Source organism: Helianthus annuus, chromosome 10 (assembly GCF_002127325.2).
Source record: "Helianthus annuus cultivar XRQ/B chromosome 10, HanXRQr2.0-SUNRISE, whole genome shotgun sequence".
NCBI classification, from domain to species: Eukaryota; Viridiplantae; Streptophyta; class Magnoliopsida; order Asterales; family Asteraceae; genus Helianthus; species Helianthus annuus.
Genome location: NC_035442.2, coordinates 68,226,893 through 68,298,981, shown reverse-complemented (window position 1 = coordinate 68,298,981; position 72,089 = coordinate 68,226,893). Strand labels below are relative to the sequence as shown.

At 37.9% G+C, this 72,089-nt stretch overlaps 1 protein-coding gene across 2 annotated transcripts; it reads right to left on the bottom strand.

Annotated features, from left to right (window-relative positions):
• Positions 1 to 31,332: 31,332 nt before the first annotated feature.
• Positions 31,333 to 49,357, bottom strand: LOC110885555 (ABC transporter A family member 1). Of its 2 annotated transcripts, none has more exons than XM_022133257.2 (40): positions 48,896 to 49,357; positions 48,198 to 48,277; positions 47,722 to 47,893; positions 47,490 to 47,572; positions 46,837 to 47,053; positions 46,563 to 46,738; positions 46,413 to 46,473; positions 46,224 to 46,310; positions 45,896 to 46,128; positions 45,700 to 45,814; positions 45,099 to 45,188; positions 44,729 to 44,931; positions 44,506 to 44,618; positions 43,478 to 43,584; positions 43,326 to 43,388; positions 42,510 to 42,596; positions 42,307 to 42,405; positions 42,054 to 42,238; positions 41,491 to 41,545; positions 41,318 to 41,389; positions 40,516 to 41,223; positions 39,692 to 39,870; positions 39,407 to 39,617; positions 39,249 to 39,332; positions 39,130 to 39,171; positions 38,412 to 38,508; positions 38,167 to 38,294; positions 37,980 to 38,084; positions 36,695 to 36,841; positions 36,371 to 36,625; positions 35,659 to 35,794; positions 35,469 to 35,548; positions 35,286 to 35,393; positions 35,036 to 35,186; positions 34,822 to 34,958; positions 34,174 to 34,248; positions 33,793 to 34,093; positions 33,489 to 33,622; positions 31,738 to 31,821; positions 31,333 to 31,652 (listed from the first exon to the last, which is right to left on the bottom strand). In XM_022133257.2, the coding sequence occupies exons 1-39, from the start codon at positions 49,013 to 49,015 to the stop codon at positions 31,765 to 31,767; spliced, it is 5,553 nt and encodes a 1,850-aa protein (XP_021988949.1). In that variant the 5' UTR covers positions 49,016 to 49,357; the 3' UTR covers positions 31,333 to 31,652; positions 31,738 to 31,764. The 2 variants fall into 2 exon arrangements, with proteins under 2 accessions (XP_021988949.1, XP_021988948.1); XM_022133256.2 differs by having other exon boundaries at positions 31,738 to 31,796; positions 48,896 to 49,356.
• Between the last annotated feature and the right edge of the window lie 22,732 nt (positions 49,358 to 72,089).

Sequence of the window (72,089 nt, the reverse complement as noted above, 5' to 3'; positions counted from 1 at the left end):
CCTTGAAGATGAAGATAAAACAACCTTTTGCACTAATATAGGTATCTTTTGTTACACCAAGATGCCTTTCGGCCTCCGCAACACTGGCACAACTTACCAGCGCTTAATGGACAAAACCTTTAGAAGCAATATCGGGAAACACATCAAAGTGTACATTGACGATCTGGTGAACAAGAGCCCGAAAGAAGATCAAATGCTGAAAGATATTGAGAAGACCTTCAATTCCTTGTGAAGCGTGAACATGAAGCTCAACCCGAGCAAGTGCTCATTCGGGATGGTAGAAGGTAAGTTGTTCGGGTTTATGGTAATAAGAGGTGGATTCAAGGTGAATCCAGAAAAAGTGCAAGCCATCGAAAGGATGCCATCTCCACCCAACATAAAGGAGATGCAGGGGCTAGCCGGTCGCTTGGCCGCGCTAAATCGATTTTTATCCAATCACGCCGCGAAATCATTTCCGTTCATAAGTACACTACGCAACTGCGTGAAGAAAAATGAATTCAAGTGGACATCGGAAGCTGAGACTACTTTTTAGTAGATGAAGGAGTGTTTCATACAATTTCCCACTTTAACAGCCCCGCGAGAGAAAGAACCTCTGATCGTGTACTTGTATGCTTCAGACAAGGCAGTCGGTTTGGTTTTGTTGGTAGAAAGGAAAGGAGTACAGACTCCGATTTACTATGTCAGCAGAATGTTAACTGATCTAGAAACTCGTTATTCGATAATGGAGAAGTTGGTTCTAGCATTGGTGCACGCATCAAGAAGGTTGCGCAAGTACTTCACAGGTAATGTGATAACCATTCTTACTAATTTCCACATTGGTAACATTCTTCAGAATCCCAAAATATCAGGGAGATTAGCAAAGTGGGCAATTGAGCTTGGGGGTCACAATATCATCTACCGACCGCGCCCAGCAATCAAGGGGCAAGTTGTTAGTGCATATGTCTGTTGACTTCGTCTTGTATCGAGTCTTGCACTAGATATGTTAGATCAAGTCACGTAGTTCAGGAAAATAGGGTTTTAATGTTGATTTTCCATGAAATGTTTTCCCACGAAATGACGAAATGTTGATTTCCCACGAAATGACAAAATGTTGATTTCCCACGAAATGAACATTGCACTTTCGTGGGGAATCAGAAACACTATAAATAGGCTAGTGATCATGTCATTTGGTGGGGAATCAGGATATTGTACCGAAGGTGCTGCCAAAGTGTCTCCAGCCTTGTAAACATTCTAAAATCAATACAAGAGACTTGTAAAGTGTATAACAAGCTGAACGAAGATCAAATCTTTGTATTCCGCCTCTGATTTGATCCGAGAATTCTTCTGAACGACTCGTTCGGGTCTGAAAACGATCCTACAAGTGGTATCAGAGCTCAGGAGGAAGAATTCTTACTGATTTAGCTTGTTTTCACCGAGATTTCTGATTTCTACTCATTCTTTCACGTTTTTCACTGAATTTTTCAAAATTGAACGGGATCTTACGGTCCAAATCGGCTGATTTTTTGATATGTTGTACGAAAACACTTGATTTACAACCCTACCAAATTTCAGATTCAAACTCCTCCCCGTTTAGGAGAAATTTGAGTTTTTTGGTCCGATTTCGCGTAAACAGCGAGATCCCGCTTGAAAAGTTCATCGTGATTCCACTTAAAAAACATATTTCGCTTGAACTTGTGTTTATTTTCAAGCGAAATCATCTTTAAACTTGATTCCGCTTGAAAAATCGCCTGAAATACACGTATTCCGCTCGAAACTGCCATGTTATTTCAAACGGAATCAGATTCCGCTTGAAAAGTACTGATTCCGCTTGAAAATCAACGTGTTTCCGCTTGAAATTGAACGTAGTGATTTCTCTTGAACATTAATGCTTGATTTCGCTTGATCAGTCATCATTGTGTCTGAACATTTAAAGATTGTCGGGCATTTAATTAGTTGCATGTGATTAATGAATAGCGGCCAAATGAGAAGGATGTTGTGTGTTGAAATTATCGAATAGTTTCAGTAACTTGTCGGTTAGTAAAAATCAAAGTAAAGGTTGCTTGAATATATAAATGAGTAAAGTGTGATCATAGATTGTCGGCCACATGACATACTGAATTCACATAGTGCGGCCCAATCGAAATGACCAAATAAAAATTGTTTGGTTCCAATTGAATTGCATGTGAAAGTGTCGGTTCATTAATATCGTTGGTTTAGTGAATTTGACGGCCCAATCGATTTTGTTGAACATTTAATGAGTTCGGACTAGTGGATTTTGAGGCACAATCAGACTCATTTAACGTGAAGGCCCAATGAGATTCTTGTTTTAATATTGATGTTGTCGGTTTGTTGATCCTTTGCATGAGAAGCATAACAGTTTGTCGGTTCATAATTGAATTTTGCATGTGATTCTCACAACAGCAATTAAAACTGTCGGTTTGCATTTGTTGTTATCATTAAAGCAATTAATGAGTTGTGCGGCCCAATGACTTATGTAGGATCGTGATTCGACCCGAATGAGTCGTTCAGAGGCGTTCTTCTATGTTTCAGGTGCGGAATAACAAGAAACGTAGGTAGAAATAGCTTGTTCTTCACTTAATCTACTATTTTATTGATTTGACAATGATTACAGCTCGATCTTCACACCGGCAGCACTTCGGTATGGAATTTTACAAAGTTACAAATGAGTTCGCTTATGTGGTATTTATAGTGTTGGTAGGTTCCCACATACGGACATGTACGAATAAGCGGACCAGGTAGGTTCCCATATACGGACATGTACGAATAAGCGGACCAAGTAGGTTCCCATATACGGACATGTACATATAAGCGGACCTACACCCTAATTACATATACTCTCCAGTTTTCTCGTAATTCGAGCCCTAATCTATACAATACAATGAAAGACTCGATACAAGACGAAGTCGACAGATGTAGTGCACCAACAGACTCCTCCAGATGTTGACGGAGTCGACTATCGAGTCACAACAATGCTGTGTCTTCACATCTTCAGTCTTGATCAGTCTCTGGGCTTTTCTTTCTCTCTGTCTTCAGACTCCCCCTCTCGATTTACTGGCATTCATTTGTTCTTCAGTAACATCTTCAGGATCGTTATCTGGCCTTCACAGTATCAAGATTGATTTCCAGGATCGAAACTTGGCTTTCTTCAATCAGAGGTCTTCAGGAATCGAGACCTGGCACTCTATCTTCATATCCAAGATTGAAACCTGGCTATTCCTGCACATTCTAAACCCAGAACTAAATTTTCTAAAAATAACAATTTGAAATCATCAACACTAACTCTTCCTCAGAAATAAGTGCACCAACTACAACTCTCCCTCAAATTACTTTCTCTGTGATGAACCACTTGTTGATTAAAAAAAATTGGCATTTAAAGCACACTCCCCCTCACAACAATGTCATCATGTTTAGCACTCGGAATTTTGAAAATCAGCTTTCCTACATCAGTTGTCAAAATTCTTTTTGACTTTTTCAAAAGTTTATACTAAAACACATACAAAATCTTTTTGGATTTTTCTAAAAAAATATTTGACACCACTAGTAAAAACACGAGAATGTAGAAATGAAATATTTACAAACATATTTTTGTGAGTTCATGTAAGAGGATCATATCAGTTTATGAGACATGTCACTAACACCGTTAAGCTTGATTACATTTTCAGTTCTAAACAATTTACCTAGATTGTCAGTATATCGGTCCACTGAAATTCTCACACAAAGTTCAATTGATCCGAGATACGATGTTAATGTCTTAGATACTGACTTATTCATTTGTCTCACTACTTGAATATACTCCCGTATCCAGATCCCAATATTCAGTCTTACAGGTGAGTATACCACAGCTGATATCTGTATAGGGGTTAGATGCGAGGGCCATGAGAGCTCAGGTCGATACTTCCGTATACGCAGAGAGATGACGGCTTCGACTTTTGGTATGTCCCCTTTAGAGGATCTTTTTATTTCAACAGCAGCGACTATCAATTTTATTGTTTCATTAGCATGCTGAGGGCGAAGCTATGTTTCAAGCTTTTGCGGAAAGCATTATCCGGGGACTAGGTCAGTACTTCCATACAGCAGAAGTCCCAGGATAATACCCCAGATATCACTGAGCATAAAGACCTAGTATCTCAGAATAAGGGACCTTTCAAACAAGATTTCAGGGGTTACCTATATATCCAAGTTTGTGTTAACCTACAGAACAAGCAAGTTTGAAATTTAGTTTATATCTCGTCACAATTTACTAAGTGTGCGAAAACCTACTGGCATATCCGCAGTGAGATTGTTTATCACATTTTATCTTTACATTTCTTTAGCATGTTGTGACAACCTACTGATGTACTATCATTTCCTCTTTTCACAACAAAAACTCATTTTTGAATTTTATCATGTTTTTGTCTTTTTCAAATTTTCTAATGTTTTTGGATTTTCTGAAATTTCCCTACTCCCCCTAAAATGCAAACACATTTCAAAGGAAATTTGAAAACTGCTAGACTCTTGACCCACTTGAAAACATAGAAAACAACACAAACTGTACAGAAACTTGACAACTGACATCAGATCGCATCAAATCTCTATTCACTCGGCAAAAACAATCTGAACTCCCCCTTTCAACAAACCATTTTTTTCATTTAGATCTCAAAACACTTAAGTTTGTTCTAATCGAAATGATTTTTCCGGAAAATGAGTTTGTTTTTACCACGTTTAAGTTTACCACTTGTGAAGCAGGGGGATATGGTTCATCATCTTGTTTATCAATCTCATATGTATAGTAAATCAAGTACAACTTAATGTCCCTGATTTACCAATTGCAGTTCAGAAACCTCTGTATCACTTGTAAATATAATCTCTTCAAAGTATAACCAACAAATACCACTTGTAAGCAAACCAAATAATACCACTTGTAGGTTTTCCTGTAGGAATGAGTCATCTACAGAAACCTCTTTACCACCTGTCAAATTAGTCAGAAAGATGCCGATTCCTGCTTCTCAATTACCAACCTGGAAGCTCTGGCGTAGTCCTTCAACCTGTAAAATTCAAACACTATTCAAAATCTTTCAAACAAACTTTTCAAACACTAGAATGATGCCGATTCCTGATCCACGATATAAACTTGGGATCTCCGGCGTAGTGCTAAGACTTCTATGGGAAACAAACTTCCATCCAAGTCTTTTCAGACTTGATGGCTTTCAACTCTTGCGCAGTGGGGTTGTATGTTGCCTTTTTAGTCGCATAAAAATCTTTAACCCCCTTTGCTTTCCCATTCAACATTTTCCCAAAAATTTTCTTTACACTTCCATTAAATGTTTTTTCGACATCAAATTCTTTTTTCTTAGTGTAAAACTGTTTTGAAATATCAACTTTTCCAATTTTCTGTTTAACTTCTTCAAATTTCAGTGATGGAAAATCATCATCATTCACTGAAATTTTCTCCTCAACCTGTGGCTCTTCTGGCTTTGTGGAACCAGATTCATCGCCGACATTTTCATCATTCCTTTTAACAACCCACACTTGGTTGTCTTTTTCTTTCTTTTTGTAAAAATTCTTCTTTGAACACTCACCAACCTCATATTTTGAATTTTCAAAAATTTTAAGTCTATTGGTTGGTGATTCAACATCAACAACTTTTTCTTTTAATTTCTGAAAAACTCCCTGTTTTGTTTTTGCATTTGTCGAACAGTTCCATGCAATGTGACCAGCTTCATTGCACTTGTAACAGGTTCGAGTCTCTCTTTGATAAAACACTTCAGTTCCATTCTTCTTTCTTTCAGCAAGAAACTCTTGATTTGACTGTCTCCAGAATGGTTTCTTCTGTTCATCTTCTGAGCTTCCACCTGACACAAATTCTGTTTTTGTTTTAGAATTTTTATCATTTTTATAGTTTTCTGGTGGAACAAAGCCTAATCCTTTCTTTTTGTAGCTACGATTTTGGTTAAGTTTCTTTTGAAAACCAGAACCAGAATTGTAACCCTTTTTCTTGTTTAGACGTTGTTGAACTCTTGAAGTGTACTTTTTAGGTTTTTCAGTAAGATTTAAATCTTTTATTTCAGAAATATTGATTTCTGCCATTTTGAAAACCTTTTTGATCATGTCAAAGCGAACACTTCTTCTTGGAAATTCGTTGTCATAGTATAATTTGTCCGAATCATTTAAAGTGTATACAACTTCAAATGTTTCATCATCCAAATTTGCTTTCGATAATAAAAATTCTTTACTGTAAGACCGTTTAACCGACGAATTTTGACTGTTGACAGATGAATTTGACCCTCCAGGCTCAGATTTTGACTCGGACTCCTCATCAGTATCCAACACCTAATCGACCACCTTTTTAATTAAACCAGACTCATGATCGGTATCAGACAAGGTAAACATGACATCAATGTTATCTGGTAAAACGTCAGTTGTGTCGGTTTTTAGCTTTATATTGACTGCTTTCTCAAGTTGCTCCTCGTTTGGTTTTCTAGGAGAATACCCTTCCCAAATTGCAGGCGGACACTTGTTATAGCTAACAGTCGGTTTCTTACCAGAATCTTTCTTCTTCTTTGACTTCTCGTCTTGAAAAGCTTCCATTCCTGCAATAGTTGGGTAAATACGATCAATGAGATAATCAGAACTAAAATAACTTTGTAACAGACGTCTAATTCTCTCATTCTCAATTTTCTCAGTCTCCAACTCTTGCTTCCACTTAGCACTTTCTTCGATGTAAAAGTTGATAGCTTTCTGCTTTGTCATCATGACTGCATTCATCATCGTTAGTGCTTGCTCTCTTTCTGAATTTGTCTTTTGAAGGCCACTTACTGTTTTGTTCAAGACATCATAAGATTCTTTCACATAGTTGAGGTTGAACAATAACTACTCCTTCTTCTTCTCATACTCAGCAATAATATCGTCTTTTGCTGCACAATCTTTGCAAGCTTCCAAACACTTTTCGCAAGGCTTTACAACTTCAACAATCTTTTCAACTTCGATTGTTTTTACAACTTCAACCACTTTTTCTTCTTCTTTTACCTTCTCAGCTTCAATTACTTTCTCAACTTCAGTAATCTTCTCAGCAATACTTTCAACATTTTGAACATCATCTTCAGATTTCTTTTGTTGTTCTTTAGCAGCTCTTTTCTCCTTCAGTTTCTCTAAGCGATCTGCAAAATAGAAATGAAAACTTTCAGGAGAAAGATGAGATTTTGCAATACTGATATGTTTTTCTTCCTCATCATCACTGCTACTATCAACTAGAGACTGATCAAACTGTACAGATTTTTCTGAATCAGCATCTGATAAACAAGAATCTGATGGTGTTTGATCAAATACAACTTCTTTTTCTGAATTAACAACATTTTGTTCACTCTCATCTGAAATCTGTGACTTTTCATCAGAACTTTCTAAGCTTTCATCAGAAGTAACAGACTTTTCATCCTCACTTTTCACATTCACTCCAATAGACTTCATCCAGGTAGCGAACATGTCTGGCTCTCTGACAATCTTGGCGATGAAGGCTTTGTATTCTCCCTTTTCATCAACAAACATATCCCAGCTGAATCCTTCAGGCAGTCTTTCATCATCTTGATCAACTATACACGCTTTGCTATCAGGAGATATGTAGTTGCTCCAGTTGAAGTTTACCAAACACGCTCTCTTAGAATCTTCAATCTTTCTACCATGAGTCGTCTGTGAATCTTGTGATTGACCAACCTGCTGATAAATGGCTTTCCGGTAGTAATCATCTTTACCAAATGGATTCTGAGCACCGCTAGCTTCTCTATTCTTGCATTCCCGTTTGAAATGGCCTTTCTCCCTGCATCGAAAACAAGTAACTTTAGATTTATCAAAACCTAAAGTAGATACATGAGCATCAAGAAAGTCTTTCTCCCGGTGATTATTTTGAACTTTTTAGCACGTCGAAGAACACTTACAACACACCATTTGATATCCATTAATTCCATCTCTTCGGTGTCTATCTAATCGTAATCCTCCTTTGTGAGCATAGGATTTCCGATCCGACCAGCTACTAGTCCCTCATAAGATAACAATACAGAACCAAGAAGAGCCATGTGGTCTTTAGCAGTGTCTTCTGAGAAGCTTTGACCTTCTGGAAGATTTAGAGCAATGTTGCATTGAATCACGTAGCCATTTCCTGTTTTTGTGCTTTGAGACTGAAAGCTTGTGTTTGACTCTTTAGGATTGACACTCGGAAATGATGAGAACCCACTACTGCTTTTGTTAGTTCCCTGATCAGCCTTTTCTGATGAATCCCCAGCACTGAATGCAGTTTGGATTTTCGGACTTCTCTCAGATTCTGGAACTGGAATGCTACCCTTGTAGTACATCTTCACATCTTGTTGACCACTCGGACTATTCATCCTCGCGATCTTTTGCTGTTCCAAATCCTGACTCTTGATCTTTTCGATAAACTGAGAAATCGTTAACCCATCATAAACACCCGTGTTTTTCAGAATCATCAGATATGTTCCCCACTCTTTCTATGGTAGTGCATCGGCTAGCTTGTCCACCCACTCTTCACGATCTTTTGTAATACTCAACATCGACATTGATCGTACAAGGTGACAGTATCTCTCAATCAACTTCTTTGTGTCTTCACCTGGTAGACTGCTGAACAGATCAAACTCTTTCTTAAGCAGCGCTTTCTTGCTCTTTATCATGTTCTAGCTTCCCTCAAATTTTACTTTAAGAGCATCCCAGATTGACTTTGCAGTTTTGTCATGCTGTAGCAGAATGAATATATCCTCTTTGATTGCTTGTTGCAGCAGACTGATCATCATTTTCTCTACTTTGTACATAACCCGTTCTTGATCTGTAAACTCATATAACTCTTTGAGAACTTGTAAATCTGTTTGAGGCAACACATATTTCTTCAAGATGCATTCCCATGATCTAAGATGGTTCGCCTGGACCCAGTTCTCAATCGATCTTTCCACCCGTAATATTCTTCGATACTCATCAATTTCGGGGGCTTTTGGGTGGTTCCCGTCTCATTTTCTAAATTCATAGCTTGAACAACTGCAGCTAGACTAGATGGTGTTGCAAATGCGTTGTAGAACTCGGTATCCATGTTTCACACCTGTATCACCTGATGTACACAAACAAACAAAACACAATCAGTTTTAAAAAAAAACTTATCAAAGCAACTGAATCAAACTGATACTCCGTGAGAACTGAATCACTCGAACTGATGAATATTTAATGCGAACTGAGGATTGACAAACTATGCAAACTGAAGGTTGACAAACTGTGCAGACAGAACTTGATGCGAACTGAGATTTAAATTGTCAAACCGTACGAAGTGCTATGACCCGGATCAATATTCAAACAACCTGACCTTACTCCAAACGAACTGACAAGGTTCAAAGGAACTGAATCTTTCAAATAACCTTGATAACACCACACGACCCGTACCAAATTAATGTAATCCGGTTTTTTTTAGCCTTGATATTATTCAAAAGCAATTAGTCGACAAACTGTAATCATGTAAACTTGACAAACAAACAAACAAACAAATCAAGTGACCGACAAACCTATTAATTCGAATTCTGATTGAACCCTCAACACACTTATCCAATAACTGATTGGGCCTCTAAAATGCACTTGTCCGACAAATGATTGGGCTGATATTAATGCACTTGAAATCTTATGTTTTTATTTATAATTCCTGACACCCGTTGACTTGATTGGATTTGATAGGGCCGCACACTTTGAACAGTAAACTAGGTCACATGGGCCGATTATATAATGGCTGAGTAAACAATGGGCTCACAACATCAATTTAACATGCAATTAACAATTGATACCCTTTTATAAATGTGGCCGACAATATTATGTTTCAAAACCTTTTGATTGGACCTCACATGTAAAGTCTGATGAATTGTATTTCAATTGGACCTCTCAAATTAAAACAATTTTCAATGTTTGTCACATGCACTTTATAATGGCTCTCGATAACAACTGTTATGAATATCACATGCAGCTGACAACTATGATTGCACATGCAAATGTTTAATGCTTTGAGCCGTTACAATTTACTATTAGATGAACATGATTGGGCCGCTTACACATAGATCACATGGATATTGATTTTATTCGGTTTTAATGTGTCAGACAAATTTAGTATCAAGATGATATTATTGGACCTCAATTTGGATGTGGCCGACAACACTCTTATCAATTTATTAATGATTCAAAAACATTGGTAAATTGAAATTCAGCTTAGTGGAATTTGAGGCCCAATTAGATTTGAGTGAAACCTCACTATTGTCGGAAAAAGTTTTTTTTAATAAGAAGTTTGCATGTGTTGTTGTTAGTTCATGAGTTGAAGTATTTGGCCCAATCAATATTCAGATATATACAAATCGGCCCAATAGATTTGTGATTCAAAGTGATTCAAAGTCAAAGCATCGGATACCCGCACAAGCGAATCCTCACCTGATCCGTTGTCACCAGATTTTTGTCACTAAATCGGATATTCATCTGATTCAGTGTTTTGACAAAGTGATTGAATTGATTTTATATTGTGTGAATTTTCAATACTAAAACATGGATTCTGAATTTATATTGCACAAAACAAGTTTGATAGTTTTACAGGTATCAAGGGAGAGTCTACAAAAGAATTGATCGATAGGTATGTCGAGTTGCATTTAGAGATGAGGCGTTTGAACATTAACAAAATGGATGAGACATGGGTTAACAAGTTGGCGAATGCTTTACCAAAGGATGTATGGGGTACTTATTTGCTGGAGTTGAAAAACAATTCAGATTATGATTATCTCAACCTTAGTGCATTCGTCGAGAAGATTGAAGCTCAAGAACTTGAGTTCCAAAAGATTAGAAAATTGAAGTCTGATTCAGGAGAGAAGTGTTTAAACTGTGAAAAATCTGAATCAGACAATGCCAAACTCTTGAAGGATTTGGAGAGTTTGACATTGAAAATCAAAAATTTGAAGGATGAGAAGAAATCTTATGATAAACAGATTCTTGAAATGCAGGAAAATTTTGAGAATTTGAAATCTGAAAATGTCAAACTGTTGACTAGTTTGAACAGTTTAACATTAGAAAACAAAATTTTGAAAGAAAAAGAAAAAGAATTTGAAAGCAAAATTAAATCTTTAGAAAATGCAGATATCTGGATAAAGCTTGAAAATAAAAATCTGAAACAAAATGAAGCAAAATTCCAAGAACAAATAAAAATTTTAGATGTTCTTGAAAAGAGTAAAATTGAAGATGAAAAGGTAATCAAGTCTCATCTTGAGAAAATATCTCAGCTTGAAAATGAAGCTAAGAGTGCAAGAAATAAAATTGCTGAGTTTGAGAAGAAATGGAAAAGTTTTGTGACCTCTTCAGCAATGATTGATCAATTATGTCCAAAACCGGTCAATTCAGATTGTGATGAGAAAACTGATGATGAAAATAAAAAAAATGAGAAAAAGAAAATCTTTTTGAAACTAAAAGAAAATTTTCAAGAAACTGTTCTGCAATCGACTGAGAAGGGTGAATGCTCTACGCAAAAACCTTTGAAGAAGAAAGTGGAGCAGAAACAAAAAGTTAAAAATTCAGAAAATGTTCAAAACAAATATAAAAGCTCATCAGTTCAATCATCCAATCATGATAAAAAACCACAAAATTGAAAAATCAAAACTCACAGAAAATTGGTAATGAGTGGTACAGGTTTAACCACAGTGCTTCAAAGCCAAATCCAGCTTTCATGAGGAATGATGATTACCACAAAGCCAGACAATGCTATGATCTAAGCGTTTGGTGTGAAAGTGGTGAATGGTACGATAACAGAGTGTGTTACAACTGTGGTTACAGAGGACACATTGCTGTTAACTGCCAGAATCAGTGGTTTGAGATGAGGAGATGCTATAACTGTCAAATCAAAGGACATATTTCCATAGATTGCCCAATGAGATCAATGGAAAGATCGAGGGCTGAATCTCAGAAAGTAGGGAAGAAAAAATCAGTCAAAGTCAATGAAAAGCCCAGAGCACAGAAACAACAAGAAGTGAAAGAACCGAAAGTGAAACTTTCACAAGGGTAAAAAGATAGACTGGGAAATAAAAGGAAGAAAGCACGAGAGTATCTCGAAAGGATTTTGTCCTTGGGTACAACGGTTAATTCAGATAAAAGTTCTGATGAATCGCTTCACTCAACAAAGAATGATCAGTCAAGTAAAACGAATTCATCAGATACAAATCTGAGGACAAAAGAGAGTGTAAAGAAATCAGATGTTAAGTATGGCAATGAATTTGTTTCTTCGGAAGCAAAGGAGCCACGTGTTGGCGATGAATCTGACTTGTCAAAGTCAGATGAGCCACGTTCTGGCAATGAATCTGATTCGTCAAAATCAGAGGATCCATCTGTTGATCAAAAAGGAGAAAATTTAGTTTCACCAATGGATGATATCAATTTTCCTCCATTACGGACTAAAAATTTTAAACAAAAAGTTAGTAAAAAGGAAAGTTCGAATCAATCCTATTCTGAAAAGAAAGGATTTGATGTTGAAAAGGCATTCAATGGAAAAGTGAATAATATTTTTGGTAAAATGGTTGAGGGTAAGGTAAAAGGGGTTAAAGAGTTTTATGAATCAAAAAGATATGTTCAAACCTTGAGTGAAAACAACTCGGATACACCCAAGGACCGTCAGGCTTGGGTGAAATTGTTTAAATGAAAAGCCTGACTTGCCGTAACTCCCAGGTTGGTAATTGGGGAGTAGGAATCGGCATCTTTCTTGAGAAATTCACAGGTTGGTAACTGTGATATTTCGACTTACAAGTGGTTAATCAAGGACATTAAGTTGTACTTGATTTAACTATCTTACAAGTAGTATGAGTATTGGAAATTGTTTTTGTGATAAACCTACAAGTGGTTGAAAATAGTGTGATGAATTAAACCCCATGTTTGTTAAATGGCAGACAAGACTAATTTTCCGGAAAAACCATTTTGATTAAAACAAACTTAAGTGTTTTGAAATCATAATGGGAAAATAATTTGTTGTCAGGGGGAGTTCTGATTGTTTAAGCCAAATGGATGGCGAATTAAGGCAATTCTCATTATTTGTATAGAAAATCAAAATTGAAACATATTTTGATTTTAGGGGGAGAAAATTTTAAAAAAAAATAGAAAATTTGAAAAATTCAAAAACATGATAAAATCTAAAAGGCCAAAAACATTGAAAAAATCAAAAACGAGTTTTGTTGTGAAAAAGAGGAAATGATAATACATCAGTGGACTATCATAGTACACTAAAGAAATGTAATGTAAAATGTGATAAACGGTCTCACTAAAGATGTGACGATAGGCTCAGCTAGACCAGTAGATTTGCGATAACGATACAAACTTAAATGAAAAAGCCTAGTTCTAGTGGGAAACGCGATTGAAAGCATAGTACTTAGTTTTGTCCTTCTTGATTGTGTACTTGCTCAGTAATCGCTGAATGCCAAAAAGCATAAAAACTGGTTAAGTTTGTGAGCTTTCACAACTTTGCTGAAAATAACACTGTGATTGTGTATTTCATTTTGCAAAGATTTAAACTTGTTTGATTTCTTTATTTTGTTTAAGCATTGGACATCCTCTGCGTATACGTGAGTATCGACCTGGATGTTATTGCCTAAACGTTCTGCTTTATTTTCTTTGGTGTTTCGTTTAAGCTTTGGATCACCTCTGCGTATACGGGAGTATCGACCTGGTGGTTAAAGCCTAAACAATTTCAACTTGTTTTATTTTCTTATTTTGTTTAAACATTGGACTTTCTCTGCGTATACGGAAGTATCGACCTGATTGTTAATGTTTAAACATTCTATGTTGTTTTTGCACATATCACAGTTGATGAAAGTTGATGTGCGTGAAGTGTGTTATATTTTTAGATATATATTTAAGCCCTTTTTACACTTTTAGCCAAGTTTTAAATTTATAAAACACGATATTCACTAACACTAAACACACATATGGGCAAGTGCACCCATCGTGGACGTAGTATAGTGTTGGTAAGATACCAAGGTCGTCCAAGGACACAAGAGCTTTTAATACCGGTTTATCCTCGACGTCTAATCAAATCAAAAAGTTAGAAAAATGTTTTAAACTAAGAAAAATAAAAGCTAACTAAATGCTGAAAATAAAAATAAAATAAAAACAGATAGACAAGATGAATCACTTGGATCCGACACGTGTATTAGTATAACCTTTGATTATTTTCGCACTTTTGCACTTGTTTAAGAGATTATCTTAGTTATTGTAGTAGGCCCCTCTTTTGAAGGCGACGTTACCCTCAACCCAGTAGTTTGAGTCAGCAAGGATACAATCCTAAAGGGTCGGATTATTGAAAGATAATGAATTAAGTTATTAATGCAAATTGTGGTAGGCCCCGCTTTTGGCGGTGACGTTACCCTCGGCTAAGTAGTCTGAGTCAGCAGGGATACAGTCCTAAATAGCCGGGTTATAGTATTAATAGTAGTTAACTTATGAGGGGATCAAAGAGTTTGGATCCCCGCCATCCAATACCTATGGGCATTGAAGGAGATCCTACTAAATTTGACCCAGGTCCCAAGCAGGACCTCTAAACGCTGAACAAGGGCAAGACCCTTACCAAACCGTTCCCTTAACCCCCGACCAGGTAGCCAACATACCTCCATATAGACCGTGGAGATATGAATGGTGAAAATCTTTTATTTTATATAGACAGTAAAATAATGCCAAGACACCACGGACAAACGATAAGGAAAGATCACCTTCAACATAAGTAACTAGTTATTAAAGTCATTAATACAAAACCAAATAAAAAGTGCAAAAGATTAAAAATAAAAAGTATTATACTAAACACTTGTCTTCACCAAGTGATGTAAGAGACTTAGGCAAACATGGCCTTGATTGTCAAGAACTCTTACGATCAATCTTGGATCCCGAGACGACTCACACACTCTACGATGGACAATGGATGATGGTGGTGGATGATGGTGTTATGGTGGTGGTGGGTGGTGGATGAAGTGTGAGAGAGGTGGTGTGCCAAGGGATGAGAGAGAATGAAGCCAAGCTCCTCTATTTATAGGCTGAACAGAAGGCTGGACACGGCCCCGTGTCCGCTGGACACGGCCCCGTGCCCGTCTGACATTCTCTCACTTCATTAATTGTAATTGCGAATTACAATTAATGCGCCTGCTGTACTTTCACCACGCCCCCGTGCCCGCTGGACACGGCCCCGTGGTGGGCAATGGAAGCTTCTACTGGTTTGTCTTTTCTGTTGCTTCCTGGGCACGCCCCCGTGTTCGCTGGACACGGGGCGTGTTCAGACTCTATTTCTTCTCCTTTGCCTTGGGAGGTGCCGTTGAGGGTCCGGGCAGTCCACTTTTGTTCCTTTTCTTGTATTTATGGTAGAATTAGTTGTCTTTTTGCTTCTTTTGTGATTTTGAGCTCATTTAATCCTGAAAATGCAAAAGGAAGACAAAAACACTATTTTTCCAACATTAGTACTTAAAAAGGGTTAGTTTTATGCCTTAATTGATGTGATTTATATGTTGCATTTTACACACATCAAATACCCCCACACTTGAACTTTTGCTTGTCCTCAAGCAAAACTCTTTAAATGTGGCTTACACTCCCAAATGGAATAGGTAGAAGAGAAGTTTTTAGCTTGTCCTAGAGTGTCGGGAATCCAAGGTCTTTATAAGTTTTATTTTTATTTATTTACAATCCTATTCGTTATGATTTATTTTGAACGTTTCATAAGATAAATTACTTATTTGGGCATAGCATGCCTTATTAAAATTCCATTTATATAAAAGTTCACATACCTCACGGGAGATCACTCAACACTCGGCCGAAGGTGTATATTTTTAGTGAATCACTCGAGAGCGGCATGGAACTTACGCCTTCCATAGGCTTGCCAAGCAATCAATCCTCCTCCTTTTTAACTTTTTACCTTTGTAAATATTAAGAGGACTTTTGGGGTGAAGGGTTAGGCTTGGGTTAAAGGTGGGTGGTTGGTTAGTGGTTAGTAAAAAGGGCGAAAATTGTAACAAGCGTCGGTTTTCGTGAAATACCTTGTTTTTAGTGACTTTTTATTTTGAAGTATTTCTCCAAACAAGCTTTTTTTTTATAGCTTTTGTTTGTTTTTGACTTCATCATCATATTTTTTTTTTTTTTGATCGTCACTTAAAAAGGTGAGTTTACGAAAAAGCGAGCTTGTTACTAAAATAAAGGATGAAAAATAAAAAGGTTTTTGGTGGGTAAAAAGGGTTTTGGGGTAATGAAATGAAAGGTTTAGGCTCAAAGGGGCTAACTAGGGGGATTTTGGGTAGGTAAAAAAAATGAAAAATAATGGTTTTGAAAGAAAAATGGTTAGTCCTAATGCCTCCATCATTTACTTACTTGGGTTTAAGTTGGTAGGGACTGGGAATGTATCGTCGTGGCAAGTTCTAGATTTGTAAGAACCAAGCGGCTATTCACACAAGAAACGAAGAATGAGCATTTAGTCTAAATATGTATATTTTTATGCTCAATAAAGGCTCAAAACTCACTTTTGTGGGAATGGGTTTTTATGTGATCAAGTATATATAATCGAATTTTTAACTAAGCTTGTCATGCCGTTTCATAATTTTCTTATGTTGGTTCTTTTTTATCATGACGCTATCGGTTGTAAACTTGTAAAAATATAACCTTTTTAGAACTTGTTATTCCCAACTTAAACTAAGACAAGTAAATAAAAAAAAATGAAAAAGTTTTTGAAAAAAATTTGGGGTGTTTAGCGGTTCCAATAGAGTTTTGTGTAAGGCTTGTGTTTAGGATTTTGCAAAATTTCAAGGTTTTAGCATCCCCCCCACACTTAAATTACACATTGTCCTCAATGTGTCCAAAAATAAAGTTTTTGGTTGATTAGAATGTGTAAAAGTGGTTTTAAAAGCAAAGTTTTGTGTTACTGGCATCCTGGACACGGCCCCGTGTTGACCGGGCACGGCCTCGTGGTCAAGTGCCAGTAACAAAAATTAGAGAATTGAAACAGAAGTCTGGACACGGGGGCGTGTCCGCTGAACACGGCCCGTGTCCAGTTACCTGAACTGGGTGTTTTTCTGCAGGGGGCTCAGCATGGGGCCGTGTTCGTTGGGCACGGCCCGTGTTGAGCCTTCTGTGATGGAGATTTGTGTCGGGTTGCTCTGTTCTTCGTGCATGGTTCCATTTTTCTCGTTCCCTTTTTCATCCATTACCACCATGAGTGTGTTTTATTCTCAAAACAACCATCAATCTTAAAAACCATCATAACATTGCTAATAGAGAGACACTACATTAAGTTAGCTAAATAACTAAGGGATACATAAGGTTATCATAAGGGTTCTACTTATTTAGGAAAATTTCGGGAATAGCTTCCCGATGTAGTAACACTCCCTAGCCGATGACTCCTCGGTTGTTACTCAAAGCCATTCTTCTATCTCCCTTGGGAGGTAGAAGGTAGCTTCATTATCTTCCGTGTCTCGAGGAGGAACGCTCACCGGGACTCCTTGCACCACCCTTGGTTGAGGTACTTGGTGCATGGCGTGCCATTCGGCTGAAATGATGACCTCGGGTACTACATTCCACGCCCTTTGGGTTATCACTGGAACCAAAGGCGGGGAAGCGAGAAGGTTTAACCTTTGGTGCAGGAGGTTCACTTCTCGCAGGCAGCCCTCCAAACCTACCGTCAGATGATTAATACGGTCCACCAATGCTTCCTCTACCCCCGTCATTTCGTCTATGGCTTCCCTCAAAGCGTAAACGTAGTTTACTAGGGAATCCTCTGCCGTGGACGATCTCCTTCCATTTCGGTTATTTCTTGAAGATGTTCCGCTGTTTCTGCTGGCCATTTTCTGTGAAATAAACCGAAGATAACTAAACTTTTGCAAAATAGTACCTCGAACACGGCCCCGTGCTCAGTGAGCACGGCCCCGTGTTCAGCTGTCTGCAGGATTTTTGTCTATCGATTTCAGGTTTTTTAAATTATTTTAATACACTTTTATTGTGTTTTAAGCTCAGATAATTTAAAACAAAGTTATAGAACTAACTTTAGACAAGAATCCGTAGCAAAAACTCCTACAAACCTTTGATAGAAGGTTGGAATCATGGGTTTCCAAGCTTCCATGGAGGTAAGGTTTGAAAAATTTTTGGAAGAAGGAGAAATGAACAAAAGTGGAAAAGACAAGATGGTCCTTAGGAACCTTCTTTTAGCACTTACCTAGGATGGTATATGTGAAGATCCCAGGAATCTCTGCTTGGTGAAGTGGTCAAAAATGAGCAGGATTCAGGCTGCATTTAAAGAAAACAACAGCACACTGGACACGGCCCCGTGTCCGCTGGACACGGCCCCGTGTGCAGAGAAAATCCTGACACATTTTGTCCGTATTCTGACAGAATCAGCAGAGAATCTTCTGAGTGAACACGGGGGCGTGTTGACCGGACACGGCCCCGTGTCGGCAGGCTGTTTTATGGAGTTTTGTCTCTTATTAAGGAGTTAATTTATATCGGGTGGCTCTTGACTTGTTGGAACAACCCCAAAGTGCCTAAGATACCTTAATTGTCCTATACTAAGGCGAGAACGCAAGAGGTTGTCGGTGAGGGTGATTCCTATTTTCATTCTAGGTGGACAAGTCCAACCCTTTCCCGGGCTCTCGTTAAAGAAGGTGTATGCCGAATCGCTCAGGTCTATGTATGCATCGAACGAAGTCGATGGGGAGTCCTTCACGGCACAATCGGCACAGGGACGACTATCGTCCGCGTCTTTTCTAGGTAAGAAGGTATTTTCGGGAGCAACGAGGTTGTCGGAATGCGGTTCCAACATTTCCTCATGGTCATCATCTTGGGATGGATCTAAAAAATCCTTCCTAAGTTCTTTTGACCAATTGAGAAGTAGTTCTTCTAGTTGAAATAACTCGTCAAGGAGCATTTCTCCTAGAATATCTGGCTGGGCGCATTCGAGGGAGAAATAGTGCTTATTTTTACTTTCGCCCCTCTTAAGGTTACAAGGAATCGGTGGGTCTATATAGTGGGGCCTATAAGTGAGGAAAAAACATTTTAATTCCTCATGTTCGCCTCCACATATTCGACACCACAAACCATAAGAGTGCCGAAAGTAAAAAGAATTACTATCACTCATGTTTGTGTCAGAAATTACCAACCGCCGGGATCTAACGGTTCTGTTTTCAGCAACTGAATCTTGGGCACGGGGGCGTGTTGAGTGGACACGGCCCCGTGTTCAGCCTACTGTCTGACTTAAAACAGGATTGCCAGTTCCAATGATTGAGCACGGGGCGTGTTCAGCGGGCACGGCCCCGTGTTGAGCTCTGCAGAAGCTGAAAAACTAAGAAAAAATCCTAAAAAATTAAAGAAAAATAAAAATATGATTAGGCCGTTGATTCCTAACTTTCTTAAAATCCTTGTGTCCCCGGCAACGGCGCCAAAAACTTGATGTGCGTGAAGTGTGTTATATTTTTAGATATATATTTAAGCCCTTTTTACACTTTTAGCCAAGTTTTAAATTTATAAAACACGATATTCACTAACACTAAACACACATATGGGCAAGTGCACCCATCGTGGACGTAGTATAGTGTTGGTAAGATACCGAGGTCGTCCAAGGACACAAGAGCTTTTAACACCGGTTTATCCTCGACATCTAATCAAATCAAAAAGTTAGAAAAATGTTTTAAACTAAGAAAAATAAAAGCTAACTAAATGCTGAAAATAAAAATAAAATAAAAACAGATAGACAAGATGAATCACTTGGATCCGACACGTGTATTAGTATAACCTTTGATTATTTTCGCACTTTTGCACTTGTTTAAGAGATTATCTTAGTTATTGTAGTAGGCCCCTCTTTTGAAGGCGACGTTACCCTCAACCCAGTAGTTTGAGTCAGCAAGGATACAATCCTAAAGGGTCGGATTATTGAAAGATAATGAATTAAGTTATTAATGCAAATTGTGGTAGGCCCCGCTTTTGGCGGTGACGTTACCCTCGGCTAAGTAGTCTGAGTCAGCAGGGATACAGTCCTAAATAGCCGGGTTATAGTATTAATAGTAGTTAACTTATGAGGGGATCAAAGAGTTTGGATCCCCGCCATCCAATACCTATGGGCATTGAAGGAGATCCTACTAAATTTGACCCAGGTCCCAAGCAGGACCTCTAAACGCTGAACAAGGGCAAGACCCTTACCAAACCGTTCCCTTAACCCCCGACCAGGTAGCCAACATACCTCCATATAGACCGTGGAGATATGAATGGTGAAAATCTTTTATTTTGTATAGACAGTAAAATAATGCCAAGACACCACGGACAAACGATAAGGAAAGATCACCTTCAACATAAGTAACTAGTTATTAAAGTCATTAATACAAAACCAAATAAAAAGTGCAAAAGATTAAAAATAAAAAGTATTATACTAAACACTTGTCTTCACCAAGTGATGTAAGAGACTTAGGCAAACATGGCCTTGATTGTCAAGAACTCTTACGATCAATCTTGGATCCCGAGACGACTCACACACTCTACGATGGACAATGGATGATGGTGGTGGATGATGGTGTTATGGTGGTGGTGGGTGGTGGATGAAGTGTGAGAGAGGTGGTGTGCCAAGGGATGAGAGAGAATGAAGCCAAGCTCCTCTATTTATAGGCTGAACAGAAGGCTGGACACGGCCCCGTGTCCGCTGGACACGGCCCCGTGCCCGTCTGACATTCTCTCACTTCATTAATTGTAATTGCGAATTACAATTAATGTGCCTGCTGTACTTTCACCACGCCCCCGTGCCCGCTGGACACGGCCCCGTGGTGGGCAATGGAAGCTTCTACTGGTTTGTCTTTTCTGCTGCTTCCTGGGCACGCCCCCGTGTTCGCTGGACACGGGGCGTGTTCAGACTCTGTTTCTTCTCCTTTGCCTTGGGAGGTGCCGTTGAGGGTCCGGGCAGTCCACTTTTGTTCCTTTTCTTGTATTTATGGTAGAATTAGTTGTCTTTTTGCTTTTTTTGTGATTTTGAGCTCATTTAATCCTGAAAATGCAAAAGGAAGACAAAAACACTATTTTTCCAACATTAGTACTTAAAAAGGGTTAGTTTTATGCCTTAATTGATGTGATTTATATGTTGCATTTTACACACATCAAAAGTTTAAAGGCATTACTTGAGTTAGTGTATTGCATGATGAGGGGATATGCTGAGATCGTGGGGTCCATAAGAATTTTGTGCAAAATTAATATACCTTAACATATCGGTAAGTATTTCGAAAGTTTCTAGATTGAGTTTAAGAGGACAAATATATCGTCAATCAGCGTGAATCATTTAGAACTTAAAATGATTAAAGCTTAACGGTGCTAGTGATTTGTCTCATGAACTGATATGATCCTCTTACACAAACTCACAAAAAATTTTGTTTGTATATATTTCTTTATTGCATTTCCTTTTATAATCAAAAATCCAAAAAGATTGTGTTTTAGCATAAAATTTTGAAAAATCAAAAAGATTTAACTTTATCTTATATTTTCGACAACTGATGTTGAAGAGTTGATCTTCAAAATTCTAAGTGCTAAACAGGAAGAACAGTGGGTTGGGAGAGTTTGTTAAAATGAGAAATATTTTTTGAAATGACTAAATGGCTCATTAATTTGAAACCAATTTAATCATTTTAAATACAAGTGATAAGCATAAAGTCAAATCTTACTGTTGGTTAAAGTATGTGCACGTATGCAGCTAGTGAATTCCAGACTGCGATCCCAGCTTGTCGAAAGGGGGAGTCTGTAGACGTAAAAGCTAGGTTCCTGATCTTGTTGCTACGAAGAGCCAAGAGATGGTCCTGAATCTGTGAAAGCTGCTAATGCTGAGAAGATAGAGAGTGTTATATCAGATTGCGATCCCGGAACAACTTAAGGGGGAGTCTGTTAGCAAAGGGGATTTTGAAGAGTGAAGTTAATGGTGATTGAAGAGAAAGAGAGAGTTTGAAGGATGCTTCAGCATCAAATTTTTTGGAGAAAGCGTGAAGACTGATCAAGACTGAAGTTTTGACGTACTGATGTCTCGTACTGAAGACACCGTCAACATCCAAGGGGGAGACTGTTAGTGCATATGTCTGTTGACTTCGTCTTGTATCGAGTCTTGCACTAGATATGTTAGATCGAGTCACGTAGTTCAGGAAAGTAGGGTTTTAATGTTGATTTTCCACGAAATGTTGATTTCCCACGAAATGACGAAATGTTGATTTCCCACGAAATGACGAAATGTTGATTTCCCACGAAATGACAAAATGTTGATTTCGTGGGGAATCAGAAACACTATAAATAGGCTAGTGATCATGTCATTTGGTGGGGAATCAGGATATGGTACCAAAGGTGCTGCCAAAGTGTCTCCAGCCTTGTAAATGTTCTAAAATCAATACAAGAGACTTGTAAAGTGTATACCAAGCTGAACGAAGATCAAATCTTTGTATTCCGCCTCTGATTTGATCCGAGAATTCTTCTGAACGACTCGTTCGGGTCTGAAAACGATCCTACACAAGTCCTGGCAGATTTTGCCACGGAAGTCCCCGTAGAAAAGGTTCAAGAATGCGAAGCAGTTGAAAAGCCCGTGCAAAGGACATTAGATGAACTATGGTTATTGTTCACTGATGGGGCATCAAATGAGGATGGCGTAGGAGCAGGGTTAAGGTTGGCCAGCCCTGAAAAACACAAGTTTACATACGCCATTAGGCTCGATTTCAAGAATACCAACAACGAGGCTGAATATAAGGCATTCTTGGCAGGGCTGCGTTCGGCCATCAAGATGGGCGCTGTCACACCCCGACCACGTAAAACAACAAAACGTGGCGGAAACGTCGGGGAGTGCTGTAACAGAATCATTGTTTCACAACCATGGAATAAATAGTTTCGTTTTATTAAATCAAATGTATTACATTACATTAGAAATTGAAACAAAACATAAACAAATAGTCTTTCGTTGTTATTAAGTCACTAAGGCCTCGTCCATTCCTATGTGAGCATACACCAATATCATCATCAAATATCATCAACTATTGTACCTGAAACACATGTGAAAATACGTCAGCATAAAAATGCCGGCGAGTACATAGGTATTATGTGAGTGTCAGATTCATGGCTCGTTTTACATGTTGCAATGCTTATTTAAAAACCTTATTTTGAAAAGTATAGCATTGCGACATAATTAACCAACTCAAATCAAGTTGATTATAATTTATAAAATCTCGTAGCCATGCTTCTTAACTCCACAAACATTTGTTTAATTAAACCCAGATTGGAAATCATTTTTCAAATAAAAACTCGAATAGTATATATATATTGTTAGAAAAACCTTGTAGTATAACTTTGTTTTTGATAACCTTGCCCAAGTGATCCAGATAACGCAACGATATATAATGTGTTAAAAGCACTTATATATAGGAAGTACCAGCGGCGTATCCACCATGCTTTTAGCACATTACACCCACCCCGTTACCTAATCACTTCCCTAACCCAACGGTTCAAACAGATTTCAAACGGTTCATGTCAATCAACAGATACAAATGGTTCACACGGTTCAACAGTTACAAACGGTTCACATAATTCAATGGTTACAAACGGTTCACATAATCAAATTGTTACAACGGTTCACATAGTCAAATAGTTACAATGGTTCAAAATGTAATTCAATGTGTCCATATGCTGGATGAGCATATGCAGCAAAATGTAATGTAAAACAATGTACTAAGTATGCACACAATGGACATACATAGCATAAAAACATAATGAAATCATGTACTAACAGTGTACTAATGAACATAACAAGTATATGATATAAAAACATGAAAACATGAAAGTAACAAGTAGGCACATGTGTTTCACCCCAAAACGTTTGAAAAACAGTAAAAGAGGGGACTATGTACTCACTTGAGGGTGCTTAGAAGTCTTGAACAACAACCAAGCAAAGCTAGAGGGGTCACGGAAATCAAACGGCACCTAATATAGGTAACTATATAAATAAACCAGACCTAAATCGGGAGATTGGATAGTATGAGATTTCGTAAACCAAATGAGTATTGGAACTCATATGATATGGTTTAACAAAGTCCACATACTAAAATGAAACCTAACCTAAGTGCTTATGACCCATTACGATCCGTTTAGGTAGCTTACGCTACTTTAATGCGTCGTTCACGTAAAACGCGTTCGGAACGCCTAACTAGTCCTATGACAAGTATATATGCCTAAACATGTTTAATTATGTTGCATAATCAGTTAAGTGACAAAATTTTGGGTTACATATGCTTAAATATCAATTGTGCATAAAAAAGTATTTTGGTAATTTTCCTAAGGCATATAAACTACCTATCATACAACTACTTAAACGAAGTGACCATAAGGTATAACCTCGGAAGGTTATTCCCTATACAACTATGGTCACCTAATGTGTTTGGTCGGATCCTAAAGATCGACCAAACGGGTCTAGTTCGTAAGTCTAAGCGGGTGTTTAGTCCGCTTGACTTACGACTCTACATAAGCACTAAACCTAAAGTGACGAGCTAAACATGTCGAAACATGTTTAACTAAGTTAGAAAATAGGTTTGGTATCAAAACAAACGGTTTTGATACCTAAAAGTAGTTTGGTTACAAAATACGAAAGAATACGCATTTTGGCCGAAACTACGACTCGTCACTACACCTAGATAACGTGGTAATCAGTAGGTATAGTCACTAGGGACTATAACCATCGTGATTACGCTCACGTTATGAAGTTCATACGAACTTCGCATTGACCATAAACTGGTTAATGCAGAAAGTCAAACGCAGTTTGACTTTAACGATAAAAACGAATGAAAAGAACGAAAGAATACTTACAAAAGGTCCCCGCAAGCTATGATCCGATTTACTCTCAGGTATGAAGCATAAACTTCAACTTAGAGAACCAAAATCAGATCATTGTGGGTTTTGCAAGTGAAAGGAGGTGGGTATATATAGGAAATCTAGAACCGTTAGGATCGTTCATCGTAAAACGAGCTTCAATCTCATCCGTACACATGTGCCCATGGTTTTGTGAAACCATGGGAGCCCATAGTTTCATTAAAACCATGTGCAAATGAGGGGAACAGCTGGAACAAGCTGGAATTTAGATTTTTCATTTTGGTCCCTTCCTAAGATAACTATGGCAGAATGTCAATTTTGGTCCCTGAACTTCAGAATCTTGCATTTCGGCTCATTTTTGACACGTTTAAGCCCCGTTAACCTCATTTCAAGGCTCTAAAATGAAGTTAAAGTATAGGGAACTCAAAACATGTTCAAAAATATGTCGGATGTCGGTTCGTTTGGTCGTACGATTGCGTTGTTCGGTTAATTACGACGGAAGTCGTAACGAACGCAGAAACGATCCAAATCAAGCGGCGAATGGAATTTTCTTATGCCAAACACTAAAATAAAATATTTTAATGCTTACATAAATTTTTGGATGTTTGGATGTATTCAGAACGTAAGATATGCGCGAAAGTGCAAACTTATGCACTTTTTGACGCTTTTAGTCCCTGAATGAACATAAAGTTTATTTTTGCGCACAAAACACCTCAAAGCCTATTTCTAAGCTATGTAAAGGATATTTAGGGCATATTTAACTTATGATCAAGTTCCGGATTGTTCGTTACAGTTCAAATCGGCATACTTTCGCAGTTTGTTGATTTTAGTCCCTTTAAACGAACAAACTTGATTTCGGCATACCAAGCCATCCAAAACTTATTTCTAAGTTATGTAAAGGTTATTTAAGGTATTTTAAGCCTATGTCACTATTCCGGAGTGTTTGTTGCATTAAACTGGTTATATTTACGCATCAGATCGCGTATAACCTTCCAGAAAGCGATTTAAGGCCCGAAATCGAACAAGAATTGACATGTGCAAACGATACACATGTTTACACAAATCCCAAGTATGAAACAAAATATTTCATTGATTTGGTTTTTGTTTGATGGTCGCAGAGGCACAGGTGTCACAGGCGCAAAACACTTACAAGCGCACGTAGACTCCTTACGGGCCGCAGGCCAAATCAACGGGTTATATAACGCGAAAGGAGAAGTTATGGTGCTCTATCTTGAGCAAGCAAAAGAGTTGATACAACAGTTCCAATCTTTCAAGGTTTTTCATATCAACTGCAGTGAGAACAAGCCAGCCGATGCGCTCAGTAAGCTGGCTTCAACGGCTTTTCAACACCTAGCCAAGGATGTTCGAATCGAGGTTCTCAAGAACCCTTTTGTCCTGCTACACCAAGTAAGCGTAATTGAAATAGGGTCAGCTTCTTGGATGACACCTATTATCCAATACCTGCAGGTTGGGATTCCCCTAGATAACAAAGCCGAAGTGCGAAAGATTCAAAATAAAGCGTTATTTTACTAGATGGACGGGGGAATCTTGTATCGAAGGTCATACTTGGGTCCGTTGTTGTGCTATGTGGACCCACAAGACGCAAATTACCTTATTTGGTAAATCCATAAAGGGATTTGTGGGATTCATGTTGGGCCACGCATGGTGGTTGCGAAGATCATGAACGCTGCTTATTACTGGCCAGGCATGCATGTGGATGCCATAAATGAGCTGCGTGCGTGGACCCAGAGACCTGCACCGAAAACGCTCAGACATAAAAATGATTTAATTCCAGTCTCTACCGCATGGCCCTTTTAACAATGGGGCATCGACATGGTGGGACCCTTCCCAAAAGTGCCCGGCGATGCGAAGTTCATCATCGTGGTTGTTGACTACTTCATAAAGTGGGTGGAAGCAAAGGTGTTGGCTTCAACCTCAACAATGATCATGCGCAAATTCATCTGCGAGTACATCATTTGCCGTTTTGGCTTACCACTCAAGATTGTGACTGACAATGGCACGAACTTTGCTTTGGAAGACCTCCACAAATGGATGCAAGAGCTCAACATCGAACACACTTTCTCCTACGTTGCGCACCCTCAAGGCAATGGCCAGGTAGAAAGCGTCAACAAAAGCATTGTGGAAGGAATCAAGGCCTGGATGGGGACCAAGAGAAGAGGGTGGGTCGATGAACTCCTGAGTATACCATGGGCTCATCGCACCATGCCCAAGACCAGCAACGGAGAAACTCCCTTTATCCTAGTCTATGGCTCAGAGGCAGTTATCCCGGCTTAAATTTCCTCCCCTCTCCGTGCTTGACGATTGTCAACGCAATCAATAATGAGGCGGAGCGCCAGCTTGACTTGGATCTGCTTGAAGAACGGCGCGAGAATGCGGCCATCAAAGAAGCCAAGTACATGTCCCAATTGGAAAAGTACTACAACGTGCGGGTGCGCATCTGTATGTACAATCCAGCCGAATGTGTGTTACGTGACAATGAGGCCTCCAGCACTGAATGCCCAGAAAAACTCGCACCTAATGGGAAGGTCCTTACCTTTTCCATGAAGTCCTGGGCAAAGGCGCGTACAAGCTACGTACCTTGGATGGTCACATTGTTCCGTAAACCTGGAACGCGCAGCAGCTGCGCAAATGTTATATGTAACACAACCTCTTTTGTAAAGCGATGGCCATGCGCCTGACAATTTATCAATGCAAAGATTTGTTTTGACAATTTATCAATGCAAAGATTTGTTTACATTATTTTTCCTTGTTGTGTATTACTGTTTATCACAAGTTACAAATGCATGTTCAACTTTTAGTTCGCGCAATACGAGCTCGAGAGCTAATCCAAGGTTCCTGTGATCATAGCGCGGAACCTGGCTACAATGTTCAACACGAGCCACACTTACATTTATTTGTGCTAACATAAACAAAGTTTCTAACACAATGCAATGATTATAACATTGTAAGCAAGCAAAATGGTAAGTTCATTTATATAAACAAGCGAATGCGCGCAACAATTACATTAGAAAGTCATAACAGGTTACAAGGCTACAAACGCCTTCACAAAAACCTATAAACTACTTTCAACCTTCATTCCGCGTTTTCATCGCCAGCTTCATCATCATCATCAGTCAATTCCACTATCTCTGGAGGCTCAAAGATTGCCTTTAGTCGCGCCACATAATCGTCATGCTTAAGCTCCTCGAAGACTAGGTCCATGAAAGGCAAGGAGAGGTTGTCGTAATTTTCTTCAGCCTTGCGCAAACCTTCCTCTACCTGCTCATTGACCGAACAATGATGAGTGCCCCATTGAGTGCCGAACATAGTCTCGACATGCTATGTGTGTTCGACATAGTTTGCGCGATGACAAGCGACTCAGGAGGCAACAGTAAGCGCAGCTACTGCCCGGTCAAGTTTAACGGAATTCAAGATAGCATTCGTAATCTGTTCAAAGAAACAGAAACAGGTAAGTAAAGAGTTAACAATTCAGATAAGAGAAAAAGGGAGAAACTCACATGGGCAGTCCCATAGTTCTGAAGCCAATCTAGGTTGTTGATAAGGGGCTCTATAGCTTGAACCTCAGCATAATTGTCTTGAGCCACGTTCAAGGCCGCTTGGCTAACCGTGCGTGCCTCCTCAGCAGACTCAAGCTTTACCTTTTTAGCCGCGAGGTCAATCTCAAGCGACTCCCCCCTTTTGTTTTTAAACTTCTAGAGCTTCTTGTGACTCGCGCAAGCGACTTTTGAGCTCAGCGGTCTCTCTGTCCTTGCCAGCCATGTCCTTGTCTTTGATGATGAGTTTTTGTTCCAACTCAACCTGCAAGCCATTCAAGGAAAAAATAAACAAGTTACGGAATTTTCTTAACTCCAGTTATTTATTTAACACATGGAGACGGTACTGACCTGAAGGAACTCAACGCGCTCTCGGTGCAACTTAGCTCCTTCATACCTCTCCTTGAAGTCTGCTTCAGACTTCGTAAGCTCTTCAACACGCGCCTTGAGATTGGTAATCTCAGTGCACGCGGCAAACATTCTCTGATTCTCCCTTTCACAAGCAGGGCGCCACTTACAGCGCTCTTCAGCAAGCGTGTCCTCACTTTCTTGAAGTTTCAACTTCACACCTGGGAGGCCCCATTCCTCCGACTTCTTCTCCTTCTTAAAATCAGCCTTTTCATTTGCAAGCTCGGCTTTAGCTTTCTCAAACAGTTGCGCTTCAGCAGCCAGGCGTTCCCTATGCTTCTCCCATTCAGCACGCTCGTAATGCATGGTGCGCCATTTGTGAGTAATCTGGTAGCTGGTGGAAGAGCAGTTAGCTGTGGCAAAAATGTGGGATCAATATAGGTTCTCGTGCCCACGTTCCTTTTGGTGCAACATTTCACCTGGTGGGAAGGCCCCCATAAACCACTCCAGGCAGGGAGCGAAGGTAGAAAAGGTATCACCTTACTTTACTCCCCATACAGGAGCATGGATGTCATTGGCGTGACTCTTGTCATAAGACTTATAGTAAATGTCGCCCAAGGTGTCATCGGGCCGGATTGGCGAAGGGTACCTTTGACGAGCCTTGAAGGGGCTAGTCCTTCCACCACCCGTGCCTGATGCTCTCGAACCTTCGCCACTGCCCCTTTGTGCCTTAGCTTCCGCATTTTGAGTCTCCACATGACCCTCTTGACACGCTTCGTCAGCAGGCTCCTCTGCAGTTTGTGCAGGTTCTTCAATCTCAACTTTGGTAGTCTACTGCAACACGCTATACGCGCGCCAGCTCTTCCAGCTTAAAAGATTTTTTCCTAAGTACCGGAGCAAGCGCAGACTTAATTTTCTTAATTTTTCTAGTCCAGAGCTCCAACCACTTGCCTCGCGTGAGAAGGGGTATGGTCCCAAATCCTACGCTGACGATTCAGGTCACGCGCGGGACCATACTCATAGTAGACCAATTTGGTAGAGCTTTCTCGACCTCGCGCCGGCTAATCAGATGTACTCCAGGTCGCGCGCGAGGTCAAGGTCAACACAGGGTCAGATTTGACACTTAACTCCTTGGATAAAAACCCTGGCTTCCTGGACCTTGCGCCGGCTATACGGGATATCCCCGTGGGTCGCGCGGAGGTAGGAAGCGCAGGTAAACATAGGACAAGTACCAAAGGTACAAGTGGCAGAGCAGTGGACCAATGAGCGTCCAACAAGCTGTATCCGATCATGCTGCACGATGGATAATCGTACAAGAGACAAAAAGGTACACAAGGACGCACACGTGGCACCAATTAGCGTGCGCCAACCACTGCTCCACGATCTCCACTTAGCTGCTGATGACAGTCCAGACAACAAGGGTGATTGTTAGGACACGTGGATCCATTCAGCGTGCGCCAGCTATCCTCTTGCCTAGAAGCACCAATGGTTATAGGAGACAGAATGGATATTCCTTGTTGTCGACTACAGGCCCATCGGCCCATCTCCTTCACAAACCACATCGGCTATAAATAGTGAACTTCACCTCCAGGTTTAAGGATCGCTCTCTTAATCTCTCGCTTTATACACACATTATTATCTTCAAAGCAGTTACTTATTCTCACCCCGGAGGGTGGTTACAAGGAGAACCCCCTATTTTCCTCCTTGTAACGAGCTTACGGTATGTTACTGTTTTGCAGGATCATCATCATAGCGGCTTAGATGAGACAAAGAAGATTAACCCTTATTTGTCGAGGCACAGACCACAAATTAATCACCAGTTTAGTTTGGTGTTTCTTCAGAACATAATATGTTGGTATCTCATTGAAGATACGTTAAAACATTGTCGTAGATCTATTTTAAAACAATTGTGAGCAAGAAACATGCTTATTTTATTAAAATTTATCAACTAAATTCCTATGTATTTTGAGTTTTTAAGTTTATTTGCTATCAAACGTTAGCTATGCTACACTTCAACACCAGATTCATCGATATCAAAGTTAGGATGAGAACAACCATTGTTCATGTGCATTACAAGGAATCCCTCAACACTACTTCATCTTTGTATGACAATTGTTTATATATAAGTGATCCCAATAATACTTCAGATGATTATTATAGTTATATATATGATTGTGCTAAACTGTTGTGTACGTTGATTTGGACAAAAAACTCAAGTTAAAAATAAATGTTTAGCTTATACAAAAGAATACTCACATTTGGTACTATAAACTTTGATAATCAACTCCCGCCACAACGCGCATGTAACGTCAACTCGTGTAATATACAATCTAAAAAAAGCTGTATGTTTAGTATGTCCAAAATCGACCAAACAAGAAGATAAACGCACATGATAAAATTAAAAGTAAAGATAGCTTAAAAGAATTACATAACCATGTGTCAAAACAACGAATGAATTAGAATATATACACACACATGATGTTACATACCTACCAATCATCTCTTTTTTTAATGTTTAAAGGTCTCAATGGTAACATGTACATGTACCTATTCGTGACAATCATGCCGATTTGTCAAAACACATGGTACATTAATGACAAAAACGATATTCTTGATTTATAATCCGATGCATGATGACTTCACAACAACCCGTCCATGATTTACATACATATTTCGTTTGTGTATTGCTATCCAACTATGCTACGCTATGGTATCGACTAATAACTCGGTATATTGGCTCACAGGCCAAGTTTAGTTTTTGAAAGAAGAAACAAAACATCTGCATGCCCGCTCTTCAACATTGATGGATGGATTTCGGTAATCAAGACTCATGAATTGGCTGCAAAATGACTGAAAATGGTTTCGAGAGTTGACTGGCTGATGCTATACTCTGCTATCCCTAGTTTGTTTCTGCATCGTATTGATTTTGTAATGAGATGACATAAAGAAAATACATATATACCTGATACACACAAGATATATATATAATATTAACCTGTTTCGCTCAATGAGCCCAAAAACATCAGCAAGTGAGAAGTCCTCTCCCCGTGGCAACTGAAAAAATGTGGAGCCAGTGACGCTAGAGTAAAAAGACATATGGAATAATCTTTTAGTTAAGAGTTAAGTGCCATTTACGTCCTTATGGTTTGACCACTTTTGCCATTTCAGTCCAAATTTCAAAATTGTACCATTTTCCTCCCCGACATTCTTGAAACATGCCATTTCAGTCCAAAAAACTAACCCCAGTTAAAAACTTCTGTTTTGATGAAGGGTAAATCCGTCATTTTTCAATTTTCTTTTATTTGTACTTTACTTATTTAACTTATGTATTAAACATATATAAAAAATTATAACCGTCAATCACCCTGCCGGTAAAAATCATATCATTGCCACCTCCAAAACTCCTCCCCATTACATACTAAATTAAATATCATAATTTTGGTGAGACAAATCAAAGACTGAGATTTCATTGACTTGATAATGAAGAGAATGTGATGGCTCCTAACATTTAGGAACCTTTAAAATTGTAGTCATTATTTCATCATACAGATTGCATATTTAAAAATGTAGCTTAACCAGAACGCCTCCCCCCATCGTATTCGCAAACGACGCCGGCACAACCACTACCGGACTCGACAACGCCGCCACCAAAACCCCTCCCACCACTCAATAACACCGACAAGCCACTAGCACTCTCCGGCGCAACGTTACGTCAACGACGACACATGTACCACTCAAAACAGAAACCCCTCTTCCTCTCATGTGAGCGTAAACACTAAGGGTGTCAATAACATTGGCGCCGAAGTAGATTTCGAGAACGTTTGACCGGAGAGAATTAGTGGTTTCACGGGTGATGATAACTGGTGGTTTGGGTTTGTTTTTGGAGCCTGGTGGACGGCTGCCGGTGGTGCCTGCCAGTGAGTCTAGTGGAGGGAGATCTAGGAGACGGTGGAGGTAGGTGGGGGTTGATTGGTGGTGGTCGTCGTAATCCGCCATTGTTAAGTATGAGTTTGGAGGTAGGTGAGGGTTAATTGGTGGTGGATCGGTAATATAGGATCTGAACATGAAGGTGATGAAGTTTGTTGTATTGGATTGTTCTAGAAGTTGGGAGGGATAATGAAGTGGGTTTTAACAGGTTTTAAAAAAATGGAAATTAAAGATAAAATAGAAAATGACAATTTTGCCCTTAATTAAACAGAAGTTTTTAACTAGGGTTTGTTTTTTAGACTGAAATGGCACGTTTCAAGAATGTGGGGGAGGAAACTGGTACAATTTTGAAATTTGGTCTGAAATGGCAAAAGTGGACAAACCACAGGGACGTAAATGGCACTTAACTCTTTAGTTAATGTTAACCCAAAACAGACTTTCAAGAGCTTTCAAGTTGTATGTTGCATACAAGTGTGTATTTTGTTCTAATATGTTTTGATGATTGTATTTCTTGTATGCATAATAAGCTTGGAATAAACATATGCATAGATGGAATAGTGTTTGGTATTCGTACTATAGTAGGCCCATTAAGAATCATGCATTGGGTTTGCTTATTGGGCTATATAGGTTGACTTTGGGTCGGGTTCATATTACCCAACTTGTTAGGCCTTAGTCATTTCCTTTTGGGGTTAAAACAGACTGAATGAACTGTTGATATCTTTTCTCAAACTCATAAATAGAATATTTTTTTTTTTTTGAATGGATAACAGAACGAAATTTGAGACGTAATGTGTATAAATTGATGAACAGAGCAGGTACCTGATATTTAACACTCAGTCCATTGGAACCTTGAGATGTTGCCCCAGGAAATGACGCTAGAACAAATGAATCTATCACCGAGAATTTCTCTTTTGCTAACCACCATTCTGAGAAAATTGGCAGCGGGAGACCACCTGACATGTCAAACAAGAACTAGTCGATATTAAATCCACAAAATATGTATATACACAAACATATCTATATACACACATACATACATACATACATACATACATACATACATACATACATACATACATACATACATACATATACGCACACATGTGCAAAGAGAAAAAAGTACCATCACGGGCCAACTGTTCTGGTAATTGCTCATTAAACACGCCACTAGAGCCAACATTATCCGTAAGTGTTCTTACTCTTTCTTCATTGCCAAGCCAACGTCCAATCAAGATTATCATCTCTCTCGACAAACTAATCTCAGTGGCCGAAGCATCTTCAGATATTACGGAGTCGTTCCCTCTAATACAGACTTCCAAGTCACCAAAAATGCTACTTGGATGCGAAGGGACGTCAAATAGCCTCTCTTGAATCATGTGACACAGTCTTTCCAAATCACCCGAGCATACTTCCGTAGGTTTGACCTAACAATACAAAATACAAAACGGTTAGTTTCTGAAGAAAAAAAAAAGAAATAACAAGAAGATAATCAGAAATATCTTACCTCCAGTTCAAGATGATTTCCGAATCGCGTTTTTAGATGTTGTGGACTGCCGATACACCTTAGCTTTCCTCCAACCTTCAGATAACATGGACCCCATCAGGGATGAGCTTTTTTTCCCAAATACCCGTATCCATATCCATACCGTACCGATTTTAGGTATTTGGTACATGTATCGTACCCAATTTTATTGATTTCGGTATTCGATACTTTCAGCATCGATACGTGTACGGGTACGGGTAAAAAATGGTACTCGTACTTGATTTTATATATCACTTTAAGATTTTTTTATATTATGTTTTATTTCGTATTATGGTACTCGTATCAACTTTACCTATTTAGTACTCGTATATTTTACCTATTCGGTGCCCGTACTGTATTGGTACTCGTACCAATTTCACCTATTTGGTACCCGTACGAGTGCTCAAAAAATTAGAAAAAAAAAAACAAAGTGGTACCAAAGCGGGTACCATATCGAAATACACGTAATCATACCAATATATTCGGTACGGTACAGTTTTGATCAAATTCGGTACCAGTACGGGTACTATACCGATCCCATCCCTCGACCCAATTAATGTTTGGGTAATGGGTACACATGCTTAAAACCATAGATTTACAATTAAAAAAAAAAAAAAAAAAGCTAAATACCATTATCCCAATTCTTGTGCAAAGTGCTTGAGCTTCGTTCATACTGTGAGTTGTTAGAATAACAGCTGTCTTTCCACTTCTAGTTGAGAGACGAGATATAACTTCCCACATAAACCGTTTCGCAATGGGATCCATTCCTAGAAACCATCATACACAAGTCTTGTTAAGCCGTAAATCTTATACTAACAAAAATGATCAAATATATATGTACTACCTGTGGACGGCTCATCCAAGAAAACAATAGGAGGATCTCCGATCATTGCAATTGCAACAGATAACTTGCGTTTGTTCCCACCACTTAGGGTGAACGATTGTTTAGTAGCATGCCTTAACAAGTCAAACTCTAACAACTTATCCATTACAACCTGTCAAATTTGTATCAAAATAATCAGCTAGTGTGACATATACATTTTACTCTCATGAAATGAAGTACAATAGATAGAAAGCGGTAACGTAAGACCTACATTGTCTAGCATGGATTCTGGGACGCCTTTTATTCTTGCATATAGCTCAAGATGTTCTTGAACAGTCAGAAATTCTAGCAGAGCATCAAATTGTGGGCAATACCCGATCTGAAACACAGCCCATTAAGATATGTGTATATATAGATAAATATATAAACTGTATAGAGAATGAAAGTGACATACAAGCTGGCGAGCAGCTTTGGGGTTTAATCGCATATCTTGACCAAAAATGAACGCAGTTCCATCAGTCGGATATACTTCTCCTGCAAATAATTTTGTTAACTTTATAAAAGTGAAGCATTTCAATGAAATAAGTTGACTATAAGTCAAATAGATATATTTGACCAAAATTAATGCCAATATTATCATGTACCTGATAGCATAGACAAAGTAGTGGTCTTTCCCGCTCCATTTGTTCCCAGAAAACCGAAACATTCTCCTTCTTGAACTGAGAAAGTCAACGAATGGACTGCAACTTTCTTACCATGTTTTCTCCCTCCCGGGAATACCTAATATATACAATACAGATCAACATAATGGTTAAAGTTTAAACGGATTGCATTGTTTTTATCATTTCAAGTAGAGTAAAATGCCATTTTCGTCCCTGAGGTATGGCCAGTTTTGCAACTTTCGTCCAAAGGTTTGTTTTTCGAACCTGGATCCAAAAGGTCTGAAATCTTGCCATTTTCATCCGGCTTGTTAACTCCATGCATTTTTCTCTGTTAAATCAGGGCTATTTCAGTCTTTTTTGTTAACTAAAAAGGCAATTCGGTCTTTTTCACTTTATGTACAAGCATTTTAGCATAATGTACAAGTATTCAAAAGACCGAATTGCCCTTTAAGTTGATCAAAAAGACGAAAATACCCCTGACTTAACGGAAAAAAAATGAATGGAGTTAATGAGCTGGATGAAAATGGCGAGATTTCAAACCTTTTGAATCCAGATGCGGAAAAACAACCCTTTGGACAATAATCGCAAAACTGGCCAAACCTCAGGGACGAAAATGGCATTTTACTCTTTCAAGCATAATATCCTTGCATTCCCATTTTGAAGATGAAACGGATAATTTAAAACGTAAAACTACCTTGCGGAGATTACGGAGGTAGATGATGGCTTTATCAATGGAACCAGAAAGAACCCTATTTCTTTCAGTTTGGACATCTATGTCTTCTTCAAGGTCAATAACAGCATTTTTTGTCAGAAGGGGTTCAGAATATGAATCCGAAACAGTTGGACTGGTTCTTCTGAGCCTTTCGAGAAAGTCCCTCATGTCAAATGAACTTAATTTGTGGAGAGGGAAATATTCAAGCCCAAGTGTTATAAGGAAATAAACGATGCCCTGTCACGTAAAAGAAAATATTGCATGTCATTTTGCAATTTATGCTAAACGATTATCACAGAAACACACCTCAGCTGCCAGATAACAAATAGATCCACCAGAGACGTTCCACCCAAAATAACCTGCACTCGATCCGTTTTTCATTCCTTGACGTAACAAAGCTAGCGAAGCTAGCCCATCAGCAAAGCAGAATCCTGGAGATAGTCGGAAGAAATTCTGGTCCAAAACATAGTGTATAATGTAAATTGGTACTATATATAGTCTATATTAACAAACTAATAAGATACCACAAATGATCTATAAAGACAAATTACTATGAAGGGTAGGGATCCTAAGAGAAACACATGCTAATTGAGAAATGTGAGAAGCATTCTGGACCTCACATTTTCTGCAAGAAAAATAAATAAATAAATAAATAAATAATATTTTTAGCGCTAATCGCCCCTTTTTAAGTAGTTTTTTTAATTATACATGTGTGTATAACGTCAATTTTTTAATTGTACACATGAGTATATTGTCAACTTTTAAATTATGCATATGTGTACGTTATCAAACATATATGTACGATACTTATTTTTCAATTTTAAACACGTATTTACACATATGTACACTAGAAAAAGCATGTTGAGAACCATAATCTTCCTTTATATACATATATACACAATCATGCATACACATTTGTACATACATATATGTACATTATTGAACATATATGTATAAAACTTATTTTTCAAATTTAAACACGTATAATATCATAGTTGTTAAAAGCCATCGCCTCTTGCGACTAGGCCCATTTTTCAGGCGAGGCGAGGCAGTTGCGCTTTAAGTCGAGGAAATTGCGCTTTAACTCTCTAGGTGATGGTTCAAGCGCACATTCCGGCAAGATTCCTAGATTCCGGAGAGTTTCCGGCTAAATTCCGACTAGATTCTAGCCAAATTTCTACTTTTAATCAAGGAAAACTAATTTTCTACACTAATACACTAATATTTTGGTACTAATTAGATGATATAAAGTGTTACATAATAGACTTCGTTTATTTTATTTGAAGAATAGTATTCCTTTTCTAATACATAATATATTTATAAAAAAATTTCATTATGCGCTTTATTTTTCTCAGGCCCTCGCTTTTTTTGCGCTTTGCGCCTAGGCCCCAGGCGAGGCCTATGCGCCTTGAGTGCGCCTAGTGCCTTTAATAACTATGTATAATATTACCCATGTGTATAATTCAAAAAAAAAAAAGCTAACACAAAAAGGGGCTATTTCGCGAAAAATGTGTGGTCCAGAATGCTTCTCACGTTTCTCAACTACCCTAGTGCTTCTCACATGATCTTAACCCTTGCTATGAATTCTAACCTTGAGAAGAGAATTCATGTCTTGAGTTGCCGGTATGAATCCCATGATGAACGATATTACCATAAGAACGATCCCTGTGAAAAAGTGGACCAAGAGTACTACATTCTGAAAATATAATAAAAACAATCAGCGTACTAAAAACGTATAACGTTTTGGTTTCATGATGTCATGCTAAGATTAGAAATACCTGTGCCATACTGTGTTCTGAAAAGAAAAAGGTTAGGCAATATGTTGAAGATGCAATTGCAAAACCGTATTCCAACAGAATGAGGATTGTAGGCAATACAGCACCGCTTCCGATAAACTGTTCTAAGCCTACAAATATGAGAACAATGTTGAGATATCATTATATCAAAGATATTACTAATGTAAATACATTATATGTATAGTATACGTTAAAAAGTGTATTTCAGATGGGAGTTGGAGACATACCAAATATGTAAAAGAGAAGCATAGCAAAAGTTGAAGGGACTAAAGAGCTTATGAAGTCCCATATATATGTCGATACCCAATATGACAATACAGATACCTGAGTTTCGGCAATGGTAACCCAATTAAAGACTAAATTGAAGCACTTAATCCTATAGTTAAGGCTGCAAACGAACTGAACGTTCAACGAACAGTTCTTGAACCGTTCAGCGAGAAGTTCGTTTGTGTTCGTTCGTTTAACAAATGAACGAACATGAACAAAGGCGGCGTTCGTTCATTTATGTTCATGAACATTTGGTAATGTGCCTGTGTTTGTGTTCGATAGGTCATTAGTGCTTTTAATTTTTATACTTTATTTAAATACTTCAAAATTCCAACAAATAAAATATTTAATATGTATCAGTGTATTATATACCATGCACACGAACGCTTGTGTGTGTTCATTTGTTTTTATTTGTGTTCATTTGTTTTCATGAACGTTCGTTTGCATTCATTACCTAAAATTAACAAACGAACAAAAAAACGCACACGCTCATTTCCTTAACGAACGCACATGAACAAAAAATCTCGTTTGGTAAGTGTTCATGAATACATATATTTCCTTAACAAACGAACACGAACAAGGTCTTTTCCGTGTTCCTTCGGTTCGTTTGCAGCCCTACAGTTACTCCCTATACAAGTTCTGCATAACAAAAGAAAAGAGTTAAGAAAACAAACATACCCCACTAATAAACTGTTGATGTTTAGCTTTTACTTCACGCTCCTACATAAGACATGTACCATATTATAACCAAAAAAAATTGTGTTACAAATAAATCACCAGTAAGTCATTTGACATACCTTCACAATAGCAACGGCAAATGAAGCAGGAATGAAGGAAAATGCAATACTCACAACAATGGCTGCAGAGAATGCATCCAGGTCCTACAAGAATCATAAGATTTAAAATTTAAATACACGTCGAAAAAGAATACTCTATTAAAAATCGAGATCCATACTTGACGTTGCAAGCGTTGACTTTCTGTCATTGGTAATGGATGATTACGTGTTTGTATGGTCATGTTCTCATTAAGTGTAGCAAGCCTAAGAATTGCAGCGTTCATTAAGTTGATAAAAGTCGGTGCAGCATGCTGACAAGTGCTATTGTGTAGAACAGTGTACCCTATACTACCGTCATCATTATGTGGGTCCATTACGATGGCCCCGTATCTGCGTCAAGATGAACGTAAAATTGATAAGTGATGAAATTTTAGTAATAACGAACTTAAGGTAGCATAGCACACCTGGACTCGTAAGATTCGTTGAAGCTGGACATCAGGTATTCACTCATGGAAAGCAAAAGTGGGCCCAAAGTGGGCCCGGCTGCCTCAATAGCATCTTCTAATGCCTTATTAGGATCGGGAAACCTGTACGTGCTCTCTTTGAACTTTTGGATCCAACCCCCTTCTATATAATGTGAAACCTGTTTACCAATAGCACACGACTTAAGCATCATCGCATAACACAACAAAAAATGGAAAAAATGTAGGGCTGCAAACGAACCGAACGTTCAGCGTGAACTGTTCGGCGGGAAGTTCGTTTGTTTAATAAATGAACAAACACGAACAAGTTTTGTTCGTTTAGTTAAATGAACGAACATGAACAGAGGCCGTGTTCGTTCATTTATGTTCGTGAACATTTGGTAATGTGTTTGTGTATGTTCGTTTGTGTTTGATAGTTCATTAGTGTTTTTAATTATTATATTTTTCTTAAATACTTCAAAATTCCAACAAATAAAATATGTAATAAGTATCAATGTATGGTAAATGGTGTTCATGAACACTTGTTTGTGTTCGTTTGTTTTCATTTGTGTTAATGAACATTAGCTTGTGTGCGGTTTGTGTTCATGCACGCTCGTTTGCGTTCGTTACCTAAAATTAACAAACGAACATAAACGAACACAAACACGTTCATTTCCTTAATGAACGAAAACGAACATAAAATCTCGTTCGGTAAGTGTTCATGAACACATATATTTTCTTACCTAAGGAACACGAACAATGTCTTATTCGTGTTCGTTCAGTTCGTTTGCAGCCCTAAAAAATGGAAAGAAAAAAAAAAGAGACACCTCTTTTGCAATAGGTAACGATAGATCAAAAGGAATGGGACCACCACCACCTTCACCACTAAGTAACGGATTAAAGTTGGAAGTTGTAAACATTATGGATGGTTGATCAGGATGCGGCTTTAACTCAAGCAACAGAAGACCAATAAACAAAAAAATAGCGGGAATTAATAACTGAAAAACGATCGTCTTCCGGTCTCTTCGAGCGGATATCCATCTCTTTATGAGCAATGCTTTTGAATGTTTCCAGAATGTCGATCGTGTAACGAAGGACGGGCAACAGCTGTGCACGCTTACAAAATTTAGAAAACTCAACGCTGCTGTAATAAAAAGAGTACAAGCTCTGCCAACTGCCGAAAGCATTATCCCAATAACAGTGATATAACTTCCAAAGATTTTGGAACGTGATGTTTTATCTTCAACATAATCGTCACATGTTTGAGATGGAGTAGAGTCAGGTAGAATAATATTATCTTTTTCTTCCGTACATTCCTCGTCGATAATGTCGGATCCTGCAACTCGTAAGAAAACCTCCTCTAGGGTTGTCACGGATATGCCGTAACTCTCGATACCAAAATCTGTGGGTCCTTCATGCTCCAAACTTGTTAAACTAGGATCTGACTTTGATATGCAGCTTTCGATTTCCCGAAACATGCACTCGAAGGAAGCAGAGGATACTAGAGGAAGCTTGAAAGAAATTTCAGTGCCAACCTGTAGAATCAGATCGAAGGAAGATTAAAACATTTTCTAAGTAATCATGAAGTATCATACTGTAATATTTAAGCAAGCAGAATTTGAGAAATACTTCGCTCACGCATGTTGCGGATGGAATATGTTTGTAGACAATGTCGGCCGCCGCAGAGGCCCCGGGGTTAGTCTGAAAATTAGAGACACAAAGTTCATAGAAATAAAGGTGAGAATGATATAATAAAAATATTTCACTTCGTAAAGTTGAGTTAAGGAGCAAAGAAGGCATACCTTCACCAAAGTAAGAGTATAGCCAACCCCATATTGGTGCTTCAAGTAGAGAGAACTGCTCAAAAAAAACTTCTCAATGTAAATTATGTAGAATAAAACTAAGAGTAAAATGACATTTTCATCCTTGAGATTTGGCCAGTTTTGCGACTTTCGTCCAAAGTTTTGTTTTTCTGCATCTGATCCAAAAGGTTTGAAATCTTGCCATTTTCATCCAGCTCCTTAACTCCATCCATTTTTCTCCGTTAAGTTAGGGGTATTTTCATCATTTTTGTTAAATTAAAAGGCAATTCTGCCTTTGCACTTTATGTAAAAAGACCGAATACCGCAGAGAAAGACCGAATTGCCCTTTAAGATAACAAAAAAGATGGAAATATCCTTGACTTAACGAAGAAAAATGGATGGAGTTAACGAACCGGATGAAAACGCAAAAAATCAAACCTTTTGGATCCAGCTGCAAAAAAATCAAACCTTTGGACGAACGTTGCAAAACTGGCCAAACCTCAGAGACGAAAATGGCATTTTACTCTAAAACTAAAAAGGAAACATGTAGAAGTGGCAGAAACCTTCCACAGCATTTCAAAGAACCATTAGCCATAATTGCTATCCGGTCTCCAAGGACATCTGCTTCATCCATCGAGTGTGTTGTTAATAATATTATTCTGCCTTTTTTTATTCTTTTAATAAGCTGCCATGTCAACCTCATTGAATACGGATCCATTCCACTAGTCGGTTCATCAAGAATAACAACCTATAAAAAAAAAGAACAAATAACCAATTTACAAAAATACTACACTTCAATTTGATTTTACATCTTACCTTACTGTCTCCAATCAATGCTATGCCAAGAGACAGCTTCCTTTTCATGCCTCCGGAAAGAGCACTGACAACGGTATTAAGTTTATCCGCCAATCCCACCTAATCGACAAACAAGATTTCAAAATAACAAAAACAGATCATGACGAAGAATACACTGCAGACTTAAACGGAAAAAACTATCTTAGTGTGGTTAAGGGACTAACTTCATCGACCATTTCAGTTACACTGCTGTCCAAAGATTCTTTGTTCACTCCCTTTATATCCGCAAAAATTTCCAAATGTTCCTTCACCTGAGTATTAATAGTTCAAAGTCAAGTCATCGTCCATAAGGATATCGAAAAAATCAAAATGTGGCTTCAACATCTTTAGATAATATTAAAAAAATATATATATCGCCCATAAGAATATTATGATCAAGATATAACTTTAACGATCACAAGTAACTAGCTGTCCTTAAAATAGGAATGATAATAATGAGATGAAAACTTATAGAGTTAATTGTCATTTTCGTCCCTGTGGTTTGTCCAATTATGCCAGTCCAGGCCAAATTTCAAATTTGTACCATTTTCGTCCCTGACATTCTTGAAACATGCCAGTTCCGTCCAAAAAACTAACGTCTATTAAAACCTGCTGTTAAATGAAGGGTAAAACTGTCATTTTCCATTTTTTCTTTTATTTCCCTTTTTTAAAACCCTATTAAAAGAGGATTAAAAACGGTGGGATATTAATAGAGTTTAAGAAAAATGACGTTTTTACCCTTCATTAAACGGCAGGTTTTAACAGACGTTAAGTTTTTAGACGGAACTGGCATGTTTCAAGAATGTCAGGGACGGAAATGTTACAAATCTGAAATTTGGCCTGGACCGGCATAATTGAACAAACCACACGGACGAAAATCACAGTTAACTCAAACTTAAACATCCATACAAAAACTTTCCCTGCATGATTAGCTAACGTCAATCAAATAATAATCTCAACCAAAAGAAATTCTCAAGAACCAACATAAGGTACTTAGTTACCGTTAACTCTGGGAAAAGGATGTCATACTGGGGGCAAACACCTAAATTCTTCCTTATGTCATCCTGCAGAAAACAGATAATAGTTACCACCATGCTTTGAATTTAGGATAACATTCAATAAAACCGACTTATATATAATTAAAGACTACTACCATATCTGTTAAAATGCTTTTTCCAAAAACCAAGGCATCCCCAGAAGTAGGAGCAAGAAGGCCAACAAGCATGGAAATTGTTGTGCTCTTGCCAGCACCATTATGTCCTGCAATATCAATTTGTTAAATAAACCATAGATTACAACATGTATAGAAAGAGACCAATATAACGTGCGTAATTAGGGTTTAACCCAACCCGTGCGTAATTATGCAAATAAGGTGCGTAATTATGCATTATAACATGCGTAATTATGCAATGGCGTGCGCAATTATGAAAAGTTAAATACTATTGTGCCACCGCATTCAATTGAAGGCCTAGATTAGATCAGATGTGCGGTTGAGATGCTCGCGTACGCATCGCACGATAAGGTGGTCTTGTATTTTAAACTCTCTCTCTCTCTCTCTCTCTCTATATATATATATATATATAGGGAGAAGATCATGAGAAAACTACTTAAATGTGAGAAAACTAAAAATAACTCCCCAAAAAAGCTTAAAAACACAGTTTTTTTAACATTTTTTGGCTGTAAGTCTAGCATTTTTAAGATTAAAAAAAATAAAAAATAAAAAAATTAGTATTACACATTTGCAACATATGTTATGTTGCACATGCAATTTAGCCTTGGCGTTTAGGTTTTCAGTTTAGTTTAGCTTTTAGAGTTAGGTTTTTAGGGGGTTTAGGTTTAGTTTTTAGGTGTGGGTGAGGGTTTAGGTTTTTTCGTAGTGTTACACATGTGTAATACTATTTTTTTTCCTCTTTGTATTTCTAAAATGTAGATTTTTCAGCCAAAAAATGTTAGGAAAAAGAAAAAAACTGGTGTGTTTTTTAAGCTTTTTTTGGGAGTTTTTTATAGTTATCTCATGATCCATCCCCCTATGTATATATATATATATATATAAGTTACAGCGCAAAGCCTTATATAGCAGAACAAATTGAGTAAATCTAAATATGGATATCTTATCCAGGCATATATTATGTGTATTGCTCTACAAATTCATGGCCGTACATGTAAAATAGATTCAGTTACCTAAAAGCGCAAGTATTTGGTTTTCATATAATGTAAGCTGTAAAGAATCAACCGCACAACAATTCCCCTTGCTACCACTATACACCTTGTGCAGGTTCCTAATTTGGATGCATCTGTAGCAAAAAAAAAAAAAAAAAAAAAAACGTGTAATAAAATTACTCCTACAAATAACATGAATATAAGATAATTATGTTATATATGCAACTATATCTAAAATGTCCACCTGCCATCCAACTCTTGCTGCTTCATATCTAAGCTTATTGCTTCCATTGTTGACTGAGAAGATGTGCTCTTTTCTTTGGAATGATTGTCACTGTTAACTTCTGAACGGGAAGCAGAGAGTTTAAATATATTTATCTTACTCCAAAAGCCTTTCGGGATGATGTAGTTCCATGGGTACACCACCCCGCTCTCCTTGTGGAGAATCTGATTAAGTAAATGTTACAAAATTAGCCCTTGATCAGATATAGTATGTTCAGAAATGACGCCTTAGTTCTTCAATGAACTGATGGACCGTATAACGTTATAATAACGAAAAAAAAGTCATTGGGACCTGCAAATTGATTATAAAGGTGACATAACAGAAAATGTACCTTGTCTAGATACAGGCCAATTGCAAAATACAACAAAGAGTCAAGAACCATCATAGCTAGACATATTAAAAAGCACACTCCAGAAGATGCCTACATGGTAGTAAATTAAAATGAGTTAAATAAAACAAAAGAGTAAAATGCCTTTTTCATCCCTGAAGTTAGACTACTTTTTGCGAGTTTCGTCCAAAGGTTTGTTTTTCCGCATCTGGATCCACAAGTTTTGAAATCTTGCCATTTTCATCCGACTCGTTAACTCATCCATTTTTTTAACGTTAAGTCAGGGGTATTTTTGTCTTTTTAGACATTTTAGTGATGATTAAAGGGTTTGGGTGGGAGAAAGTCAACAGAGGTGTATCTTTATTTCTTATAGTGTTTTTTTATTTAACAAAAAATGTCTAAAAAGACAGAAATGCCCCTCATTTAACGGAGAAAAATGAATGGAGTTAACAAGTCGGATGAAAATGAAAAGATTTCAAACCTTTCGGATCCATATACGAAAAAACAAACCTTTGGACGAAAGTCGCAAAAGTGGCCAAACCTCAGGGACGAAAAATGGCATTTTACTCAAAACATAATGAGATGTAAAATAAATGGCACCTACTCGCCAAATGTTGCTCCAACGGAGTCCAACATGTGCACGCTCATAATCAGCAAAATTGACTGATCCTAAAGCAAATGCTGTAGGCGAAAGCAAAGAAGCCAATATCTTTAAAACCCTAAAAGTAAACAAATGCCCATTATCATCATAAAACATAACTGCATCATTCATTGATTAATGTTATATATCAGTAACTTACATAGAAACAGCTTCGTCATTGACCGTATAATAAGGAAAAAAGGCTCCAAGAAAAGCAAGAGTTCCAACTGCCACAGCCGATTTTGCTCGTGTGAAGAAAGTAGAGATCAAGAACGATAGCATTATGGCACTGAGCCCAAACAGAAAGAAATACACGAACACCAATGTTTTATCACTGTACTGAAACAGTGTGCCCATCGTGCACACAGTGATGATTGCTGCTGTAATCGCAAACTGTAAAAAAAATCATTAGAAACAGAAAATATCATAATAATTTCCTAAAATTACCAATTAAAAGAACAGTAACCCGTTCTTAAAGACTAAATCACCTGTATAGCGTAAGTAATAAACCAAGAAAGATGAAATATCTCATCCTTCAGTCCCATCATATAGAGGCCTTCTTTAATTTTCTGCTCCTGAAACATTTTGAAGCAACAAGCTAATTCGTAAGCTAACAATACATATATACATATATTATAAAGTTGAATTAAGATAAAACCATAATAAGTAAATCAAACCTTCTCAAAAACCGAATAGCTGATTAGGCGGGAGATTGGAAAAAGAAACCCTAATAAGTACCTGGCATTACCAACAAGGTCAAATATGAAATTATAATTCTAGTCAAACAAGACGCTAACAGAAACAAACATAAGAAGTTAGATACATACAGGACTCCCATGACATCCTTGATAATGGACTGAAACTCATCATCTGTATATTCACGAGTCGGAAACGGGGCTAGCCTTATGGTTGACGGTGTGAATTGACTCCATGGAATCTTAAGTGAGTTAGGCACATTTTGTTGTGCATAAAAAATTATAAATGAATCCATGACTTGCTGGAGCTGAAAGAAAAGAGGAAAATAATTATTAATTTCATCATTCATGAAGCAACGCCCAAAATTTAAAAAATAAAAAATATGTATTAAAAAGTGAAACGTACAGTTAGAAAACCGCTGTAGCCATACTGCAGAATTGGTATCTGATTGAGGCCTAATTCCAAGTCATTGACATAAGGACCATTTATATCCATTATGCTTTTAACATCTGGAAAGCCAGAAAAAGCCCATGTGTGATTGAGCCGAATGCTATAGTCATATAAATAAGGACCTTGACCATGAAACACTATCGCTCCTTTGATTTTTGGGTTCGAACAGTTCCTATACCAAGAGTAAACAAGGCTCTTCAGTCATCAAGAAACCACAAACAAACGGGTTGAACAGACCCTTTTACTCAATTCAAAAGCAATTTTACATAGAGATGAAGAAATTTACAAAGACAATCATATACAAGAAAAGAACAAATGAAGCACAAAATTTGCAGTAATAGCACTGCAGATGCGGTTAATGGTCTGTCACCACTAGGTATCTTGTTAATATTTGGTATCTCAAAAATCATTTTTCCTAAAGTTTTACAGCATGGTTTAATAGCTTTAACCTTTAGGCTTCTGTCAGTTATTTTTCCCCAGCCCTAATGATCTTAAACGAGTCTAAAGTTAAGAGTAATACAAGTACCGTTGTATCATTTCCCATACCATTAAAATTGTTTTTTCTTATTTCATATTTAGCATAAAGAGAGAGGAAGAATATTACTCACTTTACTTCATCGCAAGCAGCATAGACATCTGATTTTAAATAGGTTTCAAGCTCTAATTCATCTTTGTATACTTTTGTAACCAGCTGCAATTACCAACAAATAAACTAAGTTTAAAAACCACCACAATGCAAATAAATATTAAGTAATTTAAAGAACAAAAGAAAAACTAAATGATGAGCTAGAACAAAGGTAAATCCCAATATATAATAACGAAATTATCAGTTCAGCGTACCTTCAGTAAGGGAAATTTATATGACAGTATATCAATCATCATCCTTGTATCACTTGTGTTAGGTGCAAAAGCCAGGTACTCGTTATCGGCAAACAATGATTCCAGGACTTGTTCAAAAGTTGGGGATATATTGCTCATCCCGACTTCCACAAATGTATCTTTCTGAATGTATCTAAATAGATTTGCAAAATAACCACACATCAGAGACAAGCACAAGCTACCTCCATACACAATATGTGATACAATATTCGGGACCAGACTGATATAATCAGAAACAGTCTGGGGAAAAGGCCATGACAGTTAACATAACTAAAAATTACGAAGTCTCTGCCTTGTGGTTCTTCGTGATCAGTTCGTAAGGGGCGTCATTTTTAACCATACTTAGAAGTGTATAAAATTACGTATATGTTCTAAAATGAAAGAGAAATAGACTATCAAAACCATGTAAATAAAGCACGAAAACGGTTAACACGTACGACTGTGCAGGATGGATCTTTGTATCAACTTGTGTCCGTATGGCCATTAACATCAGCATCACCACCAAAGGAAGCAAAATCTGGCCATACATATTAGAAAAAAAAAACGTCATCTTGCAGTTCTAAGTTCTGCATATTGCATAGATAAATTCTCACCCGGACTACATACAGCCGTAAATAAAAAGCACTACAATCATCCATTCAGTTCTCAGCTTCCTTTCTTTTATTCATCAATAGTAAAATTATCATGACTTCCCTAATTATTCATCAAAAAGTTCACTATCCTTTCTTTTAATTGCTTTAAGACACTTTTATGTTCCAAAAAATCAGTAATTTTATAATAATTAATTTTTTTAAATGTATCTTAAGTCTTAACTGCAAACCATATCTACACTTACCAAAGAAAATCTGGTTGTCATTCTGCCAAAGATAGGTAATTACATAAAAATCAGTAATCTAACAACCAAATTCATCTTATATATTTTCATTTTTTCCAAAATTCTCTAGTCATGAAAAAAACATGCTGCAACAACTAACATATTCCTCTTGTATATAAGCATTAATACTCGCACAATATAAAACTGACAGGAACTAAACGCATAACATGATGATCAATTCCAAACAACTCAAATCAAAGACTAAATTACTGAAATTGAAGCAATTGAATCTGCAAATTGAAGGATGATCGATGGAATAACCTCAGCGAGAGTGATGTAGGGATGACGAATTTTGAGAAGCCAGTTTTTTCGAAGCATGGCCTTGAGTTGTCTCCATGAGCTGCTACTAGACATGTTCTTGTTCTTGATTCGGTCCTCCATTAGAACCCTAAACCCTAATTTCTAACAGAAATTAGGATTATCGGGGAAGTGTGTGAGAGAGAGAGAGAGAAGATGAAGGAAGACGTTTGGAAGTTGGTGTTGACGGAGGAGTAGCGTCTCCACATACACCCCCCTCCATCGTCACGACGTTCCGTCAAAGTTATTCTTCTTTCCCTCTTTTTTACTTTTCTTTTTTATTACACGTGTACGTTTGTAAAGTGACACACCAGATTTTATACGGATAGGGTTACGACCCATGTATTATTTATATGGGTTTGATGATTGTAAATAAGTTTTTAACAAACTTTGAAAAACTTATTTATGGAGATGCCACAATGAAATGACTATAATATTTTATATGCAATGCATACTATTCTATATGCAATGCATGTTTCTGGGAAATAATCATCTTCTTTCATATGCTTCAAAACATATATAGAGTTGCTAAAATTATTGGTTAGTGATCCATGAAATAAACTTAAGCTCCATATATAGTGACTCGGCATCAATATCTGAGTTCTCTTCAAACTTGAGTGCATCTTCAAGACGATAACAAGACGACTTAAGATCTTCATCTTTAATATTCCTCAACTTTTGTGGAAACAAAAAAACCAAATAACCCATCATACCATTTGAGTTGGTCAAATCGTTTCTCTAAAGAAGCTATAGCTTGATCAACAATATATAAGAAATAATTTACTCTGAAATTCTCTTCAACTGTAAATGCAACTTCTTCGCTACTTGAATTCTCATCTTTTCTTTTTTTTTTTTTCCTTTTAATTATACGCTTTTGTATAAATATATCGGATCAATATCCATTTCACTTGCAATCTCTCTAGCTTCATCAATCTCTTTTTAAAAACCTTTTTCTCTATACTCCTTAAGTGCTTAATCAAATTGTTTATTTCTTGAATAACAATTTCAAGATGAATATCCTTTGCTTGTAATTTTTCGCTCACAAGATTTACCTGATTTAACATTTCATACCATATGACAATTGATACCAAAAAATCAAAGTCACTAAGTTCTCTTTCCGCTAAAGATGTTGCTTCATCTGCAATTACAGCATCGTTATCTATTTCTCAAACTTGAAGCAAAGCTTCCCGTAAATCGGCAAGTTGCAATTTGATAGCCTTAACACTCTCAAAATGACTTTCCCAACGAGTCTGAGACAAAGGCTTAATACTCCAACCTTTCACATTATCTTTCAAAATTTGCCAACGATTAATAGAATTTCCAAAAATAGTATAAATACGTTGGATGTGTCCAAAAAAGCTATTTCCTTTAACACAACTATTAGCCATATCACATAATATAAGGTTAAGTGAATGGCTACCACAAGGAGTGTAAAATGCTCTAGGATTTTCTTTCAAAAATCTAGTTTGGACTCTTTGGCGTGACCCTTTCATGTTTGCCCCATTGTTATACCCTTGGCCACGCATGTCACCAATTTCAAGACCAAGAGATTTAACTTCGATCAAGTAACATCTGATAGCCCTTTCCCAGTGGTATCATTAGCATTAAAAAACCCCAAAAAAGACTCCTCAACAATAACAAAATTAGATAATATCTTTACATACATCACTATGATAGTCATTTGTTCTTGGTGACGTGAATCGGATGTACAATCTAGAATGATTGAGTAGTACTTTGCTTCTTTTATGTTCTTGATGAGTTCTTTTTTTAATTTCATCAGCAAGCATAAGTATAATCTCATTTTGGATGTTGTGTCCAAGATAATGCACATAATAATCGATGTTCACTTAACAAGAATAATCGGTGTTTCACAATCACAGTTTGACAATCACAGTTACATAATCGATGTTCAATTAACAAAAATACTCAATTCAATACAATACGTACGCGGGTACGGGTTCAATCAACAATTATGTTCTAATGTTAACAATAACAACAATTAACAGATAACAAAATTACACAATATCATATCTGAAATCGGACCATTGGAGTTGTAGGATCGTGAGACGATCGAAACGAGTCTATCAGAAGAGTTCTCGGTCTAAACAGAGGCGAAATTAATTGTTTAGGCTTTGTAACAACTTGATTCACTCTTAATTGTCTTGTTTTATTGATTTGACAAGAATACAGATCAGTAGACACGTCGGCAGCACTTCGGTACCGGAATCACGAACGTTACAAATGACTTGACAGCTTGGGTATATATAGGAGTGTGGTTTCGCACGAAATGACACTGAACTATTTCATGCGAAATAGCCAATGGTCATTTCGTACGAAATGGCTCTTTGCCATTTCGTGCGAAATAACCCAAACACACTCAAAACCTATTTTCCTCGTACTGCGTGCCCTGATCTAACATTTCTAATACAAGACTCGATACAAGACGAAGTCGACAGACGTATGCACCAACAGACTCCCCCTCGGATGTTGACGAAGTCTTCGGTGTCGAGTCTTCACAGTCTTCAGCCTTGATCAGTCTTTGGGCTCTTTCAATGTATCTAACAATCTCTGGTAATTTCCCAAGGATCAAACTCCTGGTTCTATTCTCTTTATCTTCTCTTGATCAGATCTCTTGATTCCTTAAGTTCATCAGCATCAGCAACTAGCGTGAACCTTAGGAATTGAATCTGGCTCTTGCATCTTCAGACTCCCCTTTAAGTTATGCTAGGATCGTAGTCTGACTTTCACAGGTTCTAGAATCGAAACCTAGATCTTACTCTGCTCAGGATTCGAAACCTGGCAAACCTGCACATCCTCTACCCCAAAACATAAGTTTCACAATAGATAAGATATAACAAATTTAGAATCCTTGTTAACCACTCGTAATCAGAACCTTTCAATTTGGATTCAATTTAAAACCTCTGATGACCACATGTAGGAAAAACATCATTTTCAAACAAAAACTCTTCCTAAACCTGTTCGTCATGGTCAGCATTTGGAATTTTGAAAATTAGCTCTTCAACATCAGTTGTCAAAAATCTTTTCGCATTTTCAAAAATTTATGCTAAAACACACTGAAACTCTTTTTTGGATTTTTTTTCTTTTAAAAACGGAAAGCAGTAAAGAAATATTTATAGACAATATTTTTGTGAGTTTGTGTAAGAGGATCATATCAGTTTTTGAGACAAATCACTAACACCATTAAGCTTTAAACATTTTAAGTTCTAAACAATTTACTTAGATTGTCAGTATACTGATCCACTTAAATTTTCACATAAAGTTCAATTGTTTCGAGATACAAGATTAATGTTTTAAGCACTTAAACTTATTCGCGTGTCCCACCTCAGAATATACTCCCGTATCCAGACTTCTATATTCAATCTTACAGGTGAATGTACACTAATGATATCTGTAAACGGGTAAGTGCGAGACCATGAGAGTTCAGGTTAGAACTTCCGTTCGCACAAAGAGATGATGGCTCGTCTTTAGGTGTGTCCCATTTGGGGATCTTTTCTTCAACAGCACATGATTAACATTTTCAATGTGTAATCATTTTTTGTACTAAGGGCGGGCTTTATGATTAAAGCTTATACAAAGTATTATACGAGGACTAGGTTATTGCTCCCGCAAAATCAGAAGTCCTGGTATAATACCCCAGATATCATCACGCACAAAGACCTAGTATGTCAGAAATAGAAAGCCCTTCAAACAAGATTTAAGGGGTTACCTATATATCCGAGAGATGTTCCCCACGAAATAAGTAAATCTTGATTTTTAGGTTTATATCTCGAAAACAATCTACTAAATGTATAAAAACCTACTGGCATATCATCAGTGAGATCGTTTATCACATTTGACTTTCCAATTCTTTAGCGTGTTGTGATAGTCCACTGATGTACTATCATTTCCTCTTTTCTCAACAAAACTCAATTTGAATTTTTCTATGTTTTTTACTTTTTCTGGTTTTATTATGTTTTTGGATTTTTCAAATTTTCTAATGTTTTTGGATTTTCTGAAATTTCTTACTCCCCATAAAATTTAAAATCATCTAACGAAAATTTTAAAGCAAACTGTACAAGTAAAGTGACAACTGTTGAGAATTGCTTCAATTCGCCATCCTCTTGGCTTAAGCAACCAGAACTCCCCCTTATAACAAACTATTTCCCATTATGATTTCAAAACACTTAAGTTTGTTTTAATCAAAATGGTTTTTCCAAAAATTAGTTTTGCTGTTACCACTTGTAGGATAGGGGCTAAACTCATCACTTTGTTTCTCTTTTTCAATTATATTTACGAAAGTTAAATCAAGTACAACTTAATGTCCTTGATAAAACATTTCTCAAGAAAGATGTCGATTCATGCTCCACACTTACCAACCTGGGAGCTCCGGCAAGTCAGGTTTTTCATTTAAAGAGATCCACCCAAGCCTGACGAACCTTGGGTGTTTTCGAGTGATCATCACTCGGTTTCTTTTCAATTTTTTGTTTTAATTTTCCATTTGACAATGATGGAAAGCTTGCATCATCCATTGTCTTAACGGAATTATCACTATTTACCTCAACAGATAGCTCCTCTGGCTTTGATGAACCAGATTCATCGCCTACACGTGGCTCCTTTGTTTCCGAAGAAACAAATTCATCGCCAGGAAGTGAAAATTTCACTTTCTTTTATTTGTTAATCGTTTGATTAATCACTTTTTCTATCTTTATTATTCCTTTTGTCCTCAGATTTGTATCTGATGAATTTGTTTTGCTTGACTTGTCATTCTTTGGAGAGCAAGACGATTCACCAGAACTTTTATCTGATTTTCTAGTTGTATCCGAGGACAAAATCTTTTCGAGATACTCCCTCGCTTTCTTCCTTTTCTTTCTCAGTCTGTCTTTCTGCCCTTGTGAAAGTTTCACTTTCTGTTCTCTGGGCTTTTCTTCGACTTTGACTGATTTCTTCATTTGTCCATGAGATTCAGCCCTCGATCTTTCCTTTAATCTCATTGGGCAATCTCTTGCAATATGACCTTTGATTAGACATTCATAGCATCTTCTCGTTTCAAATCTCTGACTCTGACAGTTAACAGCAATGTGTCCTTGATAACCACATGTGTAACACACTCTGTTATCATACCATTCTTCACTTCCAAACCACACACTTAAATCATAACATTGTATGGCTTTGTGGTAATCATCACTCCTCTTGTAAGCCGGATTTGACTTTTGAGCACTGTGGTCAAACCTGCACCACTTATTACCAACTTTTTGTGAGTTTTGATTTTCCAATTTTTGTGGTTTTTTATCACAATTGGATGATCGAACTGATGAGCTTTTATTTTTGTTTTGAACATTTTCTGAATTTTTAACACTTTGTTTTTGTTCTACACTCTTCTTCAAAGGTTTTTGTTTTGAACATTCGCCTTTTTCAGTAGAATGTAAAACAGTTTCTTGAAACGTTTCTTTTAATTTCAGAAATATTTTCTTTTTCTCATCTTCATCATCAGTTTTATCATCACAATCTTTAATTTTGACTTTGTCAAAATTTGTGACATTGTCACTTATTGGAATTTCATTGATCGGTTTTGGACATAAATGATTCAGAAACGCTGACGAGGTCACAAAACCTTTCAATTTCTTTTCTAATTCATCAATTTTATTTCTAGCACACTCAACTTCTTTTTCAAGTTGAGTGTTTTTCTCAAGATGAGAATTTATTGCTTTTTCATTTTCAATTTTATTCTCTTCAAGAACAAATTTTTCATTTTCTAAAACTTTTATTGGATCTTGAAATTTTGTTTCTTTTTCTTTAAAATTTTTATTTTCCAATTTTATCCAAAAATCTTCATTTTCTGAAGATTTTATTCTATTTTCAAAAACTTTTTCTTTTTCTTTCAAATTTTTGTTTTCCAATGTCAAACTCTCCACATCTTTCAAGAGTTTGACATTGTCTGTTTTGAGTTCATCACGTTTTGAGTAAACAATATCATGTATCTTTTCAACATCAGCTTTCTTCTCAATCTTGAAAGCTGGAATTTCTTCAACCTGTTCTTTCTCAGATTCAACAATTTTTTCCACATTTTCTGCCTTATGATTCTTCATATTCGCAGCTTGTTTATTTTTAAGCATATCCAATTTTGCTGCAAGAAGCATATTATACAAATCAGGTGACAACAATACTTTATAAAATTCAAGTTGTTTAATTTCTCTACTGTCATCATCACTCTCTTCATCTGATGAGTGATAAAAAACTGGCGCCTTTTCTGAAACAACTTCTGAATTATTTTCAGCTTTTTCTGAATCAACTTCTAAACCCTTTTCAACTTTATCTAAAACAATTTCTGAATTTTTTTTATAGAAACTGGTTCTCTTGAAATTGATTCTTCTAAAACTAGTTCTTCTTCAATCTTAATAGGACTCTCCTCTTGAGATACATAGTAAGGCAACGCTATATCTTCTTCAGAATCCATGTTTTGATAACAAGTTTCACAAGTTCTCAAGGTTCACACGAAATACAATTTCAAACGAAAAACCCTTTAATACTAAATGAACACCTTCACACGAAATCAATTTGATACGAAATGAATATCTATTTCGTACGGAATGAAATTCAAACAACTGATTTCGTGCGAAATAACACCTATTTCAAGCGAAATGATGATTTGGTACGAAATGAACTGATTTCGTACAAAATGAAACTGATTTCACACGAAATAGACTTCTGGTATGAAATGAATGTTGATTTCGTACGAAATGAAGTTCAAACACCTGATTTCGTGCGAAATGAAACACAAGAAGGTGATTTCGTGCGAAATAGATTCCACAGAGGTGATTTCGTATGAAATAGGTTTTATAACTTGGTTTCGTGCGAAATGATATGACAACTTCACATGAAATAGCCTATTTCGCGCGGAATGTTGTTGACGTCACCATGATCGATATGTTTTTGACAAAATTGATCAAGTTCTAGGCCGATTTTAGGTCTGATTCTTTCAAGGGTTTTTAAAACTGTGTTTCGCACGTTATATGTGAAAATCAGTCCATTTTAACCGTTAAATCTTGATTAATTTTGAAGAGAAGGTGTAGAAGTCAGAATTTTCAGTGTAATCGAACTGAATTGGTAAGACCTCTTCCTCCTGAGCTCTGATACCACATGTAGGATCGTGAGACGATCGAAACGAGTCTATCAGAAGAGTTCTCGGTCTAAACAGAGGCGGAATTCATTGTTTAGGCTTTGTAACAGCTTGATTCACTCTTAATTGTCTTGTTTTATTGATTTGACAAGAATACAGTTCAGTAGACATGTCGGCAGCACTTCGGTACCGGAATCACGAACGTTACAAATGACTTGACAGCTTGGTTATATATAGGAGTGTGGTTTCGCACGAAATGACACTGAACTATTTCGTGCGAAATAGCCCAAACACACTCAAAACCTATTTTCCTCGTACTACGTGCCCTGATCTAACATTTCTAATACAAGACTCGATACAAGAAGAAGTCGACAGACGTATGCACCAACATGAGTTCTGATGTTATGTTCCGAAATCAGAAAAAAAATCAGAATCGCCCTGCAACAGCCGTCTGATGTTATTGTTCTTCTTCTTATTGATGATGTTCAATTGTTTGCCCTTCTTGTTCACAGCACTGGATTCGTATATTACAGGTAATCAGATGTCATGATGAAAACAACAAATCAAACAATGTGTAAATTACAGATAATAAGATATCAAAACAGAAACAACTAAACCGAATTACGCACATATGAAATACTGTAAAATTAACAATAAAACAATTAAACAAACCAGCAGCGTTGCTGTCGAGTTCTGATGTTCATTATTTCTGTCGTTCAATGGCAGCCCTGCAACATGTTCTGAATCGCCCTTTCAGTTTCCAATTCCACGTTCAGTGTTTTTTTATTTTTGATTTTTTAAAATCATATTAGTATTGGGTTGGGCCCAATAAACCTAATGTATTTGGGCTAAATTACAAAACATAAAAAGGTATTTGATAATGGGCCTCTATATTGGATTTGGTGTGTGTTTAATTTTTTTTTAAAAAATAACATATATATATCGAATTTTTTAAAAAAAATCCCATGCCCCTCGAAATCGCGGGCCTTGTACGGAAGTCCTCCCCGCACACCATAAGAGTCGCCCCTGCATATAATCATTTTAAATATAACATTATTCATTTTAAATAATGTGTTTAGGAATTTTATTTCAAAATTAATATTTTCTTATTTTGAAAAGTGTTGTCAAAGTAGATGGTTTGAAATTTGTTCACGATCTAAGCACATATATATACTTTAAACAAATATATATATATATATTTACAGTATACATTGTATAATTCTTATCCCATTATCTTTCTATAACTAATATTAATTATTAATAATATCGAAGTGATATGATCATGAATATAAGATTATTTATATATATATATATATATATGTGTGTGTGTGTGTGTGTGTGTGTGACAACCCTCAAAATCCCATGTATTCCGTACAATTTATTAATGATAATTAAAGTGTTTGATGACTGTGCTGAATCATTTAACTGCTCTCTGATTACTGTGTTATACATACATGTGTTTGTTAACATACTAGTAGTGTACATAAAAGTTACTAAATAGTCCTGTGTGCTTTCCTAAGTGTTGAAAATTAAAAAGACGTTACAAAAATATATATGTATGACACTTTACGGATTAATTAAGCACTTTAACGGAACAGTGTCAAACCGAACAACCGGACTTTACCCGGAACACAAAAATATTGTCAAGCACATTATTTCTATTTTTCTGAGCTAGTTAGGGTCCTCGAACACCCAAACACACTATATAATATATAACCCACCATAAAACACAAATAGATACTTAATCTCCTAACTAGATTTGTAACTAAACTAGTAACCAATACTTGAGACCCAACCAAGTACCCCCCCCCCACCGGTTATGAACATGAGGGAACACCCCATGATTTTATTCATTTATTTAATTGATATTGTCTAGTACTTAGTGAACATATGGACCAAATGATTATGTTATGTTGGAAGGTTGCTCTATAAATCCACTAGACACTTAACTTCATTTCATCTTCATCTTCCAAACTCACCCAAACTCTCCCACTCCCCTGTTGACCAGCCGAGAACAACCACCACCATACCACCACCCTCACTTCATTTCCCAAGCAATCCACATACATACATAGGTGCTACGGGTCATACAACGAAGCTTGGTGCTCTCGGAAGTGGAAGGACCTTCTCTATTCGCTATTAACCATCAATTTTCTACATTCGAACTCCTCTAGCCTTGAGCTAGTGGTAAGAACTTAGATCCGTTCATTTTTCATGTTATTTAAGTGGTAAATAGTTATTTGATGATGAGAATCCATGAAACTCTAAAGAACCTTAAACAAGTCTTGAACATAAACTAGTCTAGTGATGAAATGATGTTAGAATGATGTTGTTATAATTCTTGATTGATTTTCTGATGATTTGCTGGTAATATTGATGTTTGATGTTGTTATAATCACTAAACATGTTAACGGAATCAATCGAACACAAGATAGAAAGTTAGAAGCTGAAACAGTAGGCTGTTTGGTAATTACAGCCAACTTCAATTGCCTGTAACAGGACTGTAACTTAACGAAAAACATATTTTCTGAAGTCTAGATTTATGTACTATGAAATACGATTCTAATGGCACCGGAATCGTAATTTTTGGACTTCGTTTACTATTTTTAAAGTGTCATTTTGTAACAGCAGCTAGAGCTGCATTTTTACTGCTGAAAATATGCATTATGTTTCTGTCATAACTTGAGTTCTGTGTAGAATTAGATCATGAAACTGGTACTATAGATGGACACTAATGTCGTAGTAATTGTCCCACTGGAATTTCATCAATCCGACTTACAATGAATTTTTAATGAATTATTCCGTGGACTGCAGTCAGAAAAAGATAAATCTGAGTGTAGACCGGAAAAGGATTTTTAATAAAATATTGGTGATGAATTAGATCCCGAGATTTTTACACAATGGTATTTGGATCATTTAGCACCTTCTGTAAAAGTTGGGAATTTTTGAAATAAGATAACTATTTTATTAAAATGCTCGAAAGCAGCTCAGTTTTGGATATTTAAGTTGAAAAGACATAAGTAGTAATTTGCATGTCTAAATGTCAAGTATGTTATCCGTGAATGATCTAACATGTTATGTGTCGATAAAAGTGTTATGTGCAATGTCGTATGTTTGTTTATGAGTGGGGAATAGATGGGAGGCTTATATGGGCATAAACCGTTAAAAGTGATGCATGTTATGTGTTAGATGCGCGTAGGAATTTTTGTGCTTATTTGAAGTCACTTATAAACTAAGTGGTAATCCTAGTAGGACGTGATTGACCGACTTTGACTATTAGCTATATTTGAGAATCTAACCGAGCAAACCAAGGTGAGTTCACACAGTTTCTAAGGCATGGGATTCCCGGTGGTTTGGGAATGGGTTAAAGAATTAAAACGGAATCTACATATCTTACTTAGGTAGGATATGTACGGCCATCCTCCTCGGGTAGGATGCCATTATTAATCCTGCGTATTCTCTTTGGGAGAACTACGTACGTTCGTCCTCCCTGGGTAGGACAACAACCTTAAACTTACTAGACAAAACTCTATCATAAGTCCCTCATTTTATATCAACTTAATCGCCGAGGCCAATGGCGAGCGGGTCATTAGTTAATAGCGCTATTAGGTTAAACAAACCTCACACCGTGCCAGTCGGACGGGCGTGTACTAATGGACTATGGCAAACCATCAGTGATGATAGACACTGATGTAGGGCACAACTTACTTGCGTAGTAGTCGATATCATACGGTCTAGTAGTTCACATGGGGAAGCCCCCACTAATCATGGACAGGGTATGGGTAATAAAGAATGAACTAGTTAAATTTTCTTTCAACTACGGGGTAACCCCCATGACAATTATGCCAAAGAAAGACAAACCACATTTTTAGAAACATCTTAAAACTAATCAACCAACCGTGAACTCACTCAACTTTGTTGTTGACTCGTTGTTACATGCCTTACAGGTCGCTAAATGCTTGGAGCTTGCACGAGCAAGGAGTCGTTGTGGTGTACGGACTGTTATGTTCCGTGCTTAATATTTAAATCCTTATGAACTTATTAAACTTGCGTTTTGAACTTTAACTTATAAACTATGGACTCATGTTTTTGGATTTACGTTTATGCTTCCGTTGTTTAAACTAAACTTAGTTAACTAACTTTGGTCATCAATCGTATTGTGGTTGACTTCATTTACTAAATTACATTGTTCAATATGATTGATGGCTCGATCCTGGTCACGTCACGCCACCAAGCGGTGGTACTCTGCATGGTGGATTTTGGGGGTGTGACAGATTGGTATCAGAGCCATTGGTTATAGTGAACTTGGTTTTAAAATGGGGAAAAGCTTTTTGATAAAACCAGACTATAACCGGTACAGTGCTCAACGATCCACAACGACGCTTCGCTCCACGTGCAAGACTCGACACAATAGGTGGTATGATCTATGTTAAATTGTCAGTTAGATAGTTCACATTGTGCATTAGTTAACATGATAATTGCTATTTGAACCTTGTGTGCTTACTCTCTCCTATCGTCCCACACTTACGCACTTTCGCGACACTTTCCTCACTTACGTTGCTTCATTGTGAAGATCATGAACGGACGCGGAGGACGTATCAATCTAACTCAAGCCCAGCTGACGGCTTTGATCAACGAACGAGTTGCTGAGGCACTCGCAGCTGTTCCTGCAGGAGGTATAACCTGCCATATCAACCCATCTTAGGACGTTTAGACCCTACCTTCGCAAACCAACCCTCGTGCTTAACCTTGTCTTTTATTTTCGCACCACAGGTCAACATGCTTAGCCTCCTGTGTGCACGTTCAAAACCTTCATGGATTGCCGACTTAGTACTTCCAACGGCACAGAAGGAGCTGTAGGTCTTCTTCACTGGTTCGAGAAGCTCGAGTCTGTCTTCACGATGTGTGAATGCCCTAAAGATCGTAGGGTGAAATATGCTACTGGAACACTCGAAGGTGCTGCGTTAACCTGGTGGAAGGCACAGGTTCAACTGCTTGGGTTGGCGGTTGCTAATGCCACCCCGTGGAACGGTTTCAAAGAACTGATCAAAGAAGAGTACTGCAGTCGTGACGACATCCACAAGCTGGAAGTGGAATTTTTCAATTTGAAAATGACGGGGTCTGAGATCGAGGCATACACGAAGAGGTCAAACGAGCTAGCCATCTTGTGTCCTACAATGGTGGACCCTCCCATCAAGCGAATCGAGCTGTACCTCAAGGGTCTTGTACCAGAGATTCAAAGCCATGTAACCTCAGCTAATCTCGGCACCATTCAGCAAATCGTCAAGTTGGCTCATCGTCTCACCGATCAGGCAGTTGAGCAGAACAGGCTGCCCAAGCGTATTAGCGCTACTACTTCTGATGCTCCCAACGATAATAAGCGCAAGTGGGATGAAAATTCGGGCAAGGGTTCTGCTTCAGCTCAATCCCAGCAGCGAAAGACAAACGAGTACAGGAGCCCCAGTCAGCAGTCTTCTGGGAATCTAGGTCAGGGTGGGTACATGGGAAATCACCCTAAGTGCAATCGGTGTAATCTGCATCACAGCGGGCAGTGCAACAAGGGCCGTTGTCGGAGATGTCATAAGTTGGGCCATGAAGCCAAAGATTGCAGGAGCCCACGTCCTGCGAATCAGAATCGCCAACAACAACAACAAGCTCCACAGAACCACCAGCAGCAGCATCAGCAGGGCAATAAAGGATGCTTTCAGTGTGGCGCTGAAGGCCACTTTAAGAGGAACTGCCCCCAGCTAAACCAAAACCAGAATCAGAACAACCAAAGAAACGGGAACCACAATGGAAACAACAACGGAGGCAACAACGAAGGTAACAATAATGGCAATGGCGCCCAAGGTCGTATGTTTGTGATTGGTCAGGGTGAAGCAAGGAACGATCCCAACGTTGTGATGGGTAAGTTTCTTCTGGATGATTTCTTTGTTACTGTTTTATTTGACTCGGGTGCCGATACTAGCTACGTGTCCTTAAAAGTTAGTCAGATGCTTAAGCGTACTCCAACACTTTTGAACACCAAGCACATCGTAGAGTTAGCAAATGGTAAACGTTTAGAGGCTGCACATATAGTTAAGGGTTGCAAGCTTGTCCTTGCCGATCAGACCTTTTCTATCGACCTCATTCCTATTGTTCTGGGTAGTTTTGACGTCGTCATTGGAATGGATTGGTTATCTCAACACCAAGCGGAGATTATTTGCAAGGAGAAAATTGTCCGTATCCCTCGTTTTGGTAAAGAACCCCTCGTAATTCGTGGCGACAAGAGTGGTGTTGTTGTAGGCATCATCTCTTTCCTTAAAGCCCATAAGTGTTTGCGAAAGGGCCACGCCGCTATCCTAGCCCTCGTTACTGATGCATCCTCGGAAGAAAAGAAAATAGAAGACATTCCTATTGTGCGCAACTTTCCTGAGGAATTACCTGGTCTTCCGCCTCATCGCCAAGTTGAGTTTCAAATCGAGCTAGCTCCTGGAGTAGCACCAGTAGCTCGAGCACCTTATCGTCTAGCTCCATCCGAACTCGAAGAACTGTCTACGCAACTACAAGAACTCTTGGAAAAGGGATTCATACGTCCTAGCTCTTCGCCATGGGGAGCTCCAGTGTTATTTGTGAAGAAGAAAGACGGTACCTTCAGTATGTGTATTGACTACCGCGAGCTCAACAAGGTGACCGTGAAGAATCATTATCCTCTTCCACGCATTGACGACTTGTTCAACCAGTTGCAAGGGTCGAGTTATTACTCTAAGATTGATTTGAGATCGGGATACCATCAGCTGAGAGTCCGAGAGGAGGACGTCTCCAAAACCGCGTTCAGAACTCGTTACGGCCATTACGAGTTTCTGGTTATGCCTTTCGAATTAACAAATGCACCAGCGGTCTTCATGGACCTTATGAACCGAGTGTGCAAGCCTTACCTGGATAAATTTGTCATAGTATTCATCGACGACATCCTGATTTATTCTAAGAGTCAGGAGGAACACGAGCAACATCTGAGGCTTATTCTAGAACTTCTTCGAAAAGAGCAGTTGTATGCCAAGTTTTCGAAATGTGACTTTTGGCTTCGCGAAGTCCACTTTCTAGGCCATGTAGTAAACAAGGATAGGATTCATGTAGATCCATCCAAGGTTGACTCGATCAAGAACTGGCCTGCACCCCGTACACCATCAGAAATCCGCCAATTCTTGGGTTTGGCAGGATATTATCGAAGATTCATCAAAGATTTCTCAAAGATTGCGCAACCTCTCACTTCACTGTGTAGGATCGTGATCTGACCCGAATGAGTCGTTCAGAGGAGCTTTACTCTGTTTCAGGTGCGGAAAACAAGAAACAAAACTAGAAACAGCTGATTCTTCACCCAAACAAGAAACAAAACTAGAAACAGCTGATTGTATTGATAAAATCAAGAATACAAGCAGTCTTCACACCGGCAGCACCTCGGCGTGGAATACAAGGCAGTAACTTACTTGATTTCGCTCATGATACACCTATTTATAGGGATCTGATTTCGCCCCAACATACACAGGACCATAGGAGCGAAATCACTTCCATGTGATTTCGCCCGAAATCACCTATGAGACCCTATGAGCGAAATCAGCATGCTAACATCATAAACTATCATATTTTCTCGTAAACCGTGCCCTAATCTATACAATGCAATCTAAGACTCGATACAAGACGAAGTCGACAGATGTATGCACCAACAGACTCCCCCTCAGATGTTGACGAGTCGTCGAAACTTAGATCATGCCATGTCTTCGCATCTTCAGTCTTGTTCATTCTCTGGGCTTCTCTCTATCTTCATCAACAGACTCCCCTTAACAAAGTGCTGGCATTCCTTTGTTCTTCAGCAGCATCTGTATCAGGATCGTTGTCTAGCTTCCACAGGTACACGATTGTTTCCTGGCTTTAACTTTGTCCACAGAATCGAAACCTGGCTCAAGCTCTTTCCACAGAGCCTTTAATTTCCAAGATCGAAACTTGGCTCTATTTCTGCTCAGGACTCTGGATCGAATGCCGTAGCTCATACTTTGCCTACTCGGATGTCTTCAGACTCCCCCTCTTGATTTGCTGGGATCGCAGCCTGGCTTGTTAAAATCACAGAAACCTCAGGTATCGGAACCTGGCACTCTGACTTCAGGTTCAAGATCGAAACCTGGCTACCCCTGCACATTCTTAACCCAGAAGTAAATTTTCTAAATTTAACAATTTGAATATAAACGTATGCACCAACAACAACTTTCCCTCAAATCACTTTCACTATGATGAACCACTTGTTGATTTAAAAACACAATTAATATTCAAGACTCACTCCCCCTCACAACAATGTCATCATGTTTAGCACTCAGAATTTTGAAAATCAGCTTTCCAACATCAGTTGTCGAAAATATTTTTAACTTTTTCAAAAGTTTATGCTAAAACACACACAAAATCTTTTTGGATTTTCTGAAAGAAAGTATATGACACCACTTGTAGAATCAACTGAAATGCAGAAATGAATTATTTATAAACAATATTTTTGTGAGTTTGTGTAAGGGGATCATATCAGTTATGAGACATGTCACTAACACCGTTAAGCTTGATTACATTTTAAGCTCTAAACAATTCACCTAGATTGTCAGTATATTTGTCCACTTAAGTTTTCACACAAACTTCAATTGATCTGAGATACGATGTTAATGTTTTAAGTTCTTGAACTTATCCGTGTGTCCCACTACTTGAATATACTCCTGTATCCAGATCCCAATATTCAGTCTTACAGGTGAGTATACCACAGATGATATCTGTTCAGGGATTAAATGCGAGGGCCGTGAGAGCTCAGGTCGATACTTCCGTATACGCAAAGAGATGACGGCTTCGACTTTTGGTGTGTCCCCTTTAGAGGATCTTTTGATTACAACAGCAGTGACTATCAATTTTATTGTTTCATCGACATGCTGAGGGCGTAGCTATGTTTCAAGCTTTTGCGGAAAGCATTATCCGGGGACTAGGTCAGTACTTCCATACAGCAGAAGTCCCGGAATAATACCCCAGATATCACTGAGTATAAAGACCTAGTATCTCAGAATAAGGGACCTTTCAAACAAGATTTCAGGGGTTACCTATATATCCAAGAAGTTGTTAACCCACAGAACAAGCAAGTTCAAAATTTTAGGTTTATATCTCGTCACAATTTACTAAGTATGTAAAAACCTATTGACACATCCACAGTAAGATTGTTTATCACATTTTAACTTTACATTTCTTTAGCATGTTGTGACAGTCCACTGATGTATTATCATTTCCTCTTTTGACATCAAAACTCATTTTTGGTTTTATCATGTTTTTGTATTTTTCAATTTTTCTAATGTTTTTGGATTTTCTGAAAATTTTACTCCCCTTAAAATTCTAACACATTAAAAAGAAATTTGAAAACAACTAAGCTCTTGACCCACTTGAAACATAAAAAGTAAAAACAAACTATATATAAACTTGACAACTGACATCGAATCGCATCAATTCGCCATCCACTAGGTATAAACAATCCGAGCTCTCCCTTTCAACAAACCATTTTCTCATTTAGATCTCAAAACACTTAAGTTTGTTTTAATCAAAATGATTTTTCCGAAAAATGTGTTTCTTTTTATCAATTATAGATTATCCACTTGTTAAGTACGGGGATATGGGTCATCATCTCTGTCCTTTACGCATATGTAGTAAATCAAGTACAACTTAATGTCCCTGATTTACCGTTTTGCAATCAAGCAACTTTCATACCACTTATAAGAATAACCACATGTAGGTATAACCAACAAATACCACTTGTAGGAATGAGTCATCTACATAAAACCATTTTACCAATCCGAATGCCGATTCCTGCTTCGCACTTACCAACCTGGAAGCTCCGGCGTAGTCCTTTTACCTGTAAAATTTTAACAATTTCAACAAACTTTCATACATACTCATTAAACATGAATGATGTCGATTCCTGATCCACGATATAAACTTGGGATCTTCGCATAGTTCTAAGACTTCAAGGAAAACAAACTTCCATCCAAGTCTTCTCAGACTTGATGGTTTTCAATTCTTGCGCAGTAGGGTTGTATGTTGCCTTTTTAGTTGCATAAAAATCTTTAACCCCCTTTGCTTTCCCATTCAGCATTTTCCCAAAGATTTTCTTTACATTCCCACTGAATGTTTTCTCGACATCAAACTTAGTTTTCTCTGTGTAAAACTGATTCGAGATTTCAACTTTACCAACTTTCTGTTTAACCTCTTCAAATTTCAGTGATGGAAATTCATCATCACTAACTGTAAACACAGAATTCTCTTTTAGCTCACCTTGTGGCTCCTCTGGGTTTGTGGAACCAGATTCATCGCTGACTTTCTCATCAACTTTCTTAACAACCCACACTTGGTTGTCTTTCTCTTTCCTTTTGTAAAAATTCTTTTTCGAACACTCACCAATCTCATAAGTTGAGTTTTCAAAAATTTTAAATTTCTCGATTGGTGGTTCAACATCAACAACTTTTTCTTTCAATTTCTTAGAAACTCCCTGTTTTGTCTTGGCATTTTTCGGACAGTTCCATGCAATGTGACCAGCTTCATTGCACTTGTAACAGGTTCGAGTTTCTCTTGGAACTTCAGTTCCATTCTTCCTCTTTTCAGCAAGAAACTCCTGATTTGATTGTTTCCAGAACGATTTCTTCTGCTCATCTTCTGAACTTCCACCTGGAACAAACTCTGTTTTAGTTTTAGAATTTTTCTCATTTTTATGATTTTCTGGTGGAATAAAACCAAGACCTTTCTTTTTGTAGCTACAATTTTGGTTTGGTTTCTTTTGAAAACCAGAACCAGAATTGTAACCCTTTTTCTTGTTTAACCGTTGTTGAACTCTTGAAGTGTATCTTTTAGGTTTTCCAATAAGATTTAAATCTTTTATTTCAGAAATATTAATTTCTGTCATTTTGAAAACCTTTTTGATCATTTCAAATTTGACACTTCTTATTGGAAACTTTTTGTCAGAGTATAATTTGTCAGAATCATTTAAAGTATATGCTACTTCAAATGTTTCATCATCCAAATTTGCTTTTGATAACAAAAATTCTTTACTATAAGACCGTTTAACCGATGACTTTGGACTGTTGACTGGCGAATTTGACCCTCCAGACTCAGACTTTGACTCGGACTCCTCATCAGTATCCAACACCTGATCGACCACCTTTTTGATTAACTTAGACTCATGATCAGTATCAGACGAGGTAAACGTGACGTCAATGTTTTCTGGTAATTCATCAGTTGTGTCGGTTTTTAGCTTTATATTGACTGCCTTTTCAAGTTGCTCCTCATTCGGTTTTCTAGGAGAATACCCTTCCCAAATTGGAGGCGGACACTTGTTATAGCTAAAAGTCGGTTTCTTACCAGTATCCTTTTTCTTCGGCTTGTCATCTTGAAAAGCTTCCATACCTGCAACAGTTGGGTAAATACGATCAATGAGATAATCAGAACTAGAATAACTCTGCAATAATCGTCTGATTCTCTCATTCTCAATTTTCTCTGTCTCCAACTCTTGCTTCCACTTAGCACTCTCTTCGATGTAGAAGTTTATAGCTTTCTGCTTTGACATCATCACAGCATTCATCATCATTAGTGCTTGTTCTCTTTCAGAATTTGTCTTTTGAAGACCAGTTACTATTTTGTTTCAAGACATCATAAGATTCTTTCACATAATTGAGATTGACCAGTAAATGTTCCTTCTTCTTCTCATACTCAGCAATTATATCGTCTTTTGCTGCACATTCCTTGCATGCTTCCAAACACTTTTCGCAAGGCTTGACAACTTCAATAATCTTTTCAACTTCGATTGTTTTAACCACTTCAACCACTTTTTCTTTCTCGATCACCTTCTCATCTTTAGCAATCTCCTCAGCCACACATTCAACTTTCTCATTCTGAACAACATCTTCAGTATTCATTTGTTGTTGTTCTTTAGCAGCTCGTTTCTCCTTCAGTTTCTCCATGCGATCTGCAAAATAGAAATGAAAACTTTCAGGAGAAAGATGAGATTTAGCAACATTTATATGTTTCTCTTCCTCATCATCACTGCTGTCATCAACTGGTGACTGATCAAACTGTACCAATTTTCCAGAACTAGCATCTGATAAACCAGAATCAGATGGCGTTTGATCAAAAACAACTTCTTTTTCTAAGCTAACATCATGTTGTACACTCTCTTCTGAACTTTATGAGCTTTCATCAGCACTTTCTGAGCTTTCATCAGATGTGACAGATTTTACAGTTTCACCGATAGACTTCATCCATGTGGCAAACATGTCTGGTTCTCTAACAATCTTAGCGATGAAAGCTGTGAATTCTCCTTTTTCATCAATAAACATATCCCAGGTGAAGCCTTCAGGTAGTCTTTCATCATCTTGATCGACTAAACATGCTTTGCTTTCAGGTGATATGTAATTGTTCCAGTTGAAATCCACCAAACACGCTCTCTTGGAATCCTCAATCTTCCTACCATGAGCCGTCTGTGATTCTTGCTGTTGACCAACCTGTTGATAAATGGCTTTCCGGTAGTAATCATCTTTTCCAAACGGATTCTGAGCACCACTAGCTTCCCTGTTTTTGCACTCTCGCTTGAAATGGCCTTTCTCCCTGCATCGAAAACAAGTAACTTTAGATTTATCAAAACCTAAAGTAGATACATGAGCATCGAGAAAGTCATTTCTCCCAGTAATAAGTTTGAACTTTTCAGCTCGTCTGAGAATACTCGTGAGACACCATTTGATATCCATTAGTTCCATTTCTTCGGCGTCTATCTGATCGTAATCCTCCTTAGTGAGCATAGGATTCCCGATCCGACCAGCAACAAGACCTTCATATGAGAGAAGCATAGAACCAAGCAAAGCCGTGTGGTCTTTAGCAGTTTCTTCCGAAAAACTTTGACCTTCTGGAAGATTTAGAGCGATGTTGCACTAAATCACATAACCATTTCCTATCTTTTTGCTCTGAGAATGAAAACTTGTATTTGACTCTTGAGGATTAACACTCGGAAATGATGAGAATCCACTGCTGCTTTTGTTTGAACCCTGATCAACCTTTTCTGTTGAATCCCCAGCACTAAACGCAGTCTGGATTTTCGGACTTCTCCCGGATTCTGGAACCGGAACACTACCTTTGTAGTACATCTTTACGTCCTGTTGACCACTTGGACTGTTCATCCTAGCGATCTTCTGCTGTTCCAAATCCTGACTTTCGATCTTTTCAATAAACTGAGAAATCGTTAGCCCATCATAAACACTCGTATTCTTCAGAATCACCAAATACGTTCCCCACTCTTTCTGCGGTAACGCATCAGCAAGCTTGTCTACCCACTCTTCACGATCTTTTGTAATACTTAACATTGACATGGATCGCACTAAGTGGTAGTAGCGTTCGATCAGCTTCTTCGTGTCCTCTCCCGGTAGACTGCTAAACAGATCAAACTCTTTCTTGAGCAACGCCTTCTTGCTCTTAATCATATTCTCACTACCCTCGAACTTAACACGAAGAGCATCCCAGATTGACTTTGAAGTCTTGTCATGCTGTAGCAGAATGAAGATGTCTTCTTTGATGGCTTGTTGAAGCAGACTGGTCATCATCTTCTCTGCTTTGTACATATTCCGTTCTTGATCAGTAAACTCAGATAGATCTTTGATAACCTGCAAATCTGTTCGAGGCAACACATATTTCTTCAGTATACATTCCCACAACCTAAGATGATTTGTCTGAACCCAATTTTCGAATCTGTCTTTCCACCCGTAGTATTCTTCGATACTCATCAGTTTCGGGGGCTTTTGGGTAGTTCCTGTCTCATTCTCCAAGTTCATGGTTTGGGCAATGACAGTTGGAGCAGACGGTGTAGCAAACGCGTTGTAAAACTCGTTATCCATTTTTTCAATGTACGTATCTCAGATACAGTCACTTTCGGGCGAAATTAGCAATTTGCAGCTTCAAGCGAAATTCCTATGAACACTGGAGCGAAATCACTGATAAAGTTCACATGAGCGAAATCAGATCAAGACTTTTGAGCGAAATCACTACTTATGTCACCCAGGAGCGAAATCACACTTGTCTTTGGAGCGAAATTACCAACTTTGGCATAATGGAGCGAAATCAGGATGCTCACAAGAGCGAAATCAGTCAGAATGGCACCCCTGGAGCGAAATCAATCAGAGTTTTGGAGCGAAATCCCAAGAATGATATCTCTGGAGCGAAATCTAATGTGAATTATGAGCGAAATCATAAGGTGTCCATACGAGCGAAATCAGCTCGGAGGTCAATTTGGTTCATTTTTAGTCCGATTTTAGATGTGTAACTTTCAGGGATTTGTCTATGTCCAATTTTCTATTATCTGTGAAATTTTGAGTAGGTTTTGTCCGTTAAAACTCGTTCTGATGAAGAAAGAAGGTGTAGAAGTGAGAAAACTTGACGAATTCCAGCTAATCTCTGCAGAACTCCTCCTCCTGAGCTCTGATACCACTTGTAGGATCATGATCTGACCCGAATGAGTCGTTCAGAGGAGCTTTACTCTGTTTCAGGTGCAGAAAACAAGAAACAAAGCTAGAAACAGCTGATTCTTCACTTAAACTGCTGATTATATTGATAAAATGAAGAATACAAGCAGTCTTCACACCGGCAGCACCTCGGCGTGGAATACAAGGCAGTAACTTACTTGATTTCGCTCATGATACACCTATTTATAGGACTCTGATTTCGCCCCAACATACACAGGACCATAGGAGCGAAATCACTTCCATGTGATTTCGCCCGAAATCACCTATGAGACCCTATGAGCGAAATCAGCATGCTAACATCATAAACTATCATATTTTCTCGTAAACTGTGCCCTAATCTATACAATGCAATCTAAGACTCGATACAAGACGAAGTCGACAGATGTATGCACCAACACACTGACTCAGAAGGGTGTCAGCGATCGTTGGGGTGATGCACATGAATCTGCGTTTCAGCACTTAAAAGATAGACTTTGTAGCGCGCCTATCCTCTCATTGCCTGAAGGCACAGAAGATTTTGTGGTTTATTGCAACTCTTCCATCCAAGGACTTGGTTGTGTGCTGATGCAACGTGACAAGGTCATTGCCTACGCATCACGCCAACTTAAGGTTCACGAAAGGAACTACACTACGCACGACTTGGAATTAGGAGTAGTTGTTTTCGCGCTTAAGATATGGAGACATTACCTGTACGGTACCAAGTGCACCATTTACACCGATCACAGGAGTCTCGAGCATATCTTCAAGCAAAAGGAATTGAATATGCGACAACGCCGATGGGTAGAACTCTTGAATGATTATGAATGCGCTATCAAGTACCATCCGGGCAAAGCCAATGTTGTGGCCGACGCCCTCAGTCGAAAGGACACTATACCTAAGCGTGTACATGCGTTACAGCTTACCATCCAATCCAACCATCCCGCTCAGATTCGGGATGCTCAGGTTGAAGCATTGAAGGCAGAGAACATAAGGGCTGAGTCCTTACGAGGCTCGAGGCAACAACTAGAACAAAAGGAAAACGACGCCTACTATGTTAACGGACGCATCTGGGTTCCACTTTATGGAGATTTACGCGAGCTTGTGATGGATGAAGCACATAAGTCTCGTTATTCAGTACATCCTGGTTCGGATAAGATGTACCACGACCTAAAGACTACATACTGGTGGCCTAGTATGAAAGCCAGCATAGCAACCTACGTCAGTAAATGCTTGACTTGTGCTAGGGTCAAGGTCGAATACCAGAAACCATCAGGCCCACTCCAATAACTAGAGATTCCGAAATGGAAATGGGAGCAAATTTCCATGGATTTCGTTACTGGCCTACCTAGATCCCAACGCAGAAATGATACCATTTGGGTGATCGTGGATCGACTGACCAAGTCTGCACACTTTCCGCATATCAAGGAAATGGATAAGTTTTCTACCCTAGCAGACATCTACCTAAAGGAAGTGGTATCAAGGCACGGAGTGCCAACCTCCATCATTTCTGATCGTGACG

Excerpts from the sequence above, each read along its gene's own strand:
- LOC110885555 (XM_022133256.2), bottom strand. The coding sequence starts at position 49,015 with ATGGAGGACCGAATCAAGAACAAGAACATGTCTAGTAGCAGCTCATGG. Across the intron at positions 47,894-48,197 it reads AAGATCCATCCTGCACAGTC|ATACATTCAGAAAGATACAT; the intron begins GTACGTGTTAAC and ends AAATCTATTTAG. Across the intron at positions 38,509-39,129 it reads ATCAACAGTTTATTAGTGGG|GTATCTGTATTGTCATATTG; the intron begins GTATGTTTGTTT and ends GCCGAAACTCAG.